This window comes from Clarias gariepinus, chromosome 7, assembly GCF_024256425.1.
Source record: "Clarias gariepinus isolate MV-2021 ecotype Netherlands chromosome 7, CGAR_prim_01v2, whole genome shotgun sequence".
Lineage (NCBI taxonomy): Eukaryota > Metazoa > Chordata > Actinopteri > Siluriformes > Clariidae > Clarias > Clarias gariepinus.
In genome coordinates this window covers 6,185,969-6,258,057 of record NC_071106.1, presented here as the reverse complement: position 1 = coordinate 6,258,057, position 72,089 = coordinate 6,185,969, and the positions used below count along the sequence as shown (strand labels likewise).

The following is a 72,089-nucleotide window of genomic DNA, read 5'->3' as shown; positions in this document are numbered from 1 at the left end:
CACAAGCACTCGCGCTCCTACGAGCGACACACACACACTCGCGCTTCTATGAGTGACACACGCACACGTTCGCTCCTACGAGCGGCGTACCACACATTCTCGTTCCTACGAGCGAAACACACAGTGCCCTCTAGGGGCAGTCCCTTACAAAGACCTTCTTAGATCTGGGGCCTTTTTGAAGACCTGCAGTGCTCCAGCCCTCTTCTTAAATTTGTGTAAATTTTAAATCTTCTGTATTCTATATTCTTAAATTGACATTGTATACAGATTTAAGTCATGGAATGGAAGAAATTGTGATTTTCTTTATCATAACATATGTTGTATTTTTTAATCACTGTACACATAATAATTTTCTTTGATATTTTTATAAAATGTTTTAATTTTAGATTTTATAAAAAAATACATAAATAAAATAATAATAATAATAATAATAATAAACCAGATAAAATGGTTCTATTTGTATTTTCCATTTTTAAAAAAAGCATCAAAATCATGGGTTGTTTATCGAGCGATTAAAAACAATATAAGGCATGTTATGATAAGGAAACTTTCCAACTCTTTCATTCCAGTAAAAAAATATATAAATAACTGTAACAATGTCCAACTTAATCAGGCGAGTGAATATTTAGAATCGATGTTACATTGTTCCTTAAATAATGTAGCTCCAATTAAAAGAAAAATTCTTAGAGATAAGAAACTCGCTCCCTGGTATAACGAACACACGCACACTTTAAAACATGCCGCTGGAAATTAGAACGTAAATGGCATTAAACTAAATTGTTAGTATTTCAAATAGCATGGAAGGAGGGCATCCTGAACTATAGAAAAGCTCTCAGTGTAGCTAGATCAACATATTTCTCTACTCTCATAGAAAATAACAAACATAATTCTAGATTTTTATTTAATACCATAGCCAAATTAACCAAAACTAAGACCACTGCAGCAATCTCCACAACAACGTAGTGCAAAAGTGAGGACCTAATTAATTTTTCTAATAATAAAATTGTTAATATTAGACATAAAATTGAGGCTTTAAAATCAGCCAATGTAATTGATGCACATGTTAAACTAACCATGTCAGATCAGAACCTAGAATACTTTACTCCCCTTGAATAGAATGAACTAATTTCACTTATTTCTTCTGCAAATTCATCAACCTTTATATTAGATCCATACTGACCATTTTTTTAAACAGATAGTGCCAGAAATAACAGAACCTCTGTTAAGAATAAATAATTCCTCACTTTGCATTGGTTATTTGCCAAAATCATTTAAATTAGCAGTTATTAAACCGATAATTAAGAAACCTGACCCCTGTCAGCTGTTCAATTACAGGCCGATATCAAACCTCCCCTTTATCTCTAAGGTTCTGGAAAAGATAGTAGCCAAACAGCTATGCTCATATCTATATAGAAATAGCATACATGAACTGTTTCAGTCAGGATATAGACCTCATTACAGCACAGAGACAGCGCTCGTTAAAGTAGTAAATGACCTCCTATTGGCCCCTGATCAGGGTTGTGTAACTATGCCTGTATAAATCGACCTTAGTAAAGCTTTCGACACCATTGATCATACTATTCTTTTTCACAGATAAGAAAATGTAGTAGGAATTAAGGGAACAGCCCTCCCCTGGCTTAGATCCTATTTGACTGATCATTATCAGTATGTAGATTTAAATAGTGATTATTCTGCATGTTCCTTAGTAGAGTGTGGTGTTCAGTTTAAGGCACACTGCTCTTTTCCCTTTACATGCTTTCTCTGGGCAACATAATCCGTAAGCACGGTATAAGTTTTCATTGTTATGCTGACGACACACAGTAATATGTCTCAGCAAAACCAGATGAGAAAAACCAGCTTGCTAAAGTTAAACAATGCGTAAAGAATATAAGAGACTGGATGCTAATTAACTTCTTCTGCTTAATCCTAATAAGACAGAAGTTCTAGTCATCTAGAACAGCTAGAAGCAAGATTTTATATCACACTGTAACTTTAGATGGCCTTTTTGTTCTATCCAGCGAAACAATAAGAGACATCGGTGTGATTATAGATTCTAGTCTTTTATTTGTAGCTCATGTAAATAATATTACCAGGATAGCATTCTTTCACCTCAGAAATATTGCCAAGTTAAGAAATATATTGTCGCTAAACGATGCATAAAAACCTCATTATCACCTCACCTAAAAAAATTTTTTGTTGGACTATTGAAACGCTTTACTGTCTGGTTGTTCAACCAGGTGCATAAACAAGCTTCAGCTAGTCCAAAATGCAGCAGCAAGAGTCCTCACTAAAACCAGAAGATACGAGAACATCACCCATATCTTATCTTCTCTTCATTGGCCTTCTGTGAAATTTCGCACTAATTTTAAAATACTACTTTTGACATATAAAGCATTAAATGGTCTCGCGCTGAAGTATCTGAGTGAACTTGCCTTACGGTCTGCCACGCCTGCTTCAAGTACCTACTTGCACTCTACACTAAATATACATTCACATTATACATTATGTGACTGTGACCATACCTTTTTTTATTTTATGTTATTTATATAGCGCTTTTAACAATAGTCATTGCCTCAAAGCAGCTTCACAAAAATGAAATAAATTCATAAAAAAATAATAATTATTAATAATAAAAAACATTATATATATATAAAATAATAAAATAATAATAATAATAAATTGTGTATGTGTGAGAAAAATGTGTCTGGATAATAGTGAGATGAATTAATGAAATTTCTCTGATGAGCAAGCCAGGGGTGATGGCGACAGTGGCAAGGAAAAACTCCCTGAGATGGCAATAGGAAGAAACCTTGAGAGGAACCAGACTCAACAGGGAACCCATCCTCATTTGGGTGATAACAGATAGAGATGATATAACACCATGTGTGTTATGCAGCTGAAAGTACAATATAACAGAAATTCTTTAAATTAACATGAAGTCCAGTTCAACATAGGGATGAGTCAGTAGGTGCAGAGGGCAGATGGGATCTGGATTACTGGCAGCACAGGAGCAGAATGTGTAGCTCCAACCATAATAAGGCAGAATCCAGTTGGAGCTGGTCCTTCTCTGGATGCCTCAGGATCCTCGCGGGTTGGACTTTGTCTACTGAAGCTGGTACAATCTCCAGATGCCTCGGGATGGGTAGAAAAGTATAGAACAGATGGAGAGAATTAGCGTAGTTGGCATTCAGGATAGATGTACTGAAGTATGAAGTTATGGGATAAATTAATGCGTATGCCAGATTAAAGAGATGCGTCTTGAGTCTACTTTTAAACTGGGAAACTGTGTCTGAGCTCCGAACACTGTCTGGAAGGCTATTCCAAAGTTTTGGAGCTAAATATAAAAAAAGCCCTACCCCCTTTTGTAGATTTTGAAATTCTGGGAATTACAAGAAGTCCAGAGTTTTGTGATCTTAAGGAGCGTGGTGGATTATAGTGTATCAGAAGACTGGTTAGGTATGTGGGAGCTAAACCATTTAAAGCCTTATATGTAAGTAATACTATTTTGTAATTAATTCTAAACTGAACAGGTAGCCAGTGCAGGGATGATAATATTGGGGTTATATGATCATATTTTATGGATCTAGTGAGAACCTGGCGGCTGCATTTTGGACTTACTGAAGCTTGTTTATTGAGGATGCAGAACAACCACCTAGTAATGCATTACAATAGTCCAGTCTGACTATTGTAATGCATTACTAGGTGGTTGTTCTGTCATGAATGCATGAACAAGCTTTTCTGCATCAGATATGGATAAGATGCTCCTAAGTTTGGCGATATTTCTAAGATGGAAATACCGAACTGTTATCTCCTCTTCTCCTCTCCCCTCTCCTGTTTTCTCTCCCTCTCTCTCTTTTTTCCTCTCTCTGTCAAGCTACACACGTCATTCCTGAGCTGCTAGTGATCCAGACTCCCTCTGCCTTCTGGACCTATCTCACTCATCCTGGTGAGGTTTTGGTTGGAGATCTCATCACATGGATGCCCCGTGACAATTCTGGCTTCATGGTAGAGCAGCATGGCTTCGACTAATGCTGAGAGCTGTTTCTCTGAGGACTTGACTTGGCTGCAGTTGTTCGATAGATCACGACTGGAACTTCCTCCAAGTCTACCTGAGCCTCCATTGACTACCTGGACTCCATATTAACATCAATTAACATCAACTGTTATAGCTGAACTGCCTGCCACCTAACACAGCATGAATGCAGATCAATTCCTGCTCTTTATTTCACCCGAATGAGGATGGGTTCCTGATGAGTCCGGTTCCTCTCAAGGTTTCTTCCTATTGCCATCTCACCAATTTTTTTCTTGCCACTGTCGCCCTCGGCTTGCTCATCAGGGACTATCTGACCATTTTGATTCATACACATTCACATTCCATACAAACTTAAATAATTCTTTTGATTGTTTAAAGCTGCTTTGCGTCAATGACAAATATTAAAAGTGCTATACAAATGCAACCACTGGGGGGCGCAATCCAGTGTCAGAATGGGCATCCGACGTAAAAGATTTTCCAAATCAATGATGCGAATTACAAATATAATTCCCATACAGGATCAGTCGTGGCCTGAGTTAACAACGACCGTCACTGGTGCTGTTGGCCTACAGGGTGCCGGTGGAAATTGGGCTACTGTTGGTTGAAGAAGGAGAGGAGGAAGGCGTGTTCGAAAGCAGAGAGAGAAGTGGAAGGACAAGAGCTTAGGAGTGATAGTAGGGACTTTGAATGTTGGGACCATGACAGGGAAGGGAAGAGAGTTGGTTGATATGATGCACAGAAGGAAGGTGGATATACTGTGTGTCCAGAAGACCAGGTGGAAAGGTAGCAAGGCCAGAAGCTTGGGAGCAGGGTTCAAATTGTTTTACCATGGTGGATAGGTAAAGAAATGGAGTAGGATTTATTCTAAAAGAAGAGTTTATAAGGAATGTTTTAGAGGTAAGGAGAGTAACAGATAGGGTGATTAGTCTGAAGCTGGAAATTAAAGGGGTGATGTTCAATGTTGTTAGTGGGTATGCCCCACAGGTAGGATGTGAGTTAGAAGAGAAGGAGAAATTCTGGAGTGAGTTAGATGAAGTGATGCAGAGCATCCCCAGAGGTAAGAGAGTGGTGATTGGTGCAGACTTCAATGGACATGTTGGAGAAGGGAACAGAGGTGATGAAAATGTGATGGGCAGGTTTGGTCTTCAGGACAGGAATGTAGAAGGACAGATGGTGGTGGACTTTGCAAAGAGGATGGAAATGGCAGTAGTAAATACTTTCTTCCAGAAGAGGCAGGAACATAGGGTGACATAAGAGTGGAGGCAGAAGCACTCAGGTGGACTACATCTTGTGTCGATGCTGTAATCTGAAAGAGAACAGTGACTGCAAAGTGTTGGTAAGGAAAAGGGGGTAGCCAGACAACACAGAATGGTGGTGTATAAAATAACCCTGGTGGTGAGAAAGGCGAAGAGGACAAAGGCAGAGCAGAGGACAAAGTGGTGGAAGCTGAAAAAGGAAGAATGTTGTGTAGTCTTTAGGGAGGAGTTCAGACAGGCTATGGTTGGTCAGGAGGTGCTTTCAGTTGACTGGACAACTACAGCCAATGTGATCAGGGAGACAGGTAGGAGGGTACTTGGTGTATCATCAGGTAAGGGAAAAGTTGACAAGGAGACTTGGTGGTAGAATGAGGAAGTCCAGGAGTGTATACAAGGTAAGAGGCTAGCTAAGCGAAAGTGGGACACTGAGAGGACTGAAGAGAGTAGTCAGGTGTACAGGGAGATGCAGTGTAAGGTGAAGGTAGAGGTGGCAAAGGCCAAACAAAGAGCATATGAGGACTTGTATGCTAGGCTGGACAGTAAGGAGGGAGTAGTAAATTTGTACAGGTTGGCGGGCAGAGAGATAGAGATGGGAAGGATGTGCAGCAGGTTAGAGTGATTGAAGGTAGAGATGGAAATGTACTGACAGATTCCTCTGGAATCCTCTCACGATCCAGAGGATCCTCCACGAGGATAGCCATGTCTAGCTGATTGCCATGTCTTTAGCCTTAGTCCTGTCTTTTGTCTCCCGTCACGTATCTATTCCCTCGTTTCATTCTGTCCCTCCTCTTTAGCCCTAGTCCTGTCTTTTGTCTCTAGTCTCATCCTGCCCCTCGTCTTTAGCCCTAGTCCTGTCTTTTGTCTCTAGTCTCTTGTCTCCATGCTTTGTCCCGTGTGAGCTCCATACTTACTTTGTGGGTAATGTCCAGTTTGTCTGTAAGCCTGTGTTTCACCATAAGCCTCAGAGTTTATGTCTCAGGTATTAGAACCTAAGTGTTCTTCTGTAAGCTTGTTTCACCTAATGTATGTGTCTCCCACTAGTGCCTTGGTGAGGTCTCATGCCGGGTATAAAGTACAAGTGTTTGTTACTTGTTTTGCTATTAAAGACTCTTGTTTAAAAACGCCCCTCTGCGCCTATGCCTGCCCTCTTTCTGCCCACGGCAACACCATCTGCCATTACACCCCGAACATGACAGTTTTGTTGTGTTTTTTTTTTTATCCTTTTCTTTTAAACAATAGAGCCACAAAAATGTAACCTTTTGTTTACTATTTAGCTTAAAGCGTTCGTGTCTTTTGCGTGCCAAAGAAAAAATCATAACTAGCTATGATGTAATTAACAGTCCGTTTCACATATGAGGCACAATTTGTCAATGGGTCTTTCCAGTGTATTGGTCTTAGTTTTAACCAGCACACATCCTTTTTTATTAGGGAACACAGATTCATCCGACAACCCATGAATTTCTTGGAGAAGACTCATCAATTATTAGAACTACATCTCCAATCGAAAGTTTTTTTTTTTTTTTTTCTCACTTGGAACCATTTTTGACGCTCCTGAAGCAAGGGCAAATATTTACGCACCCATCGCTTCAAAAATAAGTCAGCAAGGTATTGAATTTGCTTGCACAAAGGTCAAGGAGGCAAGTTTGGCTGTTTTTTTTATCAGCAGCAGGTGGTTAGGTGTCAGGGGCTCCAGGTCTGTGGGATCATCCGTAGCAGTGGTAAGGGGTCGGTCATTCATTATAGCGTCCACTTCACACACAAATGTATGCAAGCTCTTATCGTTTAGTGTTTGTTCATTTAGTACAGATCTCAGGATCTTTCTGACTGATCTTATCTGCCTTTCCCATATTCCACTGAAATGAGACCCAAAAGGTGGATTGAATATCCATTGTATCTCCTTTTGCATGAGGATGCCTTCAATTTTTGATTGATTCCACTGTTGGATAGCTTTACGCAATTTAATCTCAGCACCTATAAAGTTTGTTCCATAGTCACTTCTCATGATTGACACCTGGCCTCTTCTGCACACAAAGCGTCGAATGGCATTCAGACAGGAGTCTGTGTCCAGTGACTGCGCAACTTCAATGTGCACAGCTCTTGGCAGACAAGTAAACAATACGCCATATCTTTTAGCATTACTTCTACCTCGTTTGACCTCAAAGGGTCTGAAATAGTCTACTCCTACGTTAGTGAACGGTAGGTGATCTGGTGGTATTCTGTCAAGTGGCAGTTCTGACATTTTTTGTTTACCAGTATTTGCTCTGATCTTTCTACATGTTACACAACTGGAAAGAAGTTTTCTTAGCGAGTTAGCGGTCGGAATCCAGTATTTCTGCCGCAATTTTGAAAGCGTGTAATTCCTTCCACAATGTCTAACCTCTTTGTAAATGTCTCTTAAGATTAAAGTTGTGATGTGTGAGTCTTTAAGTATAATGACTGAGTGTTTTACATGCTCTGGCATTGCAGACCTACCAAGACGTCCTCCAACTCACAGCACTCCATCCTGCAGTACTGGGTCTAGTTTGGAGAGACAACTGTTTCTTTTTACAGATGCATTACCTTTTTGTAACATGGAAATTTCTTCTTTACGTTTTGGGTTTTACAGTTTTTCTCGATTGGTTTGGCTCATTTCTTGAAACCGAGATGACATTCTCAAAATAACATGGACAAATCTCCGAACCACCTTGCGATTGTTCACAACAGAATGTCATTTCTCATTGGTTTTATCAAATTGCAAATGCTTTAGTTCATGTCTCAAGTGACTCTTTTTTTCAAATGATTATGTACAAGTAGCTACAGTTAGCACAATGAGCCCACATTTAGCACATTTTCCAAATAAATAGATCTTGCTGATCTAAACTGATTAGTTGATTTTTCAGTGAAATGGTTACTCTCTCCAAAACATATCAGCATGGTTTCATTGTGTAAGTCATCATATGCACAATTGTCTGTTCAACTGTCAGTTAGTCAAGGATATAATGCCATAAAAGAATTTCTTGGAACATTGAAAAAATTTATAACAGTAATTGACCATCAATCAGGTGAAATTAGAACTAACGAAGGAGCAGTTTCCCACATCTCAGATGACCAATCAAACAGTTTGTTTAGTTACCTGACAGATGTTGTCTATGATTATGACTGCTGCCAAAAGTATATAGACAGAGCTTGACCCTGGGCCAGTTTCATTTGCAGTGTGAACATGAAAGCACCTCGCCAAGTACAACAGCAACTTCCTGCTCGAGGAAGAGGAGGAGTGAGAATGCAGGAGGAATAGGGGGAAGAGGCCGAGGAGCACGGAGGCACCATGATGTCCCAGATGAAATCTGGGCCACCCTTATTGACCACGTTATAAACCATCGCCTCACAATGGCAGAGGCAGGTCGCCAAGTGCAGCCTAATGTGCCTCGGTCTACAGTCTCCTCCATCATCCAAACCTTTCGCAGGGAAAACAGGAGCAGAACTATTCTATTGAACTATTCAGTGTTGGTGTGTGTGTAGGCCTAGAGTACTGTAATATCTTCATGTGAGGTTATATGATACTATAAAAATGACAAAGAAAAAAAATGGAGAAAATACTGTGAATAGTATTCCAGTCACTGTGCAGTGCATCACACTTTTAGTACCATAAAACAGCAGTACAATTACATTGGTAACTCATTTTGTAACAAATTTACAGTGTTCACCTTTGACTTGTATGTTTAGGATTGGACCAAAGCAGCAAGTGGCTGGCAGAAGAGAACTTCTAAATGAACAACACGAACGAGAAATATGCAACATGATCATTGCAAATAATGCCATCACACTGAGACAGATTCGTAATGCAGTCCTTCTAGACAATGTAATGTTCCAAAATATAAACTCTATCAGCATCTCCACAATAGACCGGGTATTGAAGAAACATCAGATGACCATGAAACAGATTTACAGGGTACCATTTGAGAGAAACTGCGGTACCAGTATGTGCATGTAAGTCAACTACTGGTTATCATTGTAACACTATTACAGTAAGACATGGTTACCACTTTTTTTTGTTTTGCTTTATCCTTTTTATCTTCAGAATCCAGCTTTGTGTGACTAGAGCATTTTGCCTAGAAATTGTCTTCAGTTTTTCACTCACTCTTTTTACAGTACTTTAGATCCTCCCTGCAGTATCTGTCTCTACTTGACTGATTAGATTTATTTTATTCTATTGTAGAGAATAATGGCATTAGAAGGCAACGAAACCCCTCACATCCTAGTGTTCGTTGATGAAGCTGGCTTCAACCTGGCCAAAGGTCAAAGGCGTGGCCGTAACATCATTGGCCACCGAGCCACTGTGGATGTCCCAGGCCACGAGGAGCAAATATAACAATGTGTGCCGCTATATCAGAAAGAGGTGTGGCCACACACATTCCCAGTTTAGGGCCCTACAATACACAAAAGCTCCTCAATTTTTTGGACCACCTTTATACTGATCTGATCCCGGAAAATGAGAGAGGTGAAGAAGGACCTCAGCTACCACATTATGTCATTGTGTGGGATAATGTGAACTTTCACCGTGGCCCACGCATCAGAACCTGGTTCACCACCCATCCCCGGATGCTAATGGAGTTTCTTCCACCTTACTCTCCTTTCCTAAATCCAATTGAGGAGTTTTTTTCAGCTTGGAGGTGGAGGGTGTATGAGCATCAGGCTCAAGACCAGAGGGCCCTGCTGCATGCAATGGATGCTGCATGTGAGGACATCACAGGGGATCAATGTAGGGGATGGTTGAGACATTCACGCCGTTTCTTCCCTCGCTGCATCGCAAGAGAAAATATCCGTTGCGATGTGGATGAGAATTTATGGCCTAACAGAGAGCAGCGCGTCGATGGTCAGGAGGATGAGGATGGTGGCCAGGAAAGAGAGGGTGACAATGGCGACCACTGAAAATATTACTGTACTATAGTTCTGAAACTTTATTTACAGTATGGTAGGCTAGAGTTTTTTTTTTTTGTTTTTTGTTTGTGTTTATAACTGTTCACATTTACAGAATCCTGTATATGTTTTCTTTTCACAGTATGTTCTCTAATGTTAACATTTCTTTGTACGAATAAAAATGTTTACAGTTTCCTTGAGTATGAGTGGTTTATTGGAGGCTGCTTTTACTGTAAAATCTTTTAGTTTTATTCATAGTTGTATTCTGTTGCTAGACCTGTGCCTCAGTGACAAAACGTCAAAGCATTTTGACTTGCAGTGCTTAAACAATGCCAAAGGTATAATGCATTTTGGGGGCATTGACTATTTATATAAGAAGGATATTTAGTTTTGACACATGGATAAACTGTTTTGGGAGAGATATGAGCTTTTGCAGGGAATCCATGGTGTTGTGCTAAACCATCCAAGCTATTTTGACAAAAGCACTAAATGAATGCACATGTGCCAAGGCAATTGAGAAGGATCTGTGCTATTTTGACTGTACTGACCTTTTATATGGGAAAGGAATTTGCTTTTGAAGCATGGATGAAGAGTTTGGGGAAAGATATTTGATTTTGCTAGTGAGCTATAATGTTGAGCAGAACTGTAAGACTGTTTAGCCAAATGACCTTATGGTTTTGAGAATGTCATCTCGGTTTCAAGAAATGAGCCAAACCAATCGAGAAAAACTGTATTATATTGAAACCAAAGATGAACACTAAAAAGGATAAGATGGCTAAAGCACCTGCTACTGTAAATTATTTAGTTATCTAGATTTGCAAGATTATTATACACTGTTTAAATTGTGGACCTGGAGTTATTTGCCGTTTTAAGCTTAAATTAAAGCCTTAAAAGCTGTTAGCCTAAAAGCCTTAAAAAAATAATTATTCAACATTTCAATAAGTGGGGAACTAACAATATTTATTTAAAATTGAAATACATTTTAAATATGGTAAATAATAAGTACAAGATGTTGTGTTTTCACATATTGGAGCCAAAGTTTTTATTTTTTATTTTTTTATTTTTTTATTTTTAAACAATTTTGTTGGCCAATATCTTGTCAAAGTTGCACACAGTGTCCTAAAATCGCAGGTGCATGATATTGGACCATTTTCATATATTTGTAGTTTAATATTACTGTGTAAAAATACAATAAAATAATAATCTGACTGCAATGTTGCACCTGTGATATTTTGAGTAACTCCACTCTTTCACCCTAAAATCATTGTCTAATACACATTTATGTTCCATATTGAATTATATATTGATAAAGTTAACCATACTTTAACTATGTCATATTTTTACTATACCATTTTTGCCTCTTCTGTTTTTTAATTTTATTAAAGTTGTAGTTGCTAATAAATCATAGCAATTACCAGTAAACATCACTTCAGAACTGCTCCTTGTTTATCAGCCCAAACGTAACTGTCTTTAGAGTTAAACTTAACTTTTCCAGACAAAATTATAAGCACAAATAGCATTAGTAAAGGTGCTACAATGATGTAGTGGTTAGCACTGTCGCCTTGCACCTCCAGGGTCCGGGTTCGATTCACAGCCAGGTTTGATTCCTGTCTCTGTGTTGAATTTGTATGTTCTCCCTTTGCTTGGTGGGTTTTCTCCAGGTACTCCAGTTTCCGCCCACAGTCCAAAGACATGCAAATTAATCTAATTTTCATTCTCAAATTGCTTGGAGTATGTATATGTATGTGTGTGCCCTGTGATGGATTGGCACCCTGTCCAGGGTGTACCCTGCGTTGTGCCCTAAGTCCCCTGGAATAGGCTCCAGGCCCCCTGTGACCCTGAATACAGAATAAAGTGGTATGAATGATGAGTGAGTAAGCATTAATAATAATACAAAATGCCACATTTATTATGGCCATAATAAAGACCATTGTGTCTCACATGGAAGATCTACAGTCATAGGGTTACAGGACATTATAGCTTTTGAAATTATTCTTTTGTTCGTCTATGGGATTCCCATAGCAAACTAATACTTTGTAAAAACCAATAAAAAAAAAAAAAAAGGCTTCTTAACAGACTTATCTGGGTAGAAGGAAGGCAAAATGTATTTTGGTATTTTTACAACCCAGGTAAAGTAATTTCACAATCTAGCACAACAAATGAGAAATTATGTCACATCATACTTTATTATTGCTATTACAGCAAGTTTCGACTAATGTATGGCAGGCATCTGTGTGCTGCTAGAGCTGTCCATTAGGTATGAGGTAATCTGCTTATGAAAAAGCCTGTTTGATGACTTGACCACACATCACATTGTCAGCAAAGCAAGCAACCTGTTCTGTTTTGTGATATTATTTCTATTTTCTTTCTTTTTTTCTTTCTTTCTTTCTTCATTCATTCATTCATTCATTCATTCAAAACAATTATAGTACTAACCACAAACAGTGTATGTTACAGTTGGCTTCTTTAATGGCTCTTTGCAAACCCACCATCAACTATGTTATATTAACAACATTACAAGAACAATATAATTTTTGTACATGCAGACAGTTTGAAAACATGACTTGCCCTTAGGGGAATTTAGTGGTCTGCATAGAACTCTAACCTAAACCTGACTGAACATCTTGGGGATGAATATGAATGTTCTTGTGGCTAAATGTGTAAATCCCTACAACCTACTAGAAGATATTATTATCCTTACTGTATATGTTATATTGGTGAATAGGGTACTGAATGTGTAATGGTAGTTTAAAATACACATAGGTATGCAGTATATAATTGTCCACATACATTTGGCCATAGTGTACATGCCTTGCATTCAGTGAACCTGTAAAGGCTCATGGTCCACAATGATACTGACAGGAATAAAGTGGTTATTGAATATGCATAAATTAATTAAACCACGCACTGCACCACGTTCCCTCCGATCCTCCAGCACTGCTCGCCTCATCCCACCATCTCTCAGGGATCGAGGGCGGCATTCATCCAGGCTCTTTTCTGTTCTGGCACCTAGATGTTGGAATGAACTTCCTCTAGATGTCCGTACATCAGAGACTTTGACTATCTTTAAACGACGACTCAAGACGCATCTGTTTCTTCAGTACTTGGACTAACCCCCCTCCCCCCGAAAAAGAAGAAAAAAAAAAAAAACTCTTCTCAGTTGTGTTGGACTAATGGTACTTAGTAATTAACCTAGTTAACCCAGTGTAAGTATGTATCCAATGTTGTAAACATTAAAGCACTTTTTGTAAGTCGCTCTGGATAAGAGCGTCTGCCAAATGCCTAAATGTAAATGTAAATGTAAATTAAAATGGACATTGTAAAATGTTTTGCTTATGTGAGGAAACTCTCTGGACTGTTTGTCAGAAGATTGTGGGTTTAGGCCGCACAATCTTATCCAGCTAATAATATGTTGTTATATGGAAGACCACTATGGGATAAAGCACAGGTCATTTGAGCAAACATATCCACAGCAGTCTGAGGTAAGGGTGTGTAAAATACACCCAAACTGAGAGCGAAGTGTTATGTGCTAAAATGAAAATGTTAGTAAAAGTGATGTTATGAACAGTTATGTACTAAATTAAATAATAATCTATAGTAAAATAAGCTACTAATAATATTAAGCTACTTGCTCAATGTAAACAACCACATGCTTAAAAGGCTGAACTGAATATTTTTTACTGGACTATTGAGTACTTAATATATTCACCGCTGTAAAAAAAAACAGCGATGTGGTATATGTAAAATTTAAAGCAGTGGAATCATTTTAAGATAAAACTTTGTCCGATCTACTTTTTCGAGTTCGCATCTGATTTACACTTTAATTACTGAACAGGTAGTATATTTAGCTGATAACAAAAGAAGTACAAATTGGCTTATGCAAAGGATAGAATACATTTATAACCTATTAACAAAAGCAAATGTGCTAAAGGTTTGGGGGAAATGGAGAAACATTTTGACCAATGGGGCACTGATAGAAATGATAGTACAGTAGTTTATCATTCTTGTATCTGTAGCATACAGGAAGCAATAACTACTTCCAACCATAATGACATGCATATAAACAAGAAACCATTGACTGAGACTTATCAAAAAAAAAAGAGTGGTACATGAATTTACATAAATGTATAATGAAATCTAAATAGGTGCCCCCTAGTATGCAGTGCTAAATGATGAGGTAATGGATTTCTGAAACTCACACCCAAGGGATAGGTCAAGTTGGGAGTCAAATGATTATATAAATTAATTAAAAAGAAAGTGTATTATTAAGGCTGAGATGAGAATGAGGTTCCTGCACACATGGCTTTTATTCACTCAGGTGAGAGCACCTGATCCTCCCTGTAGCATACTAGGTCTGCACAATCCTCCTCAACTCAGCAAGGATGGGAAAGTGCTAATTGGTGGTATCTTTTCCTTCCATATCAAATGGGACCAGACGACACATGTCTTCACAGCTGGACCGTGGCAACCAAAATGCAGAAGGTGAGGGAATACCTCATTTAAATAAATTTAATAATTTAAATACCTCATAGTTCATTTAAAAACTTGTTATTGTGTTGGTGTTTAAGGTGTTCACTAGAAATATAGTGTATGTTTGTTTGTTTTTTCTTGGTCCTGTAGTTTAAGCCTCCGTGAATTTCAATATGCCCAAACAATGATATTTGCCATTGAGGAAATCAACAACAGAACTGATATTCTTCCTGGGGTCAAACTCGGATATAAAATCTATGATTCCTGTGGATCAGTAGAAATAACTACAAGAGCTACACTTTCCTTAGTTAATGGCAATGAAAGAAATACTTCTGAAATGTCTTGCTCCAAATCTAATGCAGTTCAAGCAATCATAGGTCAAACAGCGTCCAGTCCCTCTATTGCCATTGCTACTACTGTGGGATCATTGCACATACCAGTGGTAATATCAATAGTTAATGTGTTATGAATATTCTATTCTATTCTATTCTATATATATATATTATATTTCTATTATATATATATATATATATATATATATATATATATATATATATATATATATATAAATAAAATATTATATTTCTATTATATATTCCAAGAATTTATAATGATGAAAGTAAATTACAGGTTAATAAAATATGTGCATTACAGGTCAGTCACTTTGCTACATGTGCATGCCTAAGTAACAGGAAGAAATATCCATCTTTCTTCAGAACTGTTCCCAGCGATTACTACCAAAGCAGAGCTTTGTCTAAGTTGGTCAAGTATTTTGGCTGGACATGGGTAGGGGCTCTATGTAGTGATAATGACTATGGTAACAATGGCATTAATGAATTCATCATTGCAGCTAAAGAAGATGGAATCTGTGTTGAGTATTCCAAAGCAATCTTTAGAACAGATCCCAGAGAAAAAATTCTAAGAGTAGTTGAGATTATCAAGGCTTCAACCTCCAAAGTGATTGTAGCATTTGTCTCATATTCTGACATTGGGGTTCTTCTTAAAGAAATGGCTCTCCAGGACTTGACTGGGTTTCAGTGGGTTGGTAGTGAGTCCTGGATTTCTGATATTAACCCAGATAATGCTCAGTGGCAGCATCTTTTGAAAGGATCCATTGGTTTTGCAATGCCAAAAGGCCAAATTGATGGCTTGGGGGAATTTCTAACCAAGCTTACTCCAGCATCTGATACACCTATTTTTAATGAGTTGTGGGAGACCGTGTTTGAATGTAAGCTTCCCACACAAAAAAATGTGGAAATAAAACAAACATGCAAAGGCAATGAAAGTCTCCGACAAGTTCAAAATATTTATACAGATGTTTCCGAATTACGGGTTTCAAATAATGTTTACAAGGCAGTTTATGCTGTGGCTTATGCCCTACATAACACATATGGTTGTTTAAAGACGGACAGTGAACAAGAAAGTCTTGCTGCATGTAAAAATATAGCTAATAAACCATGGCAGGTAAGAATTACAAGATATCCTGGTCAACAACTTGTAATAATATGTGTCACTAATGAGTGTGGAATCATTTATTTAGGTAGTAAATGGGCTGAAAAAACTCCATTTTATTAGTACATATGGAGAGGACATATACTTTGATAAAAATGGAGATCCTGCAGCAAGGTATGAACTGCTAAACTGGAAACAAGATGAATATGGTAAAACGGTATTTGCTACAGTGGGCTTCTATGATGGCTCTTTACAAACTCACCATCAGCTGTCCTTTAACAACATCAGTATAGTCTGGGCCCAAAACAAACCACAGGTAAACATTATAAACATGAAGAAATGTACAATAAATACTTTTAGAAGGTTATCCATATGTATACAAACAAATAAACAATACATTTTCTTAAGGTACCAGTCTCTGTGTGTAGTCAAAGATGTCCCACTGGAACAAGAAAAGCAATGCAGCAAGGAAAGCCAATCTGCTGTTTTGACTGTATACCATGTGCAGATGGGGAAATCAGCAATATAACAGGTATAATTAATAAAGCACAGAAAGTCTGAAAGAGTACTAAATGACCAAAGAGTTGCAAATAAAAAAAAACATTTTTTTCTTTCCTTAGATTCTTAGATCTTACATGCATAAAACAAAAATGTAATTATTAAAATGAATTTGATTAATTTCATTTATATGTTTTTATTTCTTTAGATTCTCTAACTTGTATCAAGTGCCTCCCAGAACTGTGGTCTAACGAAATGAAAGATACATGTGTCTTAAAGCTAATAGAATTCCTGTCATTTAAGGAAATAATGGGAATCATCCTTGCATCATTTTCTTTGTTAGGAGTATCCTCCACCATCTATATTGCAGCCATTTTCCTTAAATACAAGGAAACCCCAATTGTTAAAGCAAATAATTCCGAACTGAGCTTCTTGTTGCTCTTCTCACTTTTCCTCTGTTTTCTTTGTTCCCTTACATTTATTGGTCAGCCCTCCGAGTGGTCCTGCATGTTGCGCCACACAGTGTTTGGGATCACCTTCGTTCTCTGCATTTCCTGTGTTTTGGGAAAAACAATAGTGGTGTTAATGGCCTTCAGAGCTACACTTCCAGGAAGTAATGTTATGAAATGGTTTGGTCCTTTACAGCAGAGACTTAGTGTTCTTGCTTTCACTTTTGTACAAGTCATTGTTTGTGTACTGTGGTTAACACTATCCCCTCCTTTTCCCTACAAAAATATGAAGTACTACAAGGAGAAGATCATATTAGAATGCAATGTAGGCTCAGCTGTAGGTTTTTGGGCTGTGCTGGGTTATATAGGACTCCTGGCTGTTTTGTGTTTTATTTTGGCTTTTTTGGCCCGGAAGTTGCCTGACAATTTCAATGAAGCCAAATTCATCACATTCAGCATGCTCATATTCTGTGCCGTTTGGATCACATTTATTCCTGCTTATGTCAGCTCTCCTGGAAAATTCACTGTAGCTGTAGAAATATTTGCCATTCTAGCATCAAGCTTCGGTTTACTTTTCTGTATATTTCTTCCAAAGTGCTATATCATCATACTGAAACCAGAGAAGAACACTAAAAAGGAAATGATGGCTAAAGCACCTACTATATGATTCGACTGGCCAGATAGGTGAGATTATTATAAGCTGTTTAAAATATGGACCTGGTCTAAATGGCAGGTTTGATCTTAATCGAAATATCTGATGTAGACTGGGAATATAAATATGTCTTATTATATTAAGTGCAGTAATGGTCCTTGAAATGTTTTTTCTAACATTTGAACACATTTCAAATATGATTAATGATTAGTACAAGACATTTTCCCTTCAAGACATCTTTGCACAGATTAACAGCCTTTTCCTTTTTAAGTTGTTGTCAGATTTTTTGTCAAATATTGCATTCTTGGTGTCTACAGTCTATAAAGATTGCTGTTTCCATGCAGAATATTGGACAATTATATATCTTTGTGCTTTAACACTATTGTTTAAAAATAATGTAAAATATTAAGCCTGCTGCTTTGTACCTTTTGACAATTTCAGCAAGTTAGACTTTTTAAAATCACTCTCTAATACAATGATCCTCTAGGCATAATATAGAATTATTGTACATGTTAAATTTGAAATGTTCTAACACCAAACCTTATTTATTTGTTTGTTTGTGTGTGTTTGTTTTATTCATTTGTCTTGTTATATCCTGTTTCCAATACCATTCTTACCTTTTTCAATAATTTTGTTAAAAATGTAACTGATAATAAATCAAATCAGATGCCGTTAAAGCATCACTTTCTAATAGATTTGTTTATATACCCTAACTTAACTGTCTTTGAAACAGTTTCCAGGGCCCATATTTACTAAGTGCCTCAGAGTAGACACTTAGTATCACTCCTAGAATTGCTCCTAAGTGGTCAAATTTTTTTTTAATGACGCCATTTTGGTCCTAATTTCAGAATTAGGTATTCAGGTTTCTTAAAATAGGAAATCACTACTATCTCCACCAAAATGTAGGAGACTCCTAGTCTGTAGGTGTCCTAACTGGTTAGAAGTAATGAGGAAATGGTGTTCAGGCAGAGATGCACATAGCTCATATCACATATTTGGACAAAAAGTCTCATGGTTTCCATGCTGTCAAAAACTCGCCGAGGTCATTTTCACACCTTCAGGGACCCTAAACAGGCCTACCAGCTCTCTCCCTATGATTCCGGCACCAAATTGTTGACGTTGCAGCCTTGTTGAACATGGTGGGTATCCACCAACCATCCACTACTCCATCCATCTGGACCATCCAGGGTTGCACGACACTCATCAGTAAACAAAACTAGTCTTCATGTATGCCTGGGCCCACTGCAACCATTTCTGTTTGTGAGCATTGGTTAAGCATGGCCGAATAGTGGGTTTATGCACAACTGCAAGCCCCTGAAGTATTCTACACCTTGAGGTTCACAGGATTCCAGAGGCACCAGCAGCTTCAAATACCTGTTTGCTGCTTTGTAATGCCATTTTAGCAGCTGCTCTCTTAATCCAATGAATTTGCTTTCCTCATTCTGCCTTTATCTGCACGAACCCTTCTGTGCTCTAAATCAGCCACAATCTTCACAGGACGATGATCACACTTCATCACACTTCACTCGTGAAATATCTAATGTTTTCATACCTCGTCCAAGGCATTGCACTATTTGACGCTTTTTGGCAACAGAAAGATCCTTTTTCTTTCTCATATTGGTTAAAACCTGTGGCCTGCATAATAATGTGGAACAACCTTTTTCAGTACTTTTCCTTTAATTGAGCTTATCTGGCAAACTAATTATCACAGGTGTCTGAGATTCATTTCAATGATCCAAAGAGCTCTAAGACACAATACCATTGATGAGTTTAATTTAAAAAACAAACATTTAATGTTTATGACACTTAAATCCAATTTGCATAATAATTTGGAACTCTGATAGCACTACGGTGGATACTTGGACGCTAGGGCTTTCAATCGTGGTAGTTTGGACTGTCAATGCTGATGGTGTACAGAATTTAGTGCATCTTGGAGCGCAGGATGTGATGCATGACTCTGCCCAATCAAAATTGGGATTGTGGGAACTGAGTGATGGCAGAGGCAGTACGACGGACTGATCCAACCGCAAAATCACAAAAAAAAAATATTTCTCAGTGTGACCGGGGAAAGTTAACCGTAGGGGCACAGAAAGATGTTCAACTGGCGAGTGCGTTAATGTTTTGCCATCTAGAGCCTTAATTGTGATCGGGTCTGGAAGCTTCGACACGGGAGCTTGCAGCGAAAAAATGACGACCCAGAATCTATTAGGGGAAAGACAGAGACAGTGCGATTATTGTAAGACAGTGTGGCATGCAAACAAAAATCGTGATATGTACGTGGTGGTGTGTGGGAGGTGTGGGAGGTTATTGCCCCTGGTGAGCAAGCCGCGGACGACAGTGGCAAGGAAAAACTCCCTGACATGGTAATAGGAAGAAACCTTGAGAGGAACCAGACAACAGGGAACCCATCCTCATTTGGGTGAAACAGAAAGCAGGATTTGATCTGCATTTATACAGTGTGTTAGCTGGCAGGGCTTTCAGCTATAATAGTTGATGTTAATTGGTGTAAATATGGAGTCCAGGTAGTTATTGGAGACAATTGCAATTTTGTACTATCGAGCAACCGCAGCCAAGTCAAGTCCTCAGAGAAACAGCCGTCAACACCAGTTGAGGCCAGAACCGGTGGTCAAAACCATCCCCAGACACCAGACGCATTCCAAAGAGAAACACGGGGCATCCAAGCGTTGAGATCTCCAACCAGAAGTGGGGCAACCAGGATGGGTCAGACAGGTCTGGAGGGCGGAGGGAGTCTAGATCATTGAAACAGGAACGACATGTCTAGCTCGACAGAGAGAGGGAAGAGAGAGAGGGGAAGATAGGGAAGAGAGAGAGGGGGAGAGAGAACAGACGAGGAGAGATAACAGTTAGGTATGGTCGCAGTCACAATGTGTAATGTGAATGGATATTTAGTGTAGAGTGCAAGCAGAGACTCTGGCAGGACTAACTATAACAGCATAACTAAAAGGGGAGAGCCAGAAGGAAACACAGACATGAGGGCTCCCTGAGATGTAAAGCAAACAATCCCCTTACTGTCAACAAACCTGAGTGATCAAAAAGAGTGGAGAAGACAGCATCTAAACATACCAGTTCACCATAATACTCTACGTTCATGAGTCCCCTAGATCTGCCTCTTTACCCAAGACAAATCTATTTATAAAAATGCTTAATTAAATAAATTGTTTTTTAGCCTGGACTTAAACACTGAGACTGTGTCTGAGTCCCGAACATTGTTTGAAAGACTCTTCCATAATTTTGGGGCTTTGTAAGAAAAATTTCTGCCCCCAGCTGTAGTTTTCATAATACGCTGTACTGACAAGCAGCCTGCATCCTTTGATCGAAGAAGGCGTGGTGGCTCGTAAGACACTAGCAGTTCGCTCAGATACTGCGGCGCAAGACCATTTAATGCTTTATATGTCAAGAGTAATATTTTAAAATCAATGCAAAAATTTAACGGAGAGCCAATGAAGTAAAGATAAGATAGGTGTAATGTGCTCGTATCTTCTGGTTCTAGTAAGAACTCTCGTTGCTGCATTCTGGACTAGCTGAAGCATGTTTATGCACCTAGTTGAACAACCAGACAGTAGGGCATTACAATAGTCCAACCTAGAGGTGGTAAAAGCATGAACAAGTTTTCTGCATCGTTTAATGACAATATATTTTTTATCTTGCCAATATTTCTGAGGTGAAAGAATGCTATCCTGGTAATATTATCTACATGAGCTTCAAATAAAAGGCTGGAATCTATAATTACACAGAGTCTTTTACTGTTGCACCTGATGGAACAGAAAGGCCATCTAAAGTTACAGATTGATCCAGAATCTTACTTCTAGCTGTATGCGGTCCTATGACTAGAACTTCTGTCTTAAGCAGAAGGAAGTTAATTAGCATCCAATTTCTTATGTCCTGCACACATTGCTCAACTTAAGTAAGCTGGTTTATCTCATCAGGTTTTGCTGAGACATATAACTGTGTGTCATCAGCATAACAGTGTAAACTAATACCATGCTTACGGATTATGTTGCCCAGAGGAAGCATGTAAAGGGCAAAAAGCAGTGGGCCTAAAACTGAACCCTGTGAAACACCAAACTCCACTAGAGAACATGCAGAATAATCACCATTTAAGTCTACATATTAATACTGATCGGTCAAATAGGATCTGAGCCAGAAGAGGGCTGTACCCTTAATTCCTACTACATTTTCTAATCTGTGAAGAAGAATACTATGATCAATGGTGTCAAAAGCTGAGCATAGCTGCTCAGCTACTTTCTTTTCCAGAATCTTAGAGATAAAGGGGAGGTTTGATATTGGCCTGTAATTGGACAGCTGACAGGGGTCAAGCTCAGGTTTCTTAATAATCTGTTTATTAACTGCTAATTTAAAAGATTTTGGAACATACCCAATGTCAAGTGAAGAATTAATTATTCTCAACAGGGGCGGAAAATGTGTCGGTGCAGGATCTAATATACAGATTGAATTTGCAGAAGAGATGAGTAAAATTAGTTCATTCTCTTTAAGGGGAGTGAAGTATTCTAGGTCCTGATCTGAAATGGCTAGTTTAACATCTGCATAACTTACATTGTTTGGTTTCAAAGCCTCAATTGTATGCCTAATATTTACAATTTTATTATTAAAAAAGTTCATGAAGTCCTCACTATTGTATGATGTGTGACGGGGCTAAAGCATGGTAGTAAATAAACTAGTTATTTAGTAGGTTACTAGCGTCACCACCTCTGCTAGTCTTACTGATTATGGGAATCACTACACTGAGTTAGGGAGAAAAATCACAACACAGCTTTATTTATACATGTGATACTGGTTCCAAGTTAACACAGGTTGGTCTGAATTAGTAAACTAACTGTTCATACATGAACAGGACAAATAAATGTCTTGGTACCGTGCACAGCTCATCACAAAGAAATCCGGGGTTTTGCAAAATCCCACTGATGCAAAATGTCTGTGATACGCTTCTCTCGTTTCTTCCTCTCTCTCTCCTGCAGAATACTTCCACCTCAACTAAAGGTGGCTGCGATAGGAATAAGCCACCTTGTCGTGATGTTGGGTAATGCTTTGCAGACTCGTGTCTTCCAGCCGTTACAGATGTTGTCGTGGAGATTTCTGAAGTGGTCTTATTCCTAGTTAATTTGGCTACGGTATTAATTAAAAATTTTGGATATTTTTGTTATTTTCTATAAGAGTGAAGAGATACGTTGATCTAGCTACACTAAGAGCTTTTCTATAGTTCAGGATGCTCTCCTTTCATGCTATTTGAAATACTAACAATTTAGTTTGACACCATTTACATTCTAATTTCTGAGTTGTCTGTTTTAATGTACGTGTGTGGTCGTTATACCAGGGAGTGAGTTTCTTATCTCGTATAATTTTTCTTTTAACTGAAGCTACATTTTCTAAGGTATAACGGAAGGTCGATTCTAAATATTCAGTCGCCCAATCGAGTTCTATGGGGTCAGACGGTAATCCAGTCAAAGTTGTTAACACTGGGAGATTACTGATAAAACTCTGTGTGGTATTTGATGTAAATGTACGTTTAGTACGGTAGCGTGGTGTTGAGCATACATTATCACTATAACACACTTTAATTGAGACAAGATAGTGATCTGATATAACTTCAGACAGTGGAGTTGTGAATAAATTTCTTATGCTTAATCCGAAAGATATTATTAAATCTATAGTGTGACCTGCTTTATGAGTGGGTTATACTACACACTGATTTACTCCTACTGAGTCCAGCATGGACATAAATGCTCTACGCAAAGGGACTTTTGGATTCTTAAAATGAATATTGAAATCTCCAGCAATTAAAGCTTAGTCTACAGAAACGACTAGATTTGAGAGGAAATCTGCAAATTCAAAAAGAAATTCAGAATACGGCCCTGGAGGTCTGTAAATTATGATTATTGGGATCGTCTGAGCTGACTTCATATTTGTAGCTACACTGGTTATGTTACTATAGAGAACTTCAAATGAGTTTAATCTGTGTCAGTGTTTTTGTTGATTATCATTGTAAATAATTGTGACGCCTGCTCCTTTAACAGTCCTTTAACAGAGGCTGGTGTATGTAGCTATATCTAGGAGGACTAGCTTCATTTAAAGCTACATACTTGTTCTGTTTAATCCAGGTTTCAGTTAAACAGAGAATATTAAATTCCTGATCCGTGATAATTTCATTAACAATAACTGCTTTAGATGCGAGAGATCTAATATTTAACAGTCCTAGCTTCAGATCAGAGGTGCCGGCTGCGCATTCAGTGTGATCCGAGTTGTGGTATCTATGTTAATTAAGTTACTTAAACAGACACACTGAGTCTTTCTAAATTTGTGATTAGCTTGGGGAACAGACACAGTCTCAATATAATGAACCCTGAGTGACGACTCTATGCAACTAGCAGATGGTTGGTTTAGCCTCCCTGGCCTGGGCTCTGGATTGTCACCAATTAACTAAGCCTCTTCTGAGACTATGACTAATACTACAAGAAATGAGAGCAGCACCTTCCCGAGTGGGATGGACACCGTCCCGCCCTAACAGGCCAGCTTTGCCCTCAAAGGTCTTCCAATTGTCTATGAAACCCACTTGTTTTCGGAGCACCACCTGGACATCCAGCGGTTCAGCGACCATAACCTGCTGTAAGCTATGTCGCCACGTCTCATTGGGATGGGACGAGAGCATATTACTTCATCGGACATCGCCTTCGCTTGTTTAAACACCTCTGTAAAGTTATTCTTGCTAACCTCTGACTGATGAAGGCGTATATAGTTAGCTTCAGCATGTACTACTATCTTAGAGGACCTATGCTGTCCTAGAGCCCTAAGATTAGCTGCTATTTCCAGTGCTCTGGCTCCTGGGATATACCTAACCACTGCCGCCCCTAAAGGCCTGTCTAATTTCACATGTCTCAGTATAGAGTATCCTATAACCAGAGCTCTTTTAGGTTTCTCAGCGGGTGCATCACTAAGGAGAGCAAACCTGTTAGACACATGAAGCGCAGAAGAGGTGTGCTCCGATGGGATAGCCTTAGCGTTAGCTTTGGCTGAACGAGTATGCCGCCGAGTCATCACCCACTCGACTCGCTGTGAGGGCTCTAATGCCGGAGTTGGGAGCTGGTTATCTCTGGCTGCGGCACCCAGACTGTCCGCTACGGGAATAACGCTACTCTTACACTCTCTAACCATCTCTAAAGTCTGGATGCGCTCCTCTAATGCTGATATCTTCTTCGTCAGAGTGCTAACTAACACACACCTATCACAAATAAAATTATATGAGTAACATCCCATAGTTCCCAGAGTTAAAGTACAAACACATTATCTGTTCATGATGTAGTAATTACGGATGCAACAATTGTGAAATTCTGGGCCGATACTGATATCATTGATGTAATTATAATGTGACTGATGGGTGATACAGAGGGTTTTAGTTTGGTTAAAGCTCTTGTGTGTTTCATACAGAATATGTTCTTGTGTGTATGTTAAACAGTCAGAAGTTTAACAATGTGGCCATACAGGAATGCCAAATAAATTTTCCTTGTGCAAAAACACACTAAATACTAAATTACTCAATAGCTCTTATTCAGGTTTCAGGTTTTAAATTTAGCTTGAGATTGTGTTGCGCCCTACGAGGGCCGGGAAGAGGTAGATCTTGTTCAGCGCGCTGCTGTAGGCATGACAATTTGGTGGTTGCAGTCTGGAGGCCCTGCATGAGCTGCTGTAAGAGCGACTGTTGGTGGATGCTCGTCTCCATGCTCACGTGTCCGGAATACTGGGTCAGGTGAAGGCCCTGCCTTGGGCTCCGTGTTTCCTGCTTGCATTTTCCACCAGTGTAAAGCTCTCTAGTGGCCTCGGAAGACACGAACAGTGAGAGGCACAGCTGAGGTGAATCATTCCTCGCTTATTTTCGTCAGACAACACATGCTCGTGTCTCAAAACACACACTCACACACACGTGCATGCACTCAGTGTCCAGGGTGCTTATACTTACCATTAAAACAACATGAGTGTTTGATAAAGACCTCGGCTTGCTCACCAGGGACAAACTGACCATTTTGATTCGTACACATTCACGTTTCATACAAACTTAAATAATTTTTTTGATTGTGTGAAGCTGCTTTTGCGGCAATGACAATTGCTAAAAGCGCTATACAAATAAAATTGAATTGAATTGAATTGAATATGAACTGTTATATAGCTTCTGTTTGTATTGGTTTATTCTTATCATAAAAAAAAAATTACATTTAAAGACATCAAAATTTAAATATAGAAAAATAGACTTTCAGAATAGAACATTAAAATAACTATAAAAAATAGACTTCTATCTTTGGTATAATATGGTTATAGTGTAGTATATCGCAGCTGTGTGACACATCCTGTACCCTGCGTTCCAGACTCTTTGTTGGAAGTTGTTGAAGTTTACTTTATGTATTTTTGTCTTTGATGTTATCTACACAAAGCAGTGTCTTTCCATCTGGGAGTTTCTCCAGCATACTGCATCTCAGATTGATGGACATGAGTCCTCATCTGTTACATTTTTGGTGACAACAGTTTTTTCAGCACACACTTAAATCAATAATATTTTTAAAAAGTTTGATTCAGCATTATAATTCTCCTCTTTAAGTTCCTACATGGACTAATCAGCGCTCAACCGCATGCATAAAGTTTTAGAGAGCGCGGTGGAATTTTGTTGTACTTAATAATATTTATGCAGTATAATCAGGGCCTCTTATTCCTATTTACTTTAGGTTGTTGTTCTTTTAGTGTTACTGTGTGTGCTTTGCAATGTCAGACATTTAAATGCAAATAATACACCCTTCCCAGGTGTGAATCAGCTGTTCTCACCTATACACTCGGAGAAACTAAAATGCACCCCTCCCCACTTTGCATGGTTTCAGCAAAGTAAGGGGGATCTCGAATCTTGCTTTAGGCCTCTTTTTAAATTTGTGTAAATTTAAAATCTTCTGGATTCTACATACTAAAATTGACATTGTTACCGTTTTTAATGCCTGAAATAAGATTTTTCTTATCATAACATGCGTTGTACTGTTATTAATCACTCTACACTGTTTTTAATAACTCTACAATGTTCTAATTTTAAAAATAAATAATTGAACTAAATAAAATTATTCCATTTGTATTTTCCCTTTGTTGAATAGCATTAAAAATTATGGGTTGTGTATCGAGCGATTAAAAACAATACAAGGCATGTTATGATAAGGAAACTTTTCATCTCTTCCATTTCAGTGATTAAAAAACGGTAAAAATGTAAATTTTGGAATCTGCAGTTCTGGAAGCTCAGTGGTCTAAACACGACATAATAATCTTTGTATGATAAAATGACTCGTGGCATGAAGTATATGTCGCCCCTCTTTGTGATAGATGAATATTATGACTAAAACAAAGCTGCTCAAACAAAGTCAGATGAACGCGCGTCGATATGAGAGATTTATAAGAGATTTCTCTTTCCCAGAAATACAACAAACACATTTGTTAAACAGGCATGTTAAATAAGAGCTGTTTTTGCGGCGCTGGGCTAAACACACACCGATGTGAGCCACTTTGTTTCAGTCATAATATACTAACATGTTTTTGCTGTGTAGTGGACCGCGTACGCACAACCTCTCGCGGGCGACCCTTTCTCTGAATACACCGTTTTAACCGGGGTGGGGTTAAGAAACACCGCACTGGCAGAAGTAGATTAATGATTATGAATGCGTCAGAGAAAACAGCAAGGAAACTAACTGGCCATTTTAATAATTCATTGATAAGTTGATGTCTTAGGTTGATCATGTCATCACATCATCTGCAGCAGTGGATGCGCCAGTAATCCACATTTTATACGAATTACATAAGCTGATTTTTTCCCATTAGTTTATATAAGAGCAGATATTTTGCAGTACATATAAGTATATATTTTTCAGGTCTGTGAGGCGAGTATACACGGAGTTTCGGTTCATTTTCTGACGTGTTTAACTTCACCAAAACCGATACAGAATAGCACTGTATTCCTGTTTGCTTTCATTATTTTATAACATCATAACATTTTGTCGTCATTGTGCGTGCACTTAGATAAAGTAGAATCTTATAAAGGTTATGTAGCTTATATAGGTTTATTATATTGTTTTTGCCCATAAATCTGACAACACCTGTGGCTCACCCACTTTTTTCAAAGCACAGTCAGAGTTTTCTGGCTATGCGAGTGTTACACATGATAAAATAATTTTACTGTGTTAACATTTACTTTGCTTAAATTCGATGGAACTAAAAAACGCCTGTATTTAATTTAAGTTCTAAATTTGTACTGTAGTTTTAGTACTGTGATTTTAAATTTGTTTAATGTTTTACTTGTATATTTTATAACAAATTTGCATTACGTTAGCAAAAATAAATTAAATCCTTAATTTACTAAATGTCATCTTAAATGTAATTTTAGGTTGGAATATTTTATAATATTTAAAAGTTGCCAGAAGAAGCGATTGGGGTATGTTTAACGTCAGTCTTAATATGTCTTCTGTTTCTGTCTGATCCAGGATCGTTTCGGAGGAAAAAAAAAAAGAAAAAAAAAAACATCTGGGTGTTATTTTGACCCAGGAATTGGTTCATTCTTTGGCAAACTTTATGGATTTTTTACTTCTGATTGGATCACATTCAGAGCACTCAGTATTTTATGGTAAGTTAATATGAAATTTTACTTAGTTTTTTAGTAAGTTTTAGTAGGAGCAAGCATATTTTATTGTTCAAATTACTGTAAGTGCTTTGACTTGGGGGTGTGGGGTTAATGTTTTTTCTTATTAAATTTATTTTTATTTAAAGAAAATAGAAAAATGTGTCATTGTTAAGTTGTATTAGAAACCGAGATATAACTATATCCTTATGAAATATTCAGTACTGTATAAATTGTAAATTCATCACAAAAATATTGTACAGTGGAATCTTGGATTATGAGCATAATTTGTTCCGAAAGCGCACTTGTAAACCAAATTTAATTTTAATTTTCCCTAAATAATAATGGAAACTCATTTTGTTTTACAGCCCAAAAAAAGAAATACATAAAAATAATTAACACAAAATATTAAGTAAAAATAAAACAAATTAACCTGCACTTTACCTTAGTAAAAATAAATCCTGACAGATAAATGTTTCTGTTTATGTGTGTGTGTGTGTGAAGTCCCTCCCATCCCAAGAGAGTGTGTGAGAACCGGCACGGTGTCAAATTACGCGCGCGCACACATAAGAGAGGCTGAATGGATTTTTAACCTTCTAATGAGACTTTCTTACACAGTAAACCCTTCTCCTTTCTTATTTGAGTTCCCTTTCAAAGGCTACAATCGATGCTGCGTGAAAACGCTATGGGAAACATCTTGTCATGTTGCTGGTTGTGAAGCATGTGTGTACCAAATTTTTGGCTTTTATAACCTCGGTGGGTGACATCATCTGATAAGACGCACCTGCAGGTTATAAATAGGAGTGAGCCAGAAACATTCCTCAGATTCTTGTCTTTACCTAGTTGTGAGCGTGTTGTGTCTAACCAGCAAAATAAGTGTTTTACTTACCAATAATGGCAGAGTTTTAAACGAGATGTTCCTCCGTGTGTATAATCCATATCGACGGGCAATCACTACACTTTACTGCTTTGATTAAGTGCTACGCGCGCGCCTCGCATTCCTTGAGAAGCTTCGAGTCGCCGCGCATTCCTGGGGCTTAAACTCGTGCATCCGGCAGAGCAGTGAAAGACGGATTTAAAAACTCTTTTCTTTCGCTTTCTCATCGGATCGGGAAATTCCTCTGTCCGCTCTCAAGCGCGCCCTGGCGCTTCTTGTGAATGGGCAAGGATAAACATCCTCTCTTGCTTCCGCGGAGATGGTAATAGCCTCTAAGCACTTAAAAAATAAATTAATTAAAATAAATAAATAAATAAAAACATAGACGGCAGGTTCTGTCGGGTGGCCGGGGGGCGGAGCCTCAACATCGCTTTCTCCCCTTTTCTTAGCAATCTCCATATGAGTTAACCCTTTCATGGAGTAAGCTGTATTCATCCCGTGTTTTCCTGCCATCAACTTATTTATTTAAATATAGTTGAGGTAGAAGCGCGGGGTTATATGATGACACCCAGATAGAAGAGACGCTTCCAGGCTATCTCTCTTCTGGGACATAATCCTTCCTGAAAAGCTATTACTTCTTTTCAAGCTGTGTAGACTTTTTATCTTCCCTGGAGGGAAAAGCTTTTCAGGCAGCAGGTCAGGTTGGTGCTCCATTGCACACCATGGCGGTTTTGCACGCCTACCAGGCTGACCTGCTGAGAAACTTAAATACTGGCATGGCTCTTCAAGGTAGGGCGTATTGGACTTACACCGGGCCACAGACTTGACTCTTCATGCAACAAAGCAGACGGCTTGTGCTATCTGCCGTTTTATGGCAATCAATCTGAGGAATGTTTCCGGTTCACTCCTATTTATACCCATTTATATGTCTTATCAGATGACCTCACCCACCGAGGTTATAAAAGCCAAAAATTTGGCGTGTTTGATACACACATGCTTCACAACCGGCAACATGACAAGATGTTTCCCATAGCGTTTTCACGCAGCATCTCGTTCCCGCCTTTTCAGGGAACAGGGTTAGAGCAAAGTAACCCGAGACGTTTCACTTAAACACACATTAACAATAGGACCATTTTGTAAGAAAAAATTGCAAGGAACATTGTGAATGACACTTATGTGAGCGCATACTAGCGGAATAACTGCTGTAACGTAAAACAAACAAATGAACCGGCTCTTTACGTTTGAAAAGAATTGCGACAGAGCAGTGTTTCTGTAAAAAGCAGAGAGTGTGTGTGTGACCTGGCACGGTGTCAAATTATGCGCACGCACACGCATAAGCTCACACAGGCTGAGACAGAGAGGGAAAGAGAAAAATGGATTTTTAACCTTCTAATGAGATTGTCTTTTGCTTTACATGCACTGTACACACGCGCCTACAAACACAAAATAAAATATGTTTTACACAAACACGTGGTCACAGTGTTATAGTAAACAATACATGCATGCATGGATGTTAATTATACCAGTAAGAGACCCGCACTAAAACCAGCAGGGGAGACCATTTAACCACAATTTCACAGCACAAGAGAGAGAAAAACCGTTGGTTCAGGTGTAATCACGTGACGCTCGGTGTCAAAACAAGAAGCGATTTCATGATTATACTGTCCTCGCTAGAGAGTGAAGTAGGCAGATCCTAGCTTGACAGTTAGCTAACAAGTCTCTTTAATAAATACCCAGCAAGCAAGTCTCTCAGATTAGGATCTTTACTGAAGAAATATACTGTAAAACTGAAACACAAAATTGGACACTCTCTATCAAAATAAATACATTTGCAAATTATATAAATGAAATAGTTGAGACTAAAATATAAACTGAATACATTTTCACTGGCAATTGGCATTATGCAAACCTAATTATCATTTTACAGATTTTACATTTTAATAAAAAACACAAAATGCACAGCTTTGCAAACAAATATCACTTTTACTTACAGATACGGTCTTTAGGCACTCACAAAAGGTGAGAGAGGGCAAACAACAGCTAAACTGACTTCTTCTGAACTGAACTGATGAAACTTCTAGAAGTAAAGGCAAACTACGGCAAGTCAGAAAGGACAAAAAAACTAACAAACACAGTCTCTGCCTCATGGGGGCAGCACACTCCCCATCTGGTATAATGTTGGATATTGCTTTCCTTTTGAAAAGGCTTTTAATTTCTTCCTTGAAAGCATCTTCTTATACATTCCGTATGATTATGGTCTTTGCTTGTGTAAGCTCATCTAACCCTTAAGTGTCCCTTTAAGTAGCTTTTAAGAATGATTTGATTCTCTAAATGAGTTTGGCTATTCCATGGATAAGAAGCTTTCAACTAGAGAAGCGCTCAAACCTATGGGAACCAAGCAGTGTTGTGACCGCTGTTGTGGTAAATGTTACAAGAGGACGCACCTCCACATCTGATGCTGGTTCAACAAGCTTAAAGACTTCTGGCTGAGGAAGCACAGTTCTGTCGTCCTTTCTCAGAAAGTCCGGTCCAGAGAACCAGTTAGTACTTCTCAAATGTGCAGCTGGCACTGGCCGTGTACCATGATCAGCAGGGTTATGTTCTGTAGCAACAAGGTGCCACTGCTCTGGATGTGTTGATTTCCTAATGCGTGCTACTCTGTAGGGTATATCTGTTGTTGATGTACCCCAATACAACTCTGCTGTCTGTGTAGTACTTGACCTTATGGATTTCAATATCAAGCTCATTCAGCAGTATATCAGCTAGTTCAACAGCAAGGACAGCAGCACATAGCTCTAGCCGAGGGACAGTATGTGGTTGACGAGGAGCTAATTTAGAAAAATTAAAAAATCTAAAAAAAATTTCCCATGCAGAATCCTGTGCGAACATGTCCTTCCTTGTCATGTACCCGGAGGTAGGCCATAGCACAAATCGCCATGGTGGAAGCGTCTGCAAAGACACGGGAATCTCGAGCTTCTCAAGCTCCAGTAATGAGGCTTTCCATGATCCCCACTGTGTCTCTTTGTCAACTGGCAATGGTGTATTCCAGTCACAGTTTTCAGAACGAAGTTCTCTAATCAGAGCCTTGCCCTGCATTGTAATTGATGCTGCAAATCCTAGTGGATTGTATAAACTGTTGACTGTTGACAGAGCACCCCTCCTTGTAAATGGCCTTTTTTCATGAGAAACAATGAAAGTCAAGGTGTTGTTCTTCAAGTACCAATTGAGTCCCAAGCTTCGTTGCAAGGGTAAGGACTCTGCACCAAGGTCCAGATCTTTTAACTCCTTAACACGCTCCTCCAATGGAAATGGGGGACTGTTAGATGCTATTTTGTAAAGACGAATGTTCGAGTCTGTTAACATTTGTATCGTTTTTTTTTCCTTTTGTCCATACAGGGCAGCTCTTCTCAGACCATATATGGCAATAGCAGGAGAAGGACTATTGCCAAAAACATGTACAGTCATGCGATACTCTCTAAAAGGTTTGTCAGGATTGTTGTCTTCGAACCACAAGAAACGCCGAAAGTCACAGTGATCTTCACGAACAACAAAGCAATAAAACTTTCATTCTATGTCTGCCATTACAGCAACAGGTTCCTTGCGGAAACGAAGAAGAAAAACATTGATATTCGCTGGCAAGTGAGCACCTTCTAAACAGACTTCCCCTATTATAACCCAGCCGAGGTCGAGATGCTGGGCATATGGTGCGTTGTGTGGCCCATTACACTATTCTCTGACCTTGGGCACCCGTGGTATGTCTTAACCAAGTAGAATAAGTATGTCTGCATTAGGATCAAGAACTGGGATTTTGTCTGCTATTTGCTCTAGGTGACCGTAGTATCTCGCAACCTCAGGTGTCGGGATTTCAGACTTGCCATTTGGGAGCTTATCACACTCGATCAGTGGAGGTAGGGGGATACTGATTTTGCCGTCCAATGACTCTATGATAAACCTATTAGCTCGCTGTCCTCTTGTCTCTATGACGCCCAAGCAGTTTTTTTTAGGTATATGGCATTGCACAGGATTTGATATCAAAGATTTCAAAGAGCTCGGTTTTTGCCAGAGACTTATTGCTCTGCTCATCAAACACTGCATAGGTCTTAACAGCCTTTCCTTTCTCCCCTGATGGATACATTTTGACCAGACAAATTTTGGAGCAGGACCTTAAACTGTTCATGCTCCCACAAACCTGTGCATTTCGATATCACAGCTGCCGAGGTATTTTCTGTTTGCTCCCCACCCTGCACTTTAGGGGCTGAAGATGTGGTGGACATCCATGGTGCTGAGCCTGAATGCAAGGCTGTAGGGTGCTGGCTGCTGTTACATTCTCTGCACTGTATATTATCGTTGCAATTCTTAGCTCTGTGGCGGATTGAGGAACAGCATTTATAGCAAATGTTCTTTTCTTTAAAGAAGGCTCTCCTTTCATCCCATGATTTGCTCCTAAAACTGCGACATTTCCTAAGAGGATGTGGTTTGTTGTCAAGCGGGCACTGTTTATTTGGATAAATCATTCTTTTTTTAAGAAGTCATTGCTGATATCTGAATCAGTTGAGATCTGTGTTCTTCTGACAGACACTGGACTTTTAAAAGTATATTTGGTGGGCTTCTCCTTTTTTGGCATGATGAAAGCATCATTAAGTAGAGGTGCAAAGCTTGGGTCGTTGAGACTTTTGGCCTGGTCACAAACTTTACAAAAACAGAAAAAGGTGGATAAGTGGTGTGAATTTTATTTTTGAAGTGTGATGCTAAAGAGATCCATTCATCATGTAGGTGGTATGAAAGCTTTTAAACAATAGGAGTAGTGCTACGGGACGTGTCCAGGTAATTAAGGCCTGGTAGGAATCCATCATTTCTTTCATTTTTGTGAAGCTGCGTTAAAAGCGCTTTATAAATAAAATTGAATTGAAATGTCCTTCAACTCTCTCAGCTTGTAATTTTTTCTACTTGCAATCTTTGGAAATTCATCTATTTTCTTTAGACTAAAATTTTCTTTTGCTTCAGGTGACCCATAGTAGTCCTCTAGCCTTTTCCCCACCATGTTGACACCTGCCGTTGCATTGTGAATGTGCACGGCTCTTATTCGTTTTGCCTGCTCAGATTATTTGGGTCCTAGCCATTTACAAAGAAGATCAAGCTCTTCTCTGTGTGTTAAGTTCAGGTCTTCAGTGGAACTGACAAAAGATGCTTTCCAGGCCCAGTAGTTTTCAGGTTTATCATCAAATTTTAATAGCCCAGAGCTTACCAGCTCCCTACGTATTAAATACTTTGCTAAGTCTATTGTAGCAGGTACATTGGACTCATTAACTCTAAAGTTTGGTTGTGGAAGTCTTTGGTTGGACTTGGAGTTAATGTTGTCCGGTCTGGTGTTGTATATCTGAGTTTGGTAGTTGAATTGGGAGGTTGGAAAGGTAGAAGGATTGGGATGGCGCTGATGATCACCTTGCAAGCAGGAATTCCTGGAAAAGACTTGAGGGTATGCGTCATATGGGGAGCTACCAGCATCCGGTTTTAATGCTTGCAGAACTGATAAATCACTGAACTCGCTTGGCAGTGTGTTGTTCTTTCCCACGTAGCGCACTGCTGTCTCATCTGTGTCCATTTGTAGTTGGACCCTTTGTGTACATATGGGATGTACTACCTTATAGTCATTCTGAGTATCTGTTGCCTTTTTTGCTAGTTAGTGTTGAACATTCACCTTTGAAATGCTTGGTAAGCACACATCCTCAAATTCATTTTCAGCAGCCGCTTCAAGTACTTTAACTTCAGCAATGGCTGCTGCAGCTGCACTCTCTAGCCCTAATGAAATCTGCATCAAGTTCATCTTTCTTCCTGGCAGCTTCAGTTGCGGCTTTCTGTTGCTCTGCTTCAATGTACGCTTGTGCTCTAATCATGTCTGCTTCTCTCTGCGCAAATGATGCTTGTGTTCTCGCAGCCTCTGCCTTTGCGTGTGCTTTTGCTGTTATAACACTGGCTAAAGAACGCTGACTGGATCATGAGATACTCGAACACCATGAACGTGTTTCTAGTGTTTCTTCTATATCATCCATTTTGTTGCTGGATGTTGCTTCAGTTTATGAGGAATATACTGTAAAACTGAAACACAAAATTGTACACTTTTTAAAAATATAAACTGAATACATTTTCACTGGCAAATGGCATTGTGCAAACCTAATTATCATTTTACAGATTTTACATTTTAACAAAAACACAAAATGCAGAGCTTTGCAAACAAATATCACTTTTACTTACGGATATGTTCTTTAGGCACTCACAAAAGGTAAGAGAGGGAAAACAACAGCTAAACTGGCTTCTTTTGAACTGAACTGATGAAACTTCTAGAAGTAAAGGCAAATGTCAGAAATGACAAAAAACTAACAAACACAGTCTCTGCCTCATGGGGGAAGCACAGTGATACATGATACTTGTAAACCGAGACTTGTTCGTTTTTCAAGTCAAAATGTATTGACTTGAAAATTTAACACTCGTAAACCGTGTTACTCGCAATCCGAGGTTTCACTGTATTCATCTAGGGTCTGTAGAGAATTTGACCTTCCCCATTGTTGGAGGCAATGCCATAGAGACAGACTGTGGAGGCTGTTGATGTTTGTTTTAAAGTTGTTGTGGGTTTTTTTTGGCTTTAATGTTAACTGCACAAAGCAGTGTCTTCTCACCTTGGAGTTTCTTCAGCATACAGTATATCAGATTGATGGTCATGCGTCCTCATCTATTAAATTTTCGAGGACAACAATTTTTTCAGCCCATATTTAATCAATAATATGAAAAAAAATATATCGTTCTTGTTCTTAATGTTATTGGGAAGGAAATTAAATAGTAAAATATATAGTTATAAACTTTAAATAGTTAAAATATTAAGCTGGGAAATGTTTGATGTCATGTGGGCATTATATGATTTGTATTGAAAACTCTTCAAACATTGTTTTAAATGCAAAAAGAAAAATGCAATTCAGATCAGATTTACATGGGCCTCTTGGTTTTATTGTTTTACAGAGAGTGTTTATTTGGGTTAAATTAAATAACTCAGCACTTTAACATTTAACCCAGCTAGAGTATAAATTTTACCCATTGATAGAGTCACCCGCTGGCGGTTGTGCTTTTGGAAAATAATGAAAATAAACAGGGTGCTCTTTTAGCCATCTCAGTCTCTGCAAAAATAATTTTGAAATGTATCACAAAAATGAATTGAAACTACATGAATACTTGCACACACAGACATGAGAAATACACTATCGTTCAAAATTTTGGGGTCACTTTTTAACTCCACGATCGTTCCCGATTTTTATTTCTTTCTACATTGTAAAGGTATGCTAAAGGCGCAAAAAAAATGCATTAATCTCCTTTGAACAGGTAATGGTGAGATGTATCTGCTACTTATGCTCTGTAAAGACTTCATAATGCCTCTAATCTGAGGTGCTGTTAATTGGTCATTTTTCAGGCTGATAACTCTAAATGATCTTCTCGTCTGCGGCAAAGGGAGGTTTTGGTCTCGCCTTCCTGGGATGGCCTTCATGAGAGCCAGTTTCATTATGGTGCTTGGCAGATTTTGCAAATGCACTTGACAATACTGTTGTTGCAAGAACTATTACAGAAAGGCTGACATCTGTGTTTTAAAATAACTATTAACTGTTGTTTTTGTTGTTGTTATGTAATTACCTAATTCCATATGTGTTTTTTTTTTATAGTTTTGAAATCCCCAGTATTGTTGTAGAATGTAGAAAATAAATCACTAAACAAAAACAAAGAAATTTGCTAGTGACCCCAAACTTTTGAACGGTAGTGTATATCTATAGAAAGCCTAAAGGGTCTACTTTTAAATGATTCAAATCACATCACAAAAACATTCTCAATTTATTTAATCTGTGTGAAACCAGGGAGAGGCACAGAATTTCTGTCGCACTTCATTATCTGATAATGCCCCCCCACCCCCTCTCCGACAGCAACACACAGTTTCCAGACAGATTCAGAGTAACCCGGTTTGTGAGCGTTCTGGAAAACGAGCAGAGGGGTTAAAGATCCTATTTCTCTCTCTCTCTATCAGCCTGCCGTTGTGTGTGTGTGCGTGTGCGTGTGTGCGCGTGCTTCATTGGACACTGTGTCCCTTTACTCTTTCTCTCTCACACACACACAAGCACACACACACACAAACTCTTTCTCTCTTTAATGAAACCACTGCTCTGTCGCCATTCTTTTTAAAGGTAAAGTGTAGGGTAATTCATTTTATTTTTACTTTACAGCAGTGATTCCGTTAGTGTGCGTAGTGTTATTAACAATGTTCCTTTTTTTATTTTTCTGATAAAACAGTCTTCCTATCAGTGGCGGCCGGCCCATAGGGGGCGCTGGGGCACCGCCCTCCCTGATAAGAGGGGCTAAAAATGTAAAATATATTTTTACAAATTAAGTTTTTAAATTCGGTTTACCCTCCAGTATGTGCCTACATGCGATATGAATAACATATACACATTTCCCACCTAGTGACATTCCACAGACAGACTTGTATCGTTTCTGTCATGGGGCGCTGAGAAAAAGCGCCTCTGAGTGCAGCCAAATAGCCTGTCATGTAGCTGTTGCTAGGGTAAATTAATAAATATGCGGCCAATCAGGTTCTCAGAATTTTATGGTCTTGGGGCGCTGAAAATTCTGCCCCAAGCAGCAGAAAATACCGCGAGATTTCAGTTTTTTTTCTTTTGAGGCGCGGTCAATCAGAGAGAGGCGCGGTCAATCAGAGTAATGATGGCGAACTTAACGAGCGAGGAGCAGTTTCCACCAAATTCGGTGAGATCCTTATTAATATACCCGTTTACAAGAAGGCCGATGGAGGATAAAAAAAAAACGGGTTAAGGAGTTGGGACCCGACAAGCCTGACCTTATCATTAACCAGCAGATCAAGGAGAAAAATAAGGTCTACAACCGGAGTTTTTGCAGGAGTTGGTTCGAGCGCAAGTCTTGGCTGACAGGCTGTGAAATAGCCAATGCACTTTTCTGTTTCCCCTGCATTCTTTTTAAAAGCGAAAAATGTGATTCAACGTGGACACAGTCAGGACAAACCGACTTGAAGCATCTCTCCGAACGCATAAAAAAGCATGAGCGATCAAAAGTTCATATGGAAAATTGCATCAAGCTAGCCGTGCTAGGAAAAATTAGCATAGCAGCGCAGCTGGATGAAGGACACCGCGTCGCGGTAAGAAGGCACAATGAAGAGGTTGATAAGAATCGACATATTTTATCTAAACTCATTGACTGTATTAAGTTTTGTGGTGCTTTTGAACTAGCATTGCGGGGACATGATGAAAGGGACACTTCTGAAAACCCCGGAATTTTTAGAGGTTTAGTCGACTTGATGGCATCCATTGACCGGGACTTGAACGATCACCTTAAAAATGCAACTGTTTTTAGAGGCACCTCAAAGACGGTACAAAATGAGTTACTGGACTGTATGCTGGCAGTTCTGAGAGAAAAAATCTTGGATGAAGTAAAAACAGCTGACTTTTTAGCCATCCAAGCTGATGAAACTACTGACATTTCCACACACTGTCAGTTAGTCCTGGTACTAAGATACATTGACAGCACCCATAATGTCCAGGAGCGGTTGCCAACGCGGATGCAATTGCTGGTGCCTTATTGGAAAGGCTGCGCACCATCCTTCCCGAGGGACAAGAAAAGAAGCTGATCGCTCAGGCCTATGATGGGGCATCAGTGATGAAGGGTACCACTGGAGGAGTTCAACGTAAGGTCCAGGACACCTATGGAAATGCTTACTATGTTCACTGTTATGCCCACCAGTTAAACCTTGTAATGCAACAAGCAACATCCCACATCCCAGAGATCAGTCACTTTTTTTCTGATATTGGGGGATTTTCTTCGTTTTTTTCCAAGTCAAGCAAGAGAACGGCAGTGCTTGATGAGGTGGTGGCGCATCGACTTCCAAGTGCATCGGCAACGCGCTGGAACTTCAACATCCGCGCTGTTAACACAGTGTATGAACACAAGGCGGACCTGGTGAAGTGTTTTGAGACCATCCGGAACAGAGCTGAATTTGACGGCCCCACAAAAAGAGAGTCTGGCGGCTATGTGAGAATGCTGAAAGATATTGATTTCTGTTTTTTCCTGGCCCTCTTCCACAAAATAATGCCACACGTGGACATGCTGTATAACCAGCTGCAGAAAAGGAACATCGATTCTGTCTACATCTCCGGAATCATCCAGAGATTCATTGACAACATGCAGGCTATCAGGTAAGCTATGCATGTATGCACAGTGTTACCAAATGTTAATTCTCTTTGAATAGACTCTACAGTATGTAGCCCTTAATGTTTAATTTCTCATCTTGTTAAAACAATGAATTTATCTGTAACATTATGATGAATTTGAAATGTGCAAATACAAGGACTTATGATTTAATACAGTCCTGGGATTATATATCTTAGACTTAACTTTATTGATCCCTTTGGGATGACTCCCTCAGGAAAATAATATATATTTATATGGAATAAAATAAGGATGGAGTAAGATAAGTAAATATATACAGTACGTATCTATCTTATACAGTAACCAATTTTCAGAAATGACTTTTAGAACTTATAAATTGTTTCTGTATCATCAGGGAACCTGTCCCTTCTCTAGTTGAGGGTCAGGAGTACCAGGGACCTGAACAGGAGCCACCCACAAAGAAACGGAGGACATTGGGAAAAGACAGGCAACACCATTTGGCATTGGAGGTAAATACTTGCACCTGCTGACAAATGGATAGAAGGCACAACAACTTATCACCACATTGGCCACAATAGTGCTACTGACTGAAATATACATTGTCATGTTATTATATGAATATATAGTGTAAGCCATTATTGGCTCATTTGTTATAAATAAAATGTCAAAACCTACTTCTTACCTATTTTTTTTATTTATATATCATGTCAGGTATGTGACACCATTATGTGCCATGCCAAGGAGCGGTTTTCCTTCACCAAAAACCTGGTCAGTGCCACTCTGCTGCAAGGAGACTTGTTCCCACAACACCACAAGACATTCCCAGATTCAGCGCTGGATACCACGGTGGAAGCCTATCCCTCACTGGACAAGGCCAGACTTAAAACAGAACTGTCCCTGATTTACAGCAACGAGGAGTTCCAGAGTTGCTGTGGTGCACTGACTCTCTTTCAGGTTCTGATGGAGAATAACCTTCAGGACACATTTACTGAAACTGTAAGTCTTCTCAATATCCTCATGACCACACCGATGACAACATCTGAATCAGAGAGGTGCTTTTCAACTTTAAAAAGACTAAAAACTTTCCTCAGGAATACAATGGCACAAGATCGCCTCAACGCTCTGGCTATGCTTTCCATAGAGAAAAAACTAACACGGGACATCCCTGATTTCAACACCAGAGTCATTGAAAAATTTGCCGCTCAGAAAGATAGACGAGCAAAGTTCCTGTACAAATAGACCTATATATCCCTCCACTCAGTCATCACATTACACTCACCTAAGAAACACAAACATACCTATCTTTCTCCCACTCACTCACACACTGCTAACTTGATTACAAGGGTGTAGTAATGACATATAGCTGTTGTTAATTGTTTTAGACTGTTGTGTTAAATTGCATTTTTAAAACTGTTTTTCTTTGTGTGAACCACTTTGAGATGCAACTTTGCTTGAAAGGTGATCCAGCTGATCATACCCTTTGATGTTGATTATTGTATTTTTTGATCATACCCTTTGATGTGCATGGCGTATTATACAATGGAAATTTGTTCATTTACTTTATCTGTGAAACTGGTGATTTTGAGGAGGAGATTAAATCATTACTGTTAATTGTAATCATCGTCTGACTGTTGATTTTAATTCTTATATTGGACTAAGCAAAGAAATATTTTGTCACATCAGCCCCACCAGGAAAAATTTTCACCAGCCGCCACTGCTTCCTATTAATGTGTGTGTGTGTGTGTGTGTGTGAGAGAGAGAGAAACTTAAATAAGAGAGGAGGAGGGATTAACATGTAAGACGAGAAGAGGGAGAGGGTGGTCTGATTTCTTTTCTCTTCTTACTTTAGCTTCACCCACATACACAAACACACACAAACACACACACACAGCGCCTGGAAACACTTATCTGTCGAGATTTATTTTAACTTTTTTTAAGGTAAAGTGCAGGTTAATTTGCTTTATTTTTACTTTATATTTTGTATTAATTATTTTTAAATTTAATTGTTTGGGCTGTGGAATGAATAGTTAGAGTTTCCATTATTTCTTATGGGGAAATTATGAGTGTTTTAACATATGAGCCCGCTTCCGGAATGAATTATACTCATAATCCAAAGTTCCACTGTATACATACTTTCCTTACTTCGGCTAGCTTTTGCCAGCTTATGTGAAACATTGTCTTTCAATGCGACTTAGATAGTTTAGGGTAGCATGTAAATAGCACTGCTAACATGCTGCCTTATGTAGCTTAGCTCAAACATGTTATTTCCGGTGGCTAAGCTAATGCTGTAACAGCTTACAGATGTTTGTAAATGTTCTAATGTATTTTACCTTGTTTTGGATAGCTTTAGATTATGGTAGTTAATATATATTTGGCTCAGTTTTGGTAAGCTTATGACAGTGCTATCAGCAATGTTATTTAGCACAAACATGTTAGCTCCAGTTGAATAAAATACCTCCTTATGTAGCTTAGAGATGTTGTTGAATAAAAAAAAATAATAATAATTTGGACGCAAATGAAATAAATTATAGACCGATTTTAAACCTCCCCTTTATATCAAAAATATTAGAAAAAGTAGTATCAGCTCGAATATGCAAATTTTTGCAGGAAAACAACATCCTTGAAGAATTTCAGTCAGGTTTCAGGCCCCATCATATTACAGAAACTGCACTAGTTAAGATTGCAAACGACTTGTTTTTAGCTTCGGACCAAAGCTGCATCTCAATACTAGTCTTGCATGATCTTAGTGCTGCATTCGACACTATAGATCATAATATTCTCATAGACCGCTTACAAAATCACATAGGTATTCAGGGACAGGCGTTAAAATGGTTTAGATCATACCTGTCTAATCGATACCATTTTGTAAATATAAATGGAGTACCGTCTGATGTAATGCCAGTGAAATATGGGGTTCCACAAGGGTCAGTTTTAGGACCTCTGCTGTTCTCAATATACATGCTTCCCTTGGGTAACATCATTAGAAGACATGGGATTAGTTTCCATTGTTATGCTGATGATACCCAATTATATATCTCAACAAAACCAGACGAAATACCTAAGTTGTCTAGATTAACTGAGTGTGTCCAGGACATAAAAGATTGGATGACCAATAACTTTCTTTTACTAAACTCAGACAAGACAGAGATATTACTCATCAGCCCAAAAACCAGCACACAACAGCTTTCACAATTCAGCCTGCGTTTAGAAGGATGTACTGTTACTACTAGCTCAACAGTAAAAGACCTGGGCGTAATATTAGACAGTAACTTGTCCTTTGAAAATCATGTTTCCAATATCACAAAAACAGCCTTTTTCCATCTTAGAAATATCACCAAACTTAGGAGCATCTTATCCGTATCTGATGCAGAAAAGCTAGTTCATGCATTCATGACCTCCAGACTGGACTATTGTAATGCATTACTAGGTGGTTGTCCTGCATCCTCAATAAACAAGCTTCAGTTAGTCCAAAATGCAGCCGCCAGGGTTCTCACTAGATCCATAAAATATGATCATAGAACCCCAATATTATTATCCATGCACTGGCTACCTGTTTAGTTTAGAATTAATTACAAAATAATATTACTTACATACAAGGCTTTTAATGGTTTAGCTCCCACATACCTAACCAGTCTTCTGATACGCTATAATCCACCACGCTCCTTAAAATCACAAAACTCTGGACTTCTTGTAATTCCCAGAATTTCAAAATCTACAAAAGGGAGTAGGGCTTTTTCATATTTAGCTCCAAAACTTTGGAATAGCCTTTCAGACAGTGTTCGGGGGTCAGACACAGTTTCCCAGTTTAAAACTCGACTTAAGACGCATCTCTTTAATCTGGCATACGCGTTAATTTATCCCATAACTTCATACTTCAGTACATCTATCCTTAATGGCAACTACGCTAATTCTCTCCATCTGTTCTATACTTTTCTACCCATCCCGAGGCATCTGGAGATTGTACCAGCTTCAGTAGACGAAGTCCAACCCGCGAGGATCCTGAGGCATCCAGAGAAAGACCAGCTCCAGCTGGATTCTGCCTTATTATGGTTGGAGCTACACATCCTGCTCCTGTGCTCCCAGTAATCCACTAAATGTCTGAGAATTTCTGTTATATTGTACTTTCAGCTGCATAACACACATGGTGTTATATCATCTCTATCTGTTATCACCCAAATAAGGATGGGTTCCCTGTTAAGTCTGGTTCCTCTCAATGTTTGTTACTATTGCCATCTCAGAGAGTTTTTCCTTGCCACTGTCGCCGTCACCCTTGGCTTGCTCATCAGAGAAATTTCATTCATTCATCTCATTATTATCTAGACACATTTTTCTCACACATACACAATTTATTATTATTATTATTATTATTATTATTATTATTATTATTATTATTTTATTATTATTTTATATATTTATTTTTTAATTAATTATTATTTTTTAATAAATTTCTTTCATTTTTGTGAAGCTGCTTTGAGACAATGACCATTGTTAAAAGCGCTATATAAATAAAATTGAATTGAAAAATTGAACTGAAAATTGTGTGTGGTGTAAATGTTCATAATGCCTTTTCTTTAGCTTGTATTTACAAATACCTTAGGTGTACATGTTTAGAATGTGTTATAGATGTGTGCAAAATGTGTCTGGTAGATGGCATATACTAATGTCTGGGGTGTAAATGTTTGAGATGTGCTACATGGTCTATGGCTCATCAAAAGATATTTGTCCAGTCAATTGCCCATCAACAAATACAGAGGGGCACAAAAATGTATACACAATTTCATAATTGTTTTTCTATTCCGTAATTATAAAACTCGAATTTAATTACTATTATTATATTTGTATGTTATATTGATATATTATTATATTATCTTTCCTCTTAAAATGTCAGTTGTATCATCATCATGGATGCTGTCATATATTTTTTATGTTGAAGTGTGCATACATTTTTTGTGGGCCTCTCTGTATATATTGTGTGTCCATAACTATTTAATTTAATTTAAATTTTTTTTTTCTCTGCATCACACTTGCCTTCATCACCACCTCACATCGGGACACACAAGGGACGAACATGCTTGTATACATTGAACTGGTACAGAAAGATTTTTCTACACTTCTTAGACATTGCTGCCACCAAAGCTTTTATTGTGCATAAAAAACTACATGGTAACCTGTCTCTTAAAGAATTTATGGAACAACTTATCAAAGAGCTTTGTGGTGTCTCACAGGAAGCAGGACCAAACCGGACAAGACTATGTACCATTCCCAGGAGCCAAATTGACCTCAGATGCCAGAGATGTTGTCACTGCTGGTCGCAAGTTATGTGCACATTGCAAAGCAGTAACAAACACCTTGGAAATGCCAGGCATGTGATGTTCCCCTGTGTCTTCAGTTGAACAGGAACTGCTTTCAATAGTGGGACAGGGATGTGTGACTGTAGTAACCATGCATCATTTTTATCTTGTACTGTTCCTGTTTTTATTTTGCACCATTCCTCTTGCAGTTTTCCCCTACATGTATGTTTTTGTACAGTGTACAGTATACGCAGGGGTTGGACAATTAAACTGTAATGCCTGGTTTTAGACTACAATAATTCATTAGTATGGTGTAGGGCCTCCTTGGCCAATACAGCATCAATCTCTCTTAGGAATGACGGATACAAGTCCTGCACAGTGGCCAGTGGGATTTTAAGCGATTCTTCTTGCAGAATAGTGGCCTGAATGACGCAGGTGGATGAAACCATTATCTGACTCGCTCCTCCAAAACACCCCAAAGTGGGTCAATAATATTTAGATCTGGTGACTATGCAGGCCATGGGAGATGTTCGGCTTCACTTTTAGGTTCATCCAACCACTCTGTCACCAGTCTTGCTGTGTGTATTGGTGCATTATCATGCTGATACATGGCACAGCCTTCAGAATACAATGTTTAAACCATTGGGTGCATATGGTCCTCCAGAATGGTTCAGTAGTCTTTGGCATGACGTGCCCATCTAGCACATGTATTGGGTCTAGGAAATGCCACGATATTGCAGCCCAAACCATCAATGATCCACCCCCATGCTTTACTCTGGGGATGCAACATTCTGGGTGGTACGCTTCTTTGGGGCTTCTCCACACCATAACTCTCCTGGTGGTTGGAAAGACAGTGAAGGTGGACTCATCAGAGAACAATACATGTTTCACATTGTCCACAGCTCAATATTTTTGCTGCTGGCACCATTGAAACTGACATTTGGCATTGGCACGAGTGACCAAAGTTTGGCTATAGCAGTCCGGCCATGTACATTAACCCTGTGGGGCTCCCGATAAACAGTTTTGGTGGAAACAGGAGAGCTGAGGTGCACATTTAATTCTGCAGTGAGTTGGGCAGCTGTTACATTTTTTGGATATAATCTGGGTTAGCACCCAGACATCCCTTTTAGACAGCATTCTCTTGTGTCCACAGTTACTCCTGTTGGATGTGGTTCGTCCTTCTTGGTGGTATGCTGACATTACCCTGGATACCAAATTAAAATTTTATTTGTCACATACACAGTCATACACAGTAACGACCGCCTGTGACCTTAAAATGTGAAAACAGTTAACAAGAAATAAATAGAACAAAATTAAAAAATATTAAAGAAATATAAGAAAAACTTATCTATACAATGAGAAGAAAATATAAAGATGAATTTAAATAGAAATAAGTGGAAATGTTCAGGCAGTGTGCAAATGTGCATGTGTGTAGATATCCATGGTCCATAAATATTCATAATTTACAATGTGCAAAAGTGCAAATGTGCATGAATGTGCAATGTACAATGTCCATGAATGTCTGGGGTATGTGCAACTGTGCATCTGTGCATGAGTATATAGATGAGTAGTGTCCATAAGTGTCCATTACTGTGCAGTGTGCAAAAATGCAGAGAGGATTAGTCCTGTATAATGTCTATAACTGTGCATTGTGCAATGTGCAAAAATGCAGAGATTGTTTAGTCCTGAGTAGTGATCGGGTTAAGAGACTGTATCGGCTGCAGGAAGAAGCTCCTCCTCGGTCTCTCTGTGTTGGCCTTCAGGGAGCGGAATCAATTTCCTGACCGAAACAGAAAAAACAATCCTTTGCTGGGGTGGCTGATGTCCTTCACGATCTTCCTGGCCTTGGTCCAGCACCGCTTGCTGTAGATCAAGTGCAGGTCAGGGAGCTCGATGCAGATGATGCGCTCAGCTGATCGCACCACCCTCTGTAGAGCTCATCTGTCCTGCATGGTGCTGTTCCAGGTTGAGATCTTTCCCATCAGGATGATCTTTATGGTGCAGGTGTAAAAGTTCCTGAGCACTTTTCTCAAGCGTAAGGTGGTAGAGAAGTTGCGAGCCTTTTTTACCACGATGTTGATGTGACAGGACCATGACTGGTCCTGCGTGACGTGAACACCGAGGTATTTAAAGCTTCACTCTCTTTACTAAGCTCTCGTTGATGACAGGGTTTTGGTAGTTCTCTTCATGTTTAGTGAAGTCCACTATCTACTCCTTTGTCTCACTGCCGTTTAGAAGGAGGTTGTTCCTCTGGCACCAGTTCTCCAGATTCCTAATCTCCTTCAGGTAAGCTGACTTGTCAGAGATCAGGCCCACCCCTACGGTGTCATCAGCTAACTTCATGAGGGTGGTGGAACTGGTACAGGCCACGAAGTCATACGTGTAAAAAGAGTACAGCAGGGGGCTCAGAACACAACCCTGGGGGGCTCCTTGCTGAGAGTGAGGAAGGCTGAGACATGTCCACCCATCCTTACTGCCTGTGGTAGAAAGTTACGTGCTTACTGACCTAGAGGTTAGTAGTCTGGAAGAAAACACCTTTGTTGAACTCCCCAAAGTGTTCACACAAAAGAGTATCCCAGTCTCAGTGGAAAACATTCCACAACAGCACGACATCGATAAGTGGCCATACCTCAGCGAAGTAAAACTGCCTCACATTAATGCTAGAGTTGAAATTCTTATAGATAACAAAGAGCACAGGCTCCTAGAACCATGGCGAGTAATTAACAGCAGGCACAATGGGCCATACGCAGTAAAGACCGCTCTTGGATGGACCATAAATGGACCTCTTCGAGAGTTGGTCGAGGAAGGCACATGTGACAATGTGACAATGAGCAAGTGAGCGTTGCAGTCAACAGAGTTTCCATTGAAAGTGTAGAACAAATGCTGATACAACAGTACAACCATGATTTTCCTGAACGGAACTGTGATGACAAAGCTGAGTTGTCACAAGAGGACTATCAGTTTTTAGACTCTGTAACTAACTCCCTGCAGTTCACTGACAATCACTTCTACATTGGCCTACCACTTAAGAAAGCAGCTATTCAAATGCCCAATAACCGAAGCGCAGCCATGCAGCGTGCACTAAACCTCAAACGGAAGTTTAAGCATAACCGCTCCTTTCACGAAGAGTATTTAAACTTCATGAACGACATGTTTGAAAAGGGTCATGCAGTCAAGGTCCCCACACCTCACCTAAGTCGACAAGACGGGCAAGTGTGATACATACCTCACCATGGTGTATACCATCCTCAAAAGAAAAAGCTAAGGGTAGTTTTTGACTGTGCTGCCAGCTATCAGGGAATATCATTAAATAGCGAGCTTCTGCAAGGACCCGATCTTTTACCTTCCTTGGGAGTTCACATTGGTCATAATCAGCGCCGTTTATATTTCACCACAAGCGGACACGGACACTGCCTTATGCGAGCTGCATGAGGCACTCACACAACACCGGGACGCTGCGCTTATTGTGGCGGGGGACTTTAACAGTGCCAACCTCAAACGCGCAGCGCCGAACTTTTATCAGCATATCACCTGCCCCACCAGGGGTGAAAGGACACTGGACCATTGCTACACTACAGTCAAGGATGGCTACAAGGCACAATCTCGCCCACCGTTTGGTAAATCTGACCACGCCGCCATCTTCCTCATGCCAAAATACAAACAAAGGCTGAAACAGGAAGTTCTGGTTCAGAGGGAGGTCGCGCGCTGGACGGACCAATTGGTGGCCGTGTTACAGGACGCACTCGATGACGCAGACTGGGACATGTTCAGAAACAGCTCCGATGGTGACGTCAGCCTGTTTACGGAAGCGGTTGTAGGATTCATCGGGAAACTAGCGGATGATACCGTGGAAAAAAAGACTATTAAAACGTTTCCCAACCAGAAGCCGTGGGTGGATAAAACCATCCGCGACGCTCTGAAATCTTGCACCGCTGCCTACAACACGGGACTCGCGTCATGGAACCATATAAGGCTGCGTCATACAGCGTCCGGAAGGTGGTGAAAGAGGCGAAGCAGCGCTACGGGAGAAAACTAGCGAAAACTATCATCACCGAGCATGACGGCAGGACCAGACGGCATCTCAGGTCGTATTCTCAGAGCCAGCGCAGACCAGCTAGCACCTGTGTTCACTGAGATATTCAACATCTCTTTATCTCAGTCGGTTATCCCCACATGCTTCAAAGAGTCCATTATTGTTCCTGTCCCAAAGAAACCTCAACCTGCTTCTCTTAATGACTATCGCCCTGTAGCTCTCACCTCAGTAGTGATGAAGTGCTTTGAACGCCTGGTCAGAGACTTCATCATTTCTTCACTACCAGACACACTCGACCCACTACAGTTTGCATACCGCCCCAACCATTCTACTGATGATGCCATCTGTCACCTCTTCCACACATCACTCACTCACCTGGACACTAGGAACGGGAATTATATGAAAATGCTCTTCATCGACTACAGCTCTGCATTTAATACCATAATTCCCTCCACACTCACCACCAAGCTGGAGCACCTGGGACTCATCTATGTGCCAGTGGATCTCCAACTTCCTAACTGGCAGACCACAGGCAGTAAGGATGGGCGGTCATGTCTCAGCCTCCCTCACTCTCAGCACTGGACCACCCCAGGGTGTACACTCTTTGTACACCCACGACTGCGTGGCGACTATCAACTCCACCACCGTCATCAAGTTTGCTGACGACACTGTCGTGTTGGGCCTGATCGCCAACAACGATGAGTCGGCCTACCTAGAGGAGATTGGAAATCTGCTCAACTTCACAGCACAACTTCACAGCACAACTTCACCACTTCTCAGATGCAAGTGAAATGGGATATGGAGTTGTCTCGTATATTAGGTTAGTAAATGCTGATGGAGTCACACACTGTGCATTCATGATAGGGAATTCTCGCGTAGCGCCCTTGAAACAAACTACTATCCCCCGAATGGAATTGACAGCGGCAGTGGTTGCTGTAAACAACGAAAAAATGTTAAAAGGTCAACAGGAAAATGAAACTGCTGGACTCTGTGTTTTGGACCGACAGCACAACTGTCTTGAGATACATTGTTAATGAAAAACTTTGCTTTAAAACCTTTGTCGCTAACAGAATCTCCATCATACGAGAGTCAACCAAGCCCCAGCAGTGGAGGTATGTCAACACTTCAAAAAACCCAGCTGACGCTGCCTCCAGAGGAGTCTCCTGTGAAAAATTCATGAAAAACAACAATTGGATCCATGGTCCCCCTTTCTTAAAACACCAGAGAGTAAATGGCCTGAGAACATTCACGATCTGTCGACGAAAGAGGATGACATTGAGATTAAACACTCAGCCTCAGTGAATCTCGTAAAAACTACAGAGAGCACAGATGCCGTGAGTAAACTGATTAACTATCACTCTGACTGGTATAAGTTAAAAAGATCCGTTGCCTGGATTCTTTGCGTTAAAGACATGCTTAAACAGAGAACAAAAAGGATTAAGGGACAGGCAAACAACTCAATAACAGAAAACCATAAGTCTCTAACAATTAAGGACTTAACAATGGCAGAAAACGAAGTCATTAGGTTCGTTCAAAACCAAAAATTCAAAGACGAAATTTCCATGTTACAAAAGGGTAATGCATCCGTAAAAATCCGTGCTAAGAGTTGGAGGACGTCTTGGTCTGCAATGCCTGAGCATGCAAAACACCCTGTCATTATACCCAAAGACTCACACATTACAACTTTAATCTTAAGAAACACTCACGAACAGGTCGGACATTGTGGAAGGAATTAAATGCTTTCAAAATTGCGGCAGAAATACTGGATTCCGACGGCAAATTCCCTTGTGAGAAAGTTTCTGTCCAGTTGTGTGACATGCAGAAAAATCAGGGCAAAGAATAGTGAACAAAAAATGTCAGAACTGCCACGTTAGACTAACACCAGATCACCCACCATTCACTAACGTAGGGGTAGACTATTTTGGACCCTTCGAGGTCAAACGGGGTAGAAGTAATGTTAAAAGATAAGGCGTATTGTTTACTTGTCTGACAACAAGAGCCGTGCACATTGAAGTCGCACAGTCATTAGATACAGACTCCTGCTTACATGCTATTCGACGCTTCTTGTGCAGAAGAGGCCAGGTGTCAGTTATGAGAAGTGATAATGGAACAAACTTCATGGGTGCTGAGACTGAATTGCGTAAAGCTATCCAACAGTGGAATCAGTCAAAAATTGAAGGCGTCCTCATGCAAAAGGGGATACAATGAATATTTAATCCTCCTGCTGGGTCTCATTTTGGTGGAATATGGGAAAGGCAGATAAGATCAGCTAAAAAAATCTTGAGGTCTGTACTAAAAGAACAAACACTAAACGATGAGAGCTTGCATACATTCCTGTGTAAGGTGGAAGCTATAATGAATGACCGTCCCCTTACCACTGCTACAGACGATCCCACAGACCTGGAGCCCCTGACACCTAACCACCTGCTGCTGATGAAAAAACAGCCAAACTTGCCTCCTGGACTTTTCAAAAAGGAGGACATTTACGCACGTCGCAAGTGGAAGCAAATTCAATATCTTGCCGACCTATTCTGGAAGCGATGGGTGCGTGAATACTTGCCCTTGTTTCAGGAGCGCCAAAAATGGTCTCAGGTGAGAAAAAACCTCACGATCGGAGACGTAGTTCTAATAATTGATAAGTCTTCTCTAAAAAATTCATGGGTCGTCGGACGGATCACGAAAGTGTTCCCTGATAAAAAAAGACTTGTGAGACGTGTACTGGTCAAATCTAAAACCAGCACCCTGGAAAGACCCATCGATAAGCTGTGCCTGATATGTGAAATGGACTGTTAATTACCTTATAAAGTAGTCATGTTCCTTTCATTTGGTACATAGCGATATGAATACCTTAAGTTAAACCGTTAACAAATGTTTAAAGTGTTAAGAAAGTTAATTCAAATTTTATTCCAATAGTAAATGTTGTGGCCCAATTGTAAAAAAAAAAAAAAAAAAAAAGGGAAAAACAACAAAACAAAAATGTGTGTAATTGTCAGTCTTCCTGCCTGTCAATTAGGGGCTGAAAGTGTAAAGCCATATTTCATTCTTGTGATTTGTTGTTATGTTTATCTTATTTCAGTTTATTAGTTAAGCATTAAGCATTAAGTATCATACTCATAATTTGTATTGTGACATCATTTCATGAGTTGTTCTGTGACATCATCCCACAGTTATGCAGTTTTCATGTCTATCACGCACGTTAGTAGTTAGTTGTTGTTAAGACACGGAAGGATACAGAAAGGTGTCGAGGACACAAGCTTTTGACCGTGAGACAGTAAGCTAAAAGGAATACAGTAAAATAAGTTGTAGTTACTGTAATCTATCGAAGCTACAGAACACAGCAAGCGACTTGTCGTGACTACAGTGGATTTATGCAAGAAACTGTAACAACCGTTGTACTTTGATGTTGAAAATAAACAAGAGACAAAGAAATCAACGAAACGTCCGAAGTCGTGAGTGAAACTGTGTAACAAAAGACACGTGTCAGAACTTGTGAATAACATGCACGTACAGTGAGAGATGGCATCGTCAGTTAACCGATTTGGACGGTAAGCAAACTGTAGTGGATCAAGTGTATCTGGTAGTGAAGAACACTGAAAAGCATTTCATTACTACTGCGGTAAGGGGTACAGGGCGATAATCATTGAGGAAAGCTGGATGGGGTTTCTTCGGAACAAGGACAGTAATGGACTCTTTGAAGCATGTGGGGATTACAGACTGAGATAAGGAGAGGTTGAATATCTCTGTGAACACAGGTGCTAGCTGCTCTGCGCAGGCTTGGAGGATTCGACCTTAGATGCCGTCTGGTCCTGCTGCTTTTCTGGTGTTCACTCTCCTGAAGGCTCTCCTCACGTCATGCTCAGAGATGATGAACGCATTTCTGGTGCATTTCGCAGTGTCTTCCTGTCTGCAGCCATAAGTGCTGTTAGAATTAGCATAAGTATTGCTAGCACCGATAGCGCTGTTAGCTGCAGCTTTAAAGCGAGCATAGAAAGTGTTCAGCTCGTCTGCCAGAGACACGTCCGCATTCGTCATACCAGATGTTGTTTCTTTATAGTCCGTCATTGTTCTTGGCCACAGGCTTCTAGAGTCACTCTGTTGGAGTTGTTTACTTCTGTAGCGCTGCCTGCCCTTATATGACGCAGCCTTGTACAAGTCCATGTCACTTACCGCATGTCCCGCTTTATAGGCAGCAGTGCGAGATCTCAGAGTGTCGCGGATGGTGTTATCCACCCACGGCTTCTGATTGGGAAACGCTCTGAAAGTCGGTTTCTGCCGGTATCATCTGCTAGTTTCCCCATGAATCCCACAACTGCGTCCGTAAACACGCTGATGTCTTTAGAGCTTTCCCGAAACAAATCCCAGTCTGCATCTTTGAGTGCGCCTGTAGGGCAGCCACCGATTGGTCCGTCCATTGCTCAACCTCCCTTTGAACCAGAACTTTCTGTATAAGCCTCTGTTTATATTTTGGCATGAGGAAGATGGCGGCATGGTCGGGTTTTCCAACCAGGGGGCAAGATTGTGCCTTGTACCCATTGTGTAGCAATAATCCAGTGTCCTTTCACCCCTGGTGGAGAATGTGATGGGTTCATTAAAGTTTAGTCCCCCGCCAAAATAAATGCAGCGTCCCGGTGTTGTGTCTGGTGCTGTGTGAGTGCCTCATGCAGGTCGCATAAAGCAGTGTCCGTGTCCGCTTGTGGTGGAATATAAACGGCGCTGATTATGACCGATGTGAACTCCTGAGGAAGATAAAAAGGACAACATTTGATAAACAGTCGTTCCAGGTTGGGTGTGCAGGAGTGTGTCTGAGGAACTTCAGCTCCTGCTGCTCAATGTCTGCCACCTGCATCTCTCTTAATACAGCAAGATGTTCCTGATGGTGCAGGCTCCGCTTCCTCTTGCCTGGACCAAAGCGTAGAAAATTGGAGTAAAAATGGGAGAAACTATTTTTAAAATTCATTTGATTTTACTCAATTACATTTACAGTATCTATGGTATTTTATGGTATTATTATTTATGGTATTATACTATTTATGGTAAGCAACAGTAATTCATGAGACATGGTATATAAGGATATATATCCTATATTGTGATATCCTATTTGTACATATTATGATATATGAAATATTAAATTTGTATTATACCCGTTAACACATGCTGCGGTGTCGTTGTGCAGCTGGAGGCAGATGGTGTTGGCGGGCGTGGTGGAGACGCTGCTAGCACCGCTTGGGAAGAGGAGTCGTAGTCGTTGCATGTGGAAAGTGCAAATGAATCGATCGTGGACAATGAGTCTGAAACGCAAAGTTTGTCTAATCAGTTGGGAATGCACAAATTACTGCAACACAACAACAAAAAAAACATGAACATCATGAACAATAGCACTACCACTGATAAATGTTAGCTACTAGAAATTCGTGCTTCATTAGCCTATGATTTTACAGTCAAATTGTGATATTAAATAAGAATCGACGTCAATAAAATCAGTAAAGTTAAGATTTCAAGCATTATAAAAACACAACGTACCATCCTCGATCGTGTTCTCCAAAAACAATAGCTCGTTGGTCTACCTCTGTAGATTGCGTCGATTTGCTGGCTGTGCTAATAATACTAGCGGGTCTGTTGTGTCTCATGTCGCAAGTTCAGTGACGCAGTAATGACGATTTTTTCTGGCCAATCAGTGACCAGCAGAGTTTACACGTCACGTTTTGGTAACGGTTCGGCGCGCTTGGAACCTTGGCTGAGGTGGTACTAAAAAAAGGACCACGTACCAGGTATTGTTCCCAGTGGAAACCCACCCCAAAAGTGAGCTGTACTGAACCGTGCCATGTCGTACTATGCAGTGGAAAAGCAACATTAGATCACAGAGACCCCAGAAAAGCAGATAAAACGTCTTCACGTCACTTCCTCCAAACAGAGTTGTTTACATAAATCAGTGATCAATATCTTATGATACATACAATCAAACAAGTGGAATATGGATATATCCAATATGGAAATTTACAGGGTCATCGAACAATTCACCCTGACAAAAAGCCATATAAGAACAGTGGCAGCTGGCACACCTAAAAATATATATTTTTTTTAATAGTCTAAATAAAAATGTTATAGGCTATTGTTTACTTACTCTGATTGTTGTTTTAATTTAAATGCGATTTGGGCTCGAGGATGTGGAGTCGGCCTTATGATCCTACTCTAATAACTGCACGCATAAAGTTTTCCAAAATGCACTGGCAGAAGTAGACTAATGATTATGAATGCCTCGGGGGGGGGGATCACCCCGTTAACTTTTTCACTGAGTGTTGGAGTGGGCTCTGGTTCTTTGGTACACTTATGGCTGGAGAGAAAACCTCTGATTCTGCATTCTCATTTAATTTAATTGAATTGAGACTAAATTGTCTCACTTCAGTCATGGCCAGTCCTCCAGCTCTCCAGTTCTCTGCATGGCGTGGTCTTGTAGAAGCTGTAGCCTCTCGTTCTTACACATTTCATTACTTTAAGAAAGGGGTAAGTTGTAGAGGTTGACCAGCAGACCGTCTCAGTATTTAACTGCCCCTCACAAACATTGCTGTGGAAATTTGCCGGTTCATGGATCACAACTAGCTGCCGCACACATAGATGTCAGGCAAACAGCAAAAGGTGGAAAGTCATCTTAACTTAAGTTTAAAAGCTGTCCATATCGACCTTTATGGATGCCCTTTGCATCCAAGACACAGATAACCAAATATGATTAGACTACAGTACTAACTTCAAGGGAGCTTGCAGGGAGCTTAAGATGTTTCATGACAAGTCACATAAGTCTAGCGTGTCAAAATGCCTTGACAACGAAGAATGCACCTGGATCTTCAAACCTCCTCATTCCTTCCGCATGGGTATTTTGTCCGAGATACCATCATCATGTCTTATACACATAGTATTTTTAACCCTAGGGGCAGAAGTAAGTGTATGTATAACCAATGCATGACCTCAGAGACCAATCACTACAGATACTGACTCATCCCACCTGTTGACTCCAGCATTCATCCTCACTCAGAATTGCATATGCAAATTGTTGCTGGGGACTACAACCATCTAAATTTAAAACCTGTACTCCCTAAATTCCATCAGCATATCAAGTGTGCTACCAGAGGAGCTAACACATTGGATAAAGGCTACACAAACATTAAAGAGGGCTACAGGGCTACACCACTACCACAATTGGGCCACTCTGACCACATATTACTGTTTTTAATCCCGGCCTACATCCTACTCAGGAAAACGGCAAGTAACCAGGATTTTTTTGAGTGGTGGAAGTGGGACAGTATTGGAGCAGCCTGTGAACCAAAATGTGATTGGTGCCGTTGTGGTAACTGTCAGCCTGGAGGAAAAGAAATGAATCTAGCAGAGGAGAAGGAACTTGAGATTATAAGAGAGGGTCTCACCTATGTTGAAAAAGATTTCCACAATGAGTCCCCATACTGGGATACAAAGTATCCATAGATTCAGGACCCATCCACTTCCATAAAACATACAGATCTGGCCTTTAAAAACGCACGTTTTCGGAAAAGGGATCCCGCGACATGCCGCGGCTACGCGCGGCGAGCTGTGAAAATGCCCTTCAATACCTGTAGGGGGCAGTCGTGTTTCAGTCTAAAGTATTGTGTGTCTACTGAAGCCGAAAAATTTTATGTCTCTTAGGCGCCCATTGACAGCAAGCGACAGAGCTCATAAAAGTGTCAAGCTCAAACTGATATGTATTTATTCTTCATTTTCATTCAGAATTATTATTAGTAGTAGTAGTTCTCCGAATTTATCATTATTGTAACGCACCCGCACGTGTGCAAAAGGACTACAAAGATGTGTGATGTTAGCCTATAACAGTATTGTTTTATTGTTTTTATGCGCTTTAAACGTAGACGGGTACTGGTGCAGGAGGTCTGGGTTCGATTCCCAGCCAGTGTTCAAAATGCCGGTGTTATGCGCTAAAATGCCACGATATAGCCATTACATTATCAAGTTATGGTTTAGTACTAAATGCATGTTTGCAATTGAGAATTTTTTTTCTTAAGCTATGAAACACATTAGCACTCACCTCACAGTTGCTATAATTTAATGATAATCATAAGCAAAAAGTATAAAACAAAGGATTCACATTTATTACATTTTCACCCAGAGCGGGATTCGAACCAGGGTCTGGACGATTTTATACTATTATTTAAGCAACGCCACACCACGTGGAAAGCGGCAAAAATGCTTAAATTTCATTGGCTGTCACTGAGTGTCAGATTTTCACAACTGGCCCCCTGCGAAACGCAGAATCCCCGGGCTTTGACTGCGCTTTCTCCATTCGTTATTACAGGGGCGGACTGGGACCAAAAAGTGTCCCTGGACTTCCTGGCCCACAGCAGCCCACACCATAATACATTGGCTCATTAATGTGGAGATACATTTTTAACGCCAGTTACTAGTTTAAAAATATAACACAATCCAGAAATCAATGCTATTTAAACATGTTATTTGAAGTATCACTGAACATATATTGGGTCATATTAGTAAAACAAAAAAACGAAAAAAAAAAAGAACATCAAGACAAACAACATATAAATCTATAAAGACAATATAGACCACCATAATAATAACTAGCACAAGTTAATGCTGCTACTAATTTTATTCTGTTTGATTGCCATTCTTTTTACTTGGCTCTGGTAGATCAGGAGAGACGTGTTGGTCATCATCAGCATGTATTATGATGTGGGATAAGGTGCGCTGCTGGATCCAGCCTCACTGTCCCTGACCTGTTATAGGCAGAGTCTGTTTATTTGAAGCATTTCACAGCATTTACCTCTAAGGCTTTTCTTATTGTTATTGGAGTCTCGCCCGGGAAGCAATTCAGTGTAGAACCGCCACTGCCTATTCTCCACCACATCACGTACTTCCCTGATCTCGGACTAAACTCCGCGCTTTGCTTTTATAAATGTGGAGCAAGCCCGAGATCACATTAACGTAGCATTCATCATTCAAAGTTATTCATATCAGTGTATAGTTAGTGTGATTTGAAAAGTGCTATAACTCCACCTGCCACAGTTTCAGCCCAGTGGAACAATCTGACTACATGTGAAGTGCCATGAAAAAGTATTTGCCCCTTCCTAATTTTTTTCTTTGCATATTTGTCACACTTGTATAGGTGGAATTTTACCTAAACACTTTAGGTGAGAACGTATAGGTTAATATGTATATGTGAGAACAGCTGATTTACACTTGGGGAGAGTGAATAATTGCATTTGAATGTTGTCTGGCATTGTAAGCACACGCAGTGACACTAAAAGAACAATAGGATTAATAGGAATAGGAGGCACTAAAGAGGAGGATTTTAATTTAGACTATAAAAAAATTAACCTTTCGTCTATTTTTAGGCGTGCCAGCTGCCACTTTTTTAGTTAGAAGTTTTCAATACAAATCTTATAATGCCCACATGACATGCTGGTGAGCTATCTATGCCAATGATCCCGGGCTTGCACCCTGCGCTATAAAATACGAGTACGACGGCCATCCGTGGACAGAAGCTCCTGCCTCCGTCCGCTTGCGCTGGCTCTTCTTTGAAGTCCTTGGGGCGCGTTCCATTTGCCCCGCTTGCATGCCGTACTTCCGCGTTGTTGTGCGCGCGTCTCACTCACACCGCGTAGTAAAATTCACTGTAAACCAACAAACCCCGAGTATTTTATAGCGCGGATTGGAAGCCCGGGATCATTAGCTAGGAGAGCTCTTCTTCACCATTCGTGCTTAATTCTGCAGCCCCGCTTCTTCGCATATCTGAAGGAGAGGCCGCCTAACTAGTGAGCGAGGAGCGATATTGATTTGGGCGCACGCCGTGACAGGCTGAAAAAAAACTATTGTCCTCAAAAATGTAACAGATGAGGACTCTGATTAATGTGCAAAAACTATATAATAAAACTATATAAGACTACCTGCCTTTATAAGACTCAACTTTTATTTAAGCGCACTCACAATAACAAAAAAACTTTGTGATTTTATAAATGTTTAAAAGCAAATAAGGTGCGCTGTATTGTTTTTGGTGAACTTGAGCGCGTCAGAAAATGAACGCAAACGTTTTTTTAAATGGTCAGAGTTAGTCTGCTTGCTGTTTTCCCGAGGCGTTCATAATCATTAGTCTACCTCTGCCGGTGCACTCTGGAAAACTTTATGCATGTGGCTGAGCTCTGATTAAAACTTTGGAGTAAATTAAAGAGGAGAATCACCATGCCGAATCGAAGTCCTGATCCCAAACCTCATTTAAAATAATTTAACAAATATTATAAGTAAAAAACAATAGCGCACGTTTAGAAACTGTTCTGAAAATTCTTTCCGACATAAGGTGGCCCGGTGTTATGCGCAGAGCGCCAGGAGATTTCCTGAAGCTTCGAAATCACTGGGGCATTTTTTCTAAATAGATGCTATCTTTAATAACTGATGGAGGTTTTGAGCTGTATACACACGCATTTTTGAGGGGTTTAAAACGAATTAATAAGTCCGAGCAGACCTACATGAAAGGTGAGAAGTGAGTAACTGAGCGCGCTGTCGCGTTGTATATACTGTACAACACGCGTTTATCAACCTTTTGATAAAAACACAGCTTTTTGTAAAGTGAAAGTACTTTACAAAAGACGAACAGCTTTATTTCAGTCATGAATTCACAATCACATCACATTCTAGCTATTATTTCCAGCCGTGGTTAAATAATGTATGAAATAATTATTAAATGCTGGACACAAACAGCAAATATGATGATTATTATAAAAAGCCCGAAGAAGTTCGTGTTCATAAAATAGTATTTACTTAATAATATGATATATATAGTTCATTCATGTTTTCTGATGATGTCGACACATTTTTACGTTTTAAATAAGATATGTTGGCATATTCACGAATCAGGACATTCGCATAGTTAAGACTATCAGATAGCCTACTATCAGGAAATTAAATTAATTTCAACACCATGTAAACCGAGACATTGCCATGTCTTTCACTGTTTTGTCCCTGTTAAAACATTACAAAAAATATATAAGAAACTTATTAAGAATTTTAAAGCACGAATTTGTAAAACAAAATAAAGTTCATGTTTGCTTCAGCATTGGAAACAATATTGTTTTAGGATAACCAATTATATACAATTCTTCGTTGTACTTGGTCCAATTTTTAGATAAAGTCCTTCCATGTGTCACACCTGTGCCACCACGGCCCCGGGGAATAAGGTCAAGTTCACCGGATTACTGAGCCACCGCTTTGTCTCCCCCTAGTGTGTCTGTGTTGGTATGTCTCTCAGGAATGTGTAATTAGTTTCACCTGTGTCTTGCCCTTGTGTGTCTCTATTTAAACCAGCCGAACCCGTAGGCACTTGTCCGTTCACTGTCGGTTTGTCATTTGCGTTCATGTGTCTATTAGTAACGTTTGTCTGTGTTTTTGCTCTCTCCCCCTCAGGACTGAACGGTGTTTGCAGGGTCCGGGCCGGTTTACGATGTGGAAGTGTGTCAAGTTCAAGACTGAGCAGCGCTCAGTAAATGACTGTGCTTTTGCCTTAAGGTTTTTAGTTCCTAGAGATTCTTTGTTTGAGACTATCCTCTTGGGATCCCGCCTGCAGACCCGGCCTGAGAGAGTGTTTGTTTGTTTCTTTCATTTAACTATAATTATCTTTTATGTTCACCTCTGACACAGAAATAAAAAGACGTGAAAACTAAACCCCTGCATCTTGCGTCCATCTCATACCAGCTCAGAATATGACACCATGCGCCATCTGGCGGATATTTAGTGAAGCACAACACATTTATTTAAATTCCCGAATGTTGCTTACGGCAAGTCGCGGCACGCCGCTCGCTAAATTGCGGCATCCCGCGGGAAAACGCGCAGTCTTAATGGCCACATCTGTAAGTGAGGTTGAAAGTGCTTTCCTAAAAACTCAAAGGATGGAAAACAGAAAGTTGCATCAGAAAGAGAAACCAAAAAAGCTGTGCTCACCTCAGAAGAGCAGGAGAATGCGCTAAACGGACTCTTTTTAGCAGCACAGGAGGGTGTGACATTTTCTGACACTAAATTTATCAGACTTACCGTATACAGAGAATACTCAGGACTCCCAACATGTGATGGCAGAATCAAAATCTTTGATAAGGACAAGGTTGCAGTTCAGATATTAACTGACAGGGCATGGGTGTCCACATTATTGGCCTGAGAAGCCCACAATGCAAATCATGAGGAGGTAGCAGGTATGCCTCTCAGGAAGAGGCACAGGGCATGGGTGACTAAAGGTCGGAGACTTGCCAAGAAAGTAGTAGACAGCTGCGCAATTTGCAGAAAAACAAGGGCAAAGAGGAGTCAACAAGTTATGGGTGAAATTTGCCAAACTTTTTTTTAACCAGCCATGCCCCTCGAATTCACAAGCGACCTGGACACAATATACACACGCTACTAAATACAGCAACACAGACGCATGCAAATGTGAACTTCTAAGTTCATCTAAATTTCATTCAACACCACAAAAAAAAAAAAAAATTCTTAACAACTAGACAAGGTATCAGCAAGTATGTTCAGGATTAAATTTTTTGATGGTACTATTGTTGAGCTGAAAATTCTATGAGAATAAATAGGGTGATCAATTCCCTGATCATCCTTTTGAAATGGGCTTCAATGGTGTTTGAGGAAAGGCCTAATTTGTCTTACCCCCGAGTTGAAATGTGTGACAAGACCTACAGTATTGTGCTCTTTTTTTTTTTTTATATCAGACGATTTGAAATACTTTAAAACCTGCGAGTAGTATATTATTATATATATATATATATATATATACACTCAGCAAAAAAAGAAACGACTACTGTTAAACTTAGTGTGTAAATATCTCTAGGAACACTTAAAGAGTCAACACCATAAGATAAGACATAAGACATAAACTAAAAATGTTTCACAATGTGTCCCTAAATGAAGGGAAGCTCAAAATCAAAAGTACCAGTCAGTATCTGGTGTGGCCACCAGCTGCTTGAAGTACTGCAGTGCATCTCCTCCTTATGGACTGCCTATTGCAGACAGTCTGAGCACTGATGGAGGGATTGTGTGTTCCTGGTGTGAATCGGGTATCTCCCGCAGGTGTGATATTCAGATGTACCGATCCTGTGCAGGTGTTGTTACACGTGGTCTTCCACTGCAAGGATGATCAGCTGTCCTTCCTGTCTCCCTGTAGCGCTGTCTTAGGCGTCTCACAGTGCGGACATGGCGATTTATTGCCCTAGCCACATCAGCAGTCCTCATGCCTCCCTGCAGCATGCCTAATGCACGTTCACGCAGATGAGCAGGGACCCTGGGCATCTTTCTTTGGGTGTTTTTCACAGTCGGTAGACAAGTCTCTTTAGTGTCCTGCATTTTTAGAACTGTGACCTTAAATGCCTACTTTCTGTAAGCTGTTAAGGTCTTAATGACCATTCCACAGGTGCATGTTAATTAATTGATTATGGTTAATTGAACATGCATGGAAAACATTGTTTAAACCCTTTACAATGAAGATCTACATAGTATGAAGTTATTTGGATTTTTACATTATTCTTGAAATACACAGTCCTGAAAAAGGGACGTTTCTTTTTTTGCTGAGTATATATATATATATATATATATATAAAATGTACAAAGAACCAAACAACCAAACTAAAAGGGACAAAGCAATAATCAAAACTCAAAATCAAAGGAAGGCAAAAAGTAAAAACCAGAATACACAATCCAATATCCAAAACGCTAAAATCTCAACCAACACCTCACCTCCCTTCTTCTTCTTCTTTGTTTTCTTTGTTGTTTTTGGTGACTGGCAGACAACTTATAGGTGCATTAGGATGCCACCTGCTGGACTGGAGTGTGGATCATCAGATTTACAGTATACTAGAGTTCCTGTCTTTGTTTGTCCACAGAATTCACATTTTCCAGTTGGGTGTTTGCCTATTATCTTAAGACTTTGGTTTATTCATGTTTTGGTTTAGTCCTATTCTTAGCCTAGCTATGATGATTTCCTCTTTTCTTTTTCTGCCCCATACTTTCCCTCTTTTGATCATTTTTCTTTTTTTATTTTATGCATATGTCTACCTGTTTCTTCTGCCATATTTTTGTTTGCATATTTTGGTTATGGCCGACATGTTATTAGATGCTATTATTTTCTCTCCTTGATGATTCTTCTCCACCCATTTAAGTGCCATTTGTATTCCTATTAGTTCAGAGGTGTGTACTGACAGTTGGTCTGTTATTCCTTCTTTAGCTGACATTTTGTGTTGTGGGATGTAGAAGGCTGCCCCTCTTATCCAGTACCTGGGTCTTTGGAACCTGGGCAAAATGGTTTTGCACTATTAGCCAGCATGGGATGTTTGTTGAGTTGTCCTTAATTTATTATTTTTATTTTTTTGGCTACGTCTACTTGTGGGGTTATCAGTTTCCATGATGGGGTGCTGTGCAGTGGTACTGTGGGACTGATGTTGAGCTTATTGTTGAGTCCTAGGCTTTTTGCTTTAGTGTCCCCTATTCATCTGAAGCTGTGTAGGTTGTTTTGCTATGTTCCCAGCATTCTTTAAGAATAACCTTTGTTGGATGTTCTTTGGTATGCCCTTGTAGGTTAACCCAGTATGTACACATTAGATTTATTCTTCTTATACTTTCGATTTACATAACAGTAAAATAAAATAAAAATGGTTGTCTATTACAGTATATAGTACAGTATATAAACACAAATTGAGTGTTGACTTCCATTTCTACCTGCATAGCTGATACTGGTGATGTTTTGAAGGCTCCACAACAGACTCTCAAGGCTTGAGCTGATGTACTGTTGTGTTCCTGCCTCTGACCCACAGTGCTCCGTCCTCTGCATATAGTGATTTTCCTACTGTTTCTTCTACTCTATCGAATATGTTGTTTATCATGATGCTGAATAATATTGAGGTGGCACGGTGGTGTAGTGGTTAGCACTGTCGCCCTGCAGCTCCAGGGTCTGGGTTCAATTCCCGGCCAGGCTCGATTCCCGTCTCTGTGTGCATGAAGTTTGCATGTTCTCCCCATGCTTGGTGGGTTTCCTCCAGGTAGATATTCAATTCAATTTTATTTATATAGCGCTTTTAACAATGGTCATTGTCTCAAAGCAGCTTCACAAAAAATTTAAGAATGTTTTTTTTTTTAGAAAAGAAAAGAAAATATTTGGAAGTGTGTATGTGTGAGAAAAATGTGTCTAGATAATAATTAAATGAATGATGAATGAAATGTCTCTGATGAGCTAGCCAAGGGTAACGGCGACAGTGGCAAGGAAAAACTCCCTGAGATGGCAATAGGAAGAAACCTTGAGAGGAACCAGACTCAACAGGGAACCCATCCTCATTTGGGTGATAACAGATAGAGATGATATAACATCATGTGTGTTATGCAGCTGAAAGTACAATATAACAGAAATTCTTTAAATTAACATGAAGTCCAGTTCAGCATAGGGATGAGTCAGTAGGTGCAGAGGGCAGATGGGGTCTGGATCACTGGGAGCACAGGAGCAGGGTGTGTAGCTCCAATTATAATAAGGCAGAATTTAGCTGGAGCTGGTCCTTCTCTGGATGTCTCAGGATCCTCGCAGAGTTGGCCTTTGTCTACTGAAGCTGGTACAATCTCCAGATGCCTCGGGATGGGAAGAAAAGTAAAGAACAGATGGAGAGAATTAGCAGTCTTTGGGGATATTACCTGTTTTACATATTAGGTTGAGATGTTCTTATGTTTTTCCTGACTATCGCCTGTGCTTTCTTATATTGGATTAGTTTTTCTAGTGAATGGTGTTTGAGTTGTTTAAGTGCTTTAATTCTATTTTTGACAGTATTGCTACAGTCTTCATTCCACTATGGTACGCATTTTACTTATGTTACACCTTTGTTTTTTGGGATCGTTTTGCATGCTGTTTGGTTAATAATATTAGTTATTCTGTTTTTAAGTTCTTCTATTTCTGTTATACTTAGAATTGATTCTTCCTTATATCTCGTGTCTATCTTTGTTTTAAGTTTCTCCCACTTAGCTTTCCCCAATATCCATCTTTGTATTTTATTTTCCCTCTCTTGTCTATTGCTTACTTCTATTTTAATTAATATCGAATAATAGTTACTTCCCATGGTAAAGTACTTTTGGATTTTCAATGTACAAATTCCTGCGGTTTCTTTTGACACAATTGTTACGTCTATTGCACTCTGTGTTATGTGTGGTGTTGTATCTGGTTCCCTCGCTGTTCTTTATGCATACTAGTCCTCTATTTATTATAAATTCCTCTACGACCGTTTATGTGTTTCTCTGCTTCCCCAGAGTGTATTGTGTGCATTGAAGTCTCCACACTATATAATGTGTTTTTCCCATTTTCCTATAATTTCTTCCAGTGTGCTGTTATTTAATTTTTTACATGGATTGTAGTAGTTTACTATTGTTATGCTGCTTTTCTCTGTTCATACTTTTGACTGTTATTGTCATATAACCTAGTATCTTGTATTCCTATTTTGTTTTTAGCCAAGTTTCTTGTATGCATATAATTTGTGTTTTTCTGGTTTATCTGCTATGAACTTTTTAAGTTCTTGTCCGTTAGCTATTAAACTTCTTGCATTTCATTGTAATATCTTTATTTCTGGTTTATGTATTGACTACACTCTCATTTAATTTTTCATTGACTTTTTCCCAACTTAGTCCGTCTATCCCTATGTGTTTTTTGCCTGCGTTTACTTTGATCTTTATTTTCTATGTTTTCTTGTTTTTCTGTGCTGAGCAGTTAATTAAGAGTACGAAGTTGTTTTGGTTTAGAGTCAAAGTGTCTTCTTTAATTTGGCTACATCTAGTGTGTATCTTTTCTCTCTTTTCCCAGACCTTATAATTTTTCCTTGTTTGTGACTTTTAGTGCCTCTGCATATGTTATTTCTTGCTCTGTTCTAGTCCTCTGTACTTTAGCCGCTTTTTTGCTAGCTTTTTGCTGCACTGTGTTCTTCTCCACAATAACAGCATTTGAGTTTGGTTCGTGTCTCGCATTTTCCATATTCATGCTTCCATGCACATCCCTCACACCTTTGTTTACCTCTACACACCGATGCAATATGCCCATATCTTTGGCACTTGTAACATCTTAAGGGGGATGTAGGGCTTTACCTCATGGCTCATGTATCCCACGAATGCTCTATATGGTAATTTACTTTACTCCAATTTCATTATCACTGACAGGCTATTGCATCTCTTCCCGTTTCTTGTGGTTTTTAATCTTTTAATCTAATTTATTTATAAGTTTTGCTTTATTTCTTTAATTGTTACTGTTGTTGCCCAGATAGCACACACACGTCGCAGAGACGTCTATGCAATGTCATCTTTTTTTCATCTAGCAGATGTCTGGCAGAGGGCATTTGCTCATCTGGCAGATGTCGCCGAGACGTCCGTACCAGATGTTAGAACGACGCTTATTCTACATATTTAAGATGTAAATGAATTAAAACATCCCTGCTCCGCTCTTTAGATAATGTTTATCAGATGTTCATACATCTGCCAAATGTCTGATTCATGTTGGATAAACGTTGTTTTATTAAAACACCCCCCTCCCATTTTATATTATATATATACAACATGATTTATTCATGTTTATCTTGGAAACCATTTTATTAATTAGGGAGCCATCTCTTAATATTTTGCCACAAATTGAGCTGAATAGGTAAATGATGAGGTAATGCATTTCTGAAAACCACACGCTAGGGATTTGTCAATTTGGGAGTCAAATGGTTATATAAATGAATTAACAGCCATAGTGGTATTTATGGGGCGATGAGAATGAGGTTCCTGCACACATGGCTTTTATTTACTCAAGTGAGAGCAGCTGATCCTCCCTGCAGCTTACTTGGTCTGCACAATCCTCCTCAACTCAGCAAAGATGGAGATGTACTGATTGGCGGTATTTTTTCCTTCCATGTCAAATGGGACCAGACAACACATGTCTTTACATCTGGACCGTTGCAACCAAAATGCAGAGGGTGAGAGCACATGGGAGTTATATTTTCCTTGAATTCGTAAATGGAGCTATTACAATGGTTTTGTGTGTATTGATTTTAAGAAAATAAAAACATTTTGAATATTTTGAACTACAATATGTATAAGCATGTAATTATGTTCGTGCTTTCAGGTTAAATTGAAACAATATGTCATTTTGTTTTCTTGATCCTGTAGTTTAAGCCTTCGTGAATTTCAAAATGCCCAAACAATGATTTTTGCTGTTGAGGAAATCAACAACAGAACTGATATTCTTCCTGGGGTCAAACTGGGTTATAAAATATATGATTCCTGTGGAGCAGTAGAGATAACTACCAGAGCCACAATGTCCTTAGTTAATGACAATGGTAAAAATACATTTGAAATGACATGTAAAAAACCTGATGCAGTTCAAGCAATCATAGGACAACCATCCTCAAGTCCCTCTATTGCCATTGCTGTTACTGTGGGGTCATTGCACATACCTGTGGTATTTTTTTTCCTAATAATACTACAAAAATCATAAATAGAACAAAAACATGCATAATAATGGAGAGGGTAATGAAATGTATGTATTTCAGGTCAGTCACTTTGCAACATGTGCATGCCTAAGTGACAAAAGAAAATATCCATCTTTCTTCAGAACTGTTCCCAGTGATTACTTCCAGAGCAGAGCTCTGGCTAAGTTAGTCAGGCATTTTGGCTGGACATGGGTAGGTGCCATATGCAGTGATAATGACTATGGGAACAATGGCATTAATGAATTTATTATTGCAGCCAAAGAAGAAGGAATTTGCGTTGAATATTTAAAAGCATTCTTTAGGACAGATCCCAAAGAAAAAATTCTGAAAGTAGTTGAGATTATCAAGGCGTCAACCTCCAAAGTGATTGTAGCATTTGTTGCATATTCTGACATTGGGGTTCTTCTAAAGGAAATGGCCCTCCAGAACTTAACTGGGTTTCAATGGGTTGGTAGTGAGTCCTGGATTTCTGATATTAACCCAGATAATGCTCAGTGGCAGCATCTTTTAAAAGGATCCATTGGTTTTGCAATGCCAAAAGGCCAAATTAATGGCTTTGGCGAATTCCTAACCAAGCTTAATCCAACTTCTGATGCACCTATGTTTAAAGAGTTGTGGGAGACAATTTTTGAATGTAAGCTTCAAACACAAGAAAATGTGATATTTAATCAAATGTGCAACGGCAATGAAAGTCTTAGACATGCTAAAAATCCATATACAGATGTTTCCGAATTACGAGTTGCAAATAATGTTTACAAGGCAGTTTATGCTGTGGCTTATGCCCTGCATAACACATATGGTTGTTCAAAGATGGACAGTAAACAAGAAAATCTTGCTGCATGTGAAAACATAGCTAATAAACCATGGCAGGTAAGTGTTACAGGACATCCTGACAAACAGCATGTAGCAATATGTGTCACCAAAGAGTTTTGAATCATTTATTTAGGTAGTAAATGAGCTGAAGAAACTCCATTTCATTAGTCCAACTGGAGAGGACGTATACTTTGATAAAAATGGAGACCCTGCAGCAAGGTATGAACTGCTGAACTGGCAACAAGACAAAGATGGTAAAACAGTATTTGTTGAAGTGGGCTTCTATGATGGCTCTTTGCTAACTCAACATCAGCTGTCATTTAACAACAACACTATATCCTGGGCCCACAACAAACCACAAGTAAGCATTATAAACAGATGTACAATACAATTTTGAGAAGGTTATCTATATCTGTACAAACATATAAACAATATATTTTCTTAGGTACCAGTCTCTGTGTGTAGTTTGAGTTGTGCCCCTGGAACCAGAAAAGCTGTGCAGAAAGGAAAGCCAATCTGTTGTTATGACTGTATACCATGTGCAGATGGGGAAATCAGCAATATAACAGGTATAATTAATAAGGCACAGAAAGACTTCAAGATTACTAAATAATTAAAGAAATTGCTAAGAAATCTAAATATTTTTTTCTTTCATTAGATTCATTAGCAACAGAAATGCAATTACTGACATGAATTTGATTAATTCCATTTATATGTTTCTATTTTATTAGATTCTCTAACTTGTATAAAATGCCTCCCAGAACTGTGGTCTAATAAAAAGAAAGATACCTGTGTCCTAAAGCTAATAGAATTCCTGTCATTTAAGGAATTAATGGGAATCATCCTTGCATCATTTTCTTTGTTGGGAGTATCATTCACTGCCTACATTACAGTCATTTTCTTTAAATATAAAGAAACCCCAATTGTTAAAGCAAATAATTCCGAACTAAGCTTCCTGTTGCTTTTCTCACTTTTCCTCTGTTTTCTTTGTTCCCTTACATTTATTGGTCAGCCCTCTGAGTGGTCCTGTATGCTGCGCCACACAGCATTTGGGATCACCTTCGTTCTCTGCATTTCCTGTGTTTTGGGGAAAACAGTAGTGGTGTTAATGGCCTTCAGAGCTACACATCCAGGGAGTAATGTCATGAAATGCTTTGGTCCTCTACAGCAGAGACTCAGTGTACTTGCTTTCACTTTTGTACAAGTCATTGTTTGTGTACTATGGTTAACACTATCTCCCCCTTTTCCCTACAAAAATATGAAGTACTACAAGGAAAAAATCATATTAGAATGCAATGTAGGCTCAGCTGTAGGTTTTTGGACTGTGCTGGGTTACATAGGGCTCTTAGCTGCTTTGTGTTTTATTTTGGCTTTTCTGGCCCGGAAGCTGCCTGATAATTTTAATGAAGCCAAATTCATCACATTCAGCATGCTTATATTCTGTGCAGTTTGGATCGCATTTATTCCTGCTTATGTCAGCTCTCCTGGAAAATTCACTGTAGCTGTAGAAATATTTGCCATCCTAGCATCAAGCTTTGGTTTACTATTCTGCATATTTTTTCCAAAGTGCTATATAATCATGTTGAAACCAGAGAAGAACACTAAAAAGGAAATGATGGCTAAAGCACCTGCTAAAGCATTTAGATGTCCAGATAGGTGAGACTATTATAAGATGTTTAAATTATGGACCTCGTATAAATGACAGGCTTGATCTTAAATGAAAATCTTAAAACTGATTAAGATACAGTAAATATGTCCCATTTTAGTAAATGCAGTAAACATATACAGGAAGATATAATACAGTACATTAAGTTTTTACATATCCTTTGTGGCAAATTTTTTTTTATTCTTGTTGTTGACAAAGGTCTTAAATTAAAATTGATGTGCCCATGCAGGATATTAAGCTATTTTCATGTATTTGTGGTTTAACATCACTGTGTTAAAAAATTACGTAAAACAAAATAATAATCTGAGTGCAGTGTTGTACCTGTGATTATTTTAACTGCAACCCTTTGAAATCACTGACTAATAAGCTGAACCTGTATAGAGAAAATTTAATTATTGGTAAACTTAAAATGTATTGTATCGTATGTATTGTGTATTGTATTGTACAGGGTGGGCCATTTATATAAATACACCTTAATAAAATGGGAAAAGTTGGTAATATTAACATTCCTTTCTGTTTGTGGCACATTAGTATATGTGAGGGGGAAAACTTTTCAAGATGGGTGGTGACCATGGTGGCCATTTTGAAGTCAGTCATTTTGGATCCAACTTTTGTTTTTTTTTTCAATAGGAAGAGGGTCATGTGACACATTAAACTCATTGGGAATTTCACAAGAAAAGCAATGGTGTGTTTGGTTTTAACATAACTTTATTCTTTCATGAGTTATTTACAAGTTTCTGACCACTTATAAAAAGGTTTTTAACAGTTTACATACTAATGACACGTGAGGAGTGGATAGAAATTGTATGTTGATGTCTGATGAACGCAGTAACCGGGTCATTGCAGCAGATTTCAATGCAAGACACCCTACAAGACCACCTATCTCCCATGCTACAGTTAGCAAACTGCTAATAACTGCTTTATAAGTGGTCAGAAACTTATAAATAACTCATGAAAAAATAATATGGTACTTGCTACCATATGTGTTCCCCTGCATGGCACAAACTCATTCATTTGTAAAATCCAGTTAAAAATTGGTTCTCATCTGCTTTTATTAAGCAGTTTGCCCCTTAAGAAAAGGGCAAACTCACTTAGGCAGGAGGAAGGCAAATTATATTTAAAATTTTGAACCTGGCCTAAATAGAGTGAATGTTTACAACACAGCCCATGTCCACCCACAACCTGAAGCCACAATAGTGAAATTATGTCACATTACACTGTTATTGCTATTGGAGTGCTAGTTTACATTAATGTATGGCAGGTGTCTGTGTGGGGAAGTACTTTCTCTCTCGCTTCCGCGAAGATGCAAACTATCACTTTGGAGCACTCTTCTAGTGATGAGCCAGTGTGATAGTTGTTGTCAGAGGTGGTAACGCGCGGTCTAACGCATACACCTTGATTCGCCGTAAAAACAAATAAATAAAATAAATCCCCCAAATGCTCAAGGTCAGACGACAGGTGCCTGTCGGATGGCCAGAGGAGGGGCCACAATGATGGCCCCCTCCTGGCGACCTCCATGAGTTAACTCTTTCATGGAATAAGCCGTATTTATCCCGTGTTTTTGTGCTTCTGACATCGATTTGTTCCAATGTCATTGATGAAAGCACGGTCTTTTATGATGCTGTCTCAGATCAGAGAGACGCTTGTGGGTTATCTCTCTCTTGGGAGCTCATCCTCCTGGGAAAAATCCACACTCCCCACCAAGCGTGTAAACTAGCATCTGCATTGGTTGAAGGAGATTTTTTAGGCAGCGGGTCAGCCTGGTGCTGTCCTGCACACAAGGGCTTTGCAGGCATACCAGACTGACCTACTGAGAGCTGAGCACTGGCAGGAGGCCGTGGTTCAATCTCCGCCACCACTGGTGTTTCGGAGAGCAACAGTCTCCAGCGAAATGTTAGGTGTTCAGTCCCTTCCTTTCATGTTCAGGATGCTGAACATCTAACACACCTACCTAGCCGAAGTGTCAAAATTTGTGCATCTTTTAGAGAGGCCAGCAGCGGGGAACCTACTGCCAGGTATGTCTCTTTAGGTACAGTGGTTACCTAATCGGAGTGTTGGTTTTACCGTCGCGGCGCTCGGCGGCAGCATTTGGGTTTGTGCGTTTGCTGGCTTTTACCACTGAGTGGCGCTATATAACTACAGACTGACGCCTCATGCCTTAGTTCAGTCTCTGCAGGATTAATAAGACGCGCTCCTTTAGAACTGCACGTAGTAGCGGATAAAATCAAGTGAAACTGTAGTTAAAAGAATTCAAATTCACAGTACTAAAATTACAGTACAAATGTTGAATTCAAA

At 39.5% G+C, this 72,089-nt stretch overlaps 2 protein-coding genes across 2 annotated transcripts; both read left to right on the top strand.

Moving 5' to 3' along the window:
- Positions 1-14,812: 14,812 nt before the first annotated feature.
- On the top strand, positions 14,813-17,721 carry LOC128528155 (extracellular calcium-sensing receptor-like). Its single transcript, XM_053500911.1, has 5 exons — positions 14,813-15,097; positions 15,310-16,119; positions 16,196-16,423; positions 16,516-16,639; positions 16,814-17,721. The coding sequence occupies exons 1-5, from the start codon at positions 14,840-14,842 to the stop codon at positions 17,719-17,721; spliced, it is 2,328 nt and encodes a 775-aa protein (XP_053356886.1). The 5' UTR covers positions 14,813-14,839.
- Positions 17,722-38,966: 21,245 nt separating this feature from the next.
- Positions 38,967-69,788, top strand: LOC128528153 (extracellular calcium-sensing receptor-like). Its single transcript, XM_053500907.1, has 8 exons — positions 38,967-39,502; positions 39,871-39,985; positions 40,188-40,528; positions 66,993-67,284; positions 67,376-68,185; positions 68,262-68,489; positions 68,574-68,697; positions 68,860-69,788. The coding sequence occupies exons 1-8, from the start codon at positions 38,967-38,969 to the stop codon at positions 69,786-69,788; spliced, it is 3,375 nt and encodes a 1,124-aa protein (XP_053356882.1).
- The last annotated feature ends 2,301 nt before the right edge of the window (positions 69,789-72,089 follow it).

What these genes read in the sequence shown, in the direction of transcription:
- LOC128528155 (XM_053500911.1), top strand. Translation starts at nt 14,840, where the DNA reads ATGATATTTGCCATTGAGGAAATCAACAACAGAACTGATATTCTTCCT. An exon ending in TAGCTAATAAACCATGGCAG is followed by an intron (nt 16,120 to 16,195) that starts GTAAGAATTACA and finishes TCATTTATTTAG; the next exon opens with GTAGTAAATGGGCTGAAAAA. An exon ending in GGAAATCAGCAATATAACAG is followed by an intron (nt 16,640 to 16,813) that starts GTATAATTAATA and finishes TTATTTCTTTAG; the next exon opens with ATTCTCTAACTTGTATCAAG.
- LOC128528153 (XM_053500907.1), top strand. Translation starts at nt 38,967, where the DNA reads ATGAAGGGTACCACTGGAGGAGTTCAACGTAAGGTCCAGGACACCTAT. An exon ending in AACACCATTTGGCATTGGAG is followed by an intron (nt 39,986 to 40,187) that starts GTAAATACTTGC and finishes ATATCATGTCAG; the next exon opens with GTATGTGACACCATTATGTG. An exon ending in TAGCTAATAAACCATGGCAG is followed by an intron (nt 68,186 to 68,261) that starts GTAAGTGTTACA and finishes TCATTTATTTAG; the next exon opens with GTAGTAAATGAGCTGAAGAA.